Below are 72,089 nucleotides of genomic sequence, written 5' to 3' on the forward strand. Positions count from 1 at the left end.
TACAAAAAACTAAGAAAAAAATGGTTCCAGCTCGAGTAATGGAAGGAAAACATGGAATGATCGATCATTGTTGTCATTATCAGTGACTAGAAGATAGAGAAGAACTCAAGAATGGTGATTGACAGTTGGTTGCAAGATTATTGAATACTGTATGATGGAGCCGTGTACTTAGTTTGGTAGTGAACATTTTTATTCTCATTATGATCAGAGATGATGATGATTATTAGATGGGTTTTATTTTAGAAAACCAAGGAAGTGTTGGGAACGAGTTGAATCAATATCCATAAAGAGACTAACCAAGGGAAAAGAAATCCATAAGAATTAGTTTTTCTCATACAGGTGTTGATGGTGTATTTTAACAAGGGAATACTTGTAAATTAACCTCTGAACATGTATCAGACACATATTTATAATTATATATGTGTTGGGCCTTCACCCAGCTGAACTCTCAGTATTTTGTAGATGTTTATGGAATATTTCAGTACTTACACTGTACTCACCTCTGTATTGAATCTACACTGATTGGACAGCTTTTAGATGGATTGGCCACTAGTATGGAGCAATATTTTCCTCAAAATGCCACTGGTGTAGGTTGCAACTCCTCTCCAAATGTTCTCTAACTATACAAACATATGTTTTGAACATACTCTTGTTCCTAAAAGGATACCAATATTGAACTTGTTCGAAGTCGCGAACTTCCACAATTGATTTCCTTGAACGTGTCATATATATCTGTGTATGTGTGTGTGTGTGTGTGTGTGTGTGTGTCTGTGTGTGTGTGTGTGTGTGTGTGTGTTTTATGATTTATCTCTTGTCTGAGCAACATTTATGTTCTATTAGCTTTACAATAGGATCCTTGTAAAAATGTCGTTACTGTAGTTGCAGGAAATCCTACAACACACCCCCTGTATTATCATGACTATGATTTCTAGATCTAAACTTATTTGATATGAAAATAAAGATAATGAAAATAGAAAATAAGACACAAGATTTACGTGGTTCGATCAATGTGATCTACATCCACGGGGTTAGGGATCTTCACTATGATTGTTTGTAATTACATATGGATTATAATTGAGACTCCATTAATGAGTATTTGGAGCTCTTGATTGAAGAAGGAAGAAGAAGATAATAATACAAATTCTGCTCTCTCTCTCTACAAATGTGTCCTCCCTAAAGTGTCTCTCTCCTTTTTCTTTTTGATTATCCTCCTTTCTCTCTCTTTCCTTTCTCTTTATATAGGTATTTACATAATGGATGACAGCTCATATGTAGTGGATTACAGCTCATATTATCTCAGGCTCTCGCTACGTTCTCTCAGGCTCTTGCTACATTCTCGCGAGATCTTACTATTGTGCGATATTTGGATCCTACATCTTGCCTCTTTTTTCTTGAATATTGCTTGAAGAGCGATCTTTAAGGAAAAATCCACCTTGTTGTAGTTGTTGGAGAAACGAGCGAAAGAATATTGGACTTGAAAAGTACGTACTTGCCTCTATTCTTTTGTGAAGTTCCGGAGCGTTGCGAAGTAAATAAGAAGTATTAACCCTTGAAGTATGCGAAGTATGAAGTATCCTTGAAGAAGTATAAGAAGCATGAAGTATCCTTGATGGAGTATAAGAAGCATGAAGTATCCTTGATGAAGTATAAGAAGTATTCAATCCTCGAAATATAAGAAGTATCCGTCCTTGAATGAGAATAATAAGTATTGCCTTTATTCATGCGAAATTATTACTCCATTTTTGGTGGTTCTTGCCGAGAAGATAAAGAACATAAAATGTTTTCTTGGTAATCCATAGCTGCCTCTGTTCTTTATCTATGAGGGTAGAATCCTTGAGAAAATGTTGAATGTGCGAATTGTTTCTTCATTCTTATCTTGCCTCTGCCTCATGTTTTTTGCTCATGCGATAGTATAATCTCTTCAAGTTGCTTATAATTGTGCGAAATAATTGAGCAAGATAATCACATCATTCGAAATAATCACATTCTGCGAAATTCTGACACATTCTACGGAATTTCGAATCATTCTGCGAAGTTCTGAATCATTCTACGAAGTTCTGAATAATCTTGCAAAATTTCTGAATAATCCTGTGAAATTCTGAGTAATCCTGAATAATTCTGCTAAATTCTGCGATATTATTGCGAAATTCTGCAATATTATTCCGTACAGTTTTGTAAAGTACTTGTGCGAATATAATGCTTATGTGATGATTATGTTATGAAATGTGTATGCGATGTTTATGGTATGAAATGCTTATGCAATGCTTTTATGATGCGAGTATGATGCTTGTATGATGAGAATGCTTATCTATTGCAATGTATAGCTAATGTTTGTGTTACTTAGCTCATTTTGCACGCTAAAATTGATGTAGCTTTAAATTGCCTCCATTCTCCATTTCTCTGGCTTTTTCTTTAGTGTATGCATTCCTCTTCGTGTAGTTATTGTTCCTCACAAGTTCTTACTTGTGTTTCATCTTTCCTCTTTCCTGCACTATTAGTATCTCATAACAGTATGATCATAATATCAAGTCTGCGGCATTTTCACTGCCTCAGTTTCATTTTCATATACATATTCGCAAGCTTATTTGCTTACACATAATCATTTTCGCAAGCTTATTTGCTTACTCATCTTCTTATGTGGTCTTATTTTGCCTTCCTAGTTAAAGGTCTTATTTTGCCAACTCTTGTCATTGCGACAAAATCGCAGGACGTTTTTGCACTTTAATGCAAAAACCCATTGATCTTTCCTTAACTTTTTATTTTGTATTATTGCCTCTTCAGGATTGTCGCGACAATATGACAGGCCTAAATATTCTTGCGAAAATAAATCCCCATGACATTGCCGTCTTGCGACGAAATCGCAGGACGTCTTCACACTTTCATGTAATGACTCATTGATCTCGTCTTATCTTTTTCTCTAGTATTATTGCCTCTTCAGGACTGTCACACAAATATGACAAGCCTTAATACCCTTGCGAGTAAAAATCCTCATGACATTTGCGTCTTAAGACACTTATCAGCTCCCTAATGGAGGGTGCCGCCCTTATCTCCCCCATGGTTGCCCCTTCAAGGAGGCGTACTTCTACCATACAAGGTTAGCTCATCCCATCCGGTCTTAACAACAACCAGTTGTTTCGCAGCCTCTTGTCCCTTTTACCTATAGGGCTTATGGTTACAAGACTGCACCCTAAGTGGGGTTTTCTTCGGGCTGAGTGCAGTATAAGCAAAGACTTTTCAAGAATGGCAAGGTACGCTCCAGACGCCCCTGGCACTCTTGACTCAACCGTGTACCTCGGCGCCTTGATCAAATTCTGCACTCCTTATAAGAGACCCCTAGTCGTCCAACCTAAAGCAAAAGCTTAGGTTGAAAATCCAAGGTACCTCTCCTGGATGGGCTTTATTGACCCCAAATCTCCATGACTCAGGTTCCAGGGGCGGTGTAACCTTTTCGCTGAGTCATGCAACAGGTACCCCCTTCTATGACGTACTTTAGGTCTTACATTTGCCTCTTGCGAAATTTTATTCGCGAACTAGGGTGTACGCCATAAAGGTTCGCCCCATTAATCTTAGATTTTTATGGATCTTAGATTGTCTCTTGCGAAATTTTCGCGCTTCTTTACTCTTTCATTCATTCTTTCATTTCTGTCATTTCTTTCATCCATTCTTTCATTCTCATAATATCATATCATTTGAAGCAAAGTAAATATTCAAGAGAAATTCTAATACATTATAATTCTGAAATCTTTGTAATTGTGAAATCTTTGTAATTCTGCGATTGTTTCGCATTTTGTAAATCAAATCAAAAATCTTTTTATTCTCTGCAAAAGAAATATTCTAGAGAAACATATAAATTGAATTTTCTCTGTTTTCTGTAATTTTGAAATCTCGTAATCTTTGTAATTTTGAAGTCTTTGTAATCTTGAAATCTTAGTAATCTTTATAATCTTTGAGATCTTGAAATCTTTGTAATCGTGCGGTTGAATCGTTTTTTGTAAATCAAATCAAAATCTTTTTATCCGTTCTTAGTATAAAGTAAAATGTTCAAGGAAGTGGTACTTATCTTTCATGTGAGTCGTTGTTGTTGTCAAAGAAGTGAATAAATGCCTTGAAATGTATGAATTTCGCGCAGCAAAAAGAAGTGTGAGAAGTGAGACTTGAACCCTTGACCTGCTTCTTGGATTTTCTTGCACCATACCAACTGTGCTAAGCCTCTCTTGCCAAGTAATCAAAGTTCTTGTGAAGTAATCAAATTCCAACTGTGTGAGAGGCACTTCTGTATAAATTTCGCGTAATAAAAATAAACATGCGAGAAGCAAGAATTGATCCCGCGACCTGCTGCTTGCATTCATGCCTCCTGACCAACTGTGCAAGCTTCTTCTTTGAGAAATATCTCTGCGAAATTATCATCAACTCTCTTCTGTGCGAAATAATCAAAGAAATATATGTGCGAAAAAATACGCAGGTGTTGGGACTTGATCACACGACCATGAACTCATTAACTTCGCAGATGACCAATTGTGCTGCCTCTTGTTTGCGAAATAATGAAACAATATTACGAAATTATTCATTTCTTCGCTCTCTGTAAAAAAGAAGAAAACTATGTTCGCAGGCGAATTCGAACTTGCGACCATGAACGCACATACTGCTCTCTGGACCAATTTTGCAAGAACCTCTCTACGAAATTAACGCATAAATTTTTTCCTTATTCTTTTATTCTCCCATGCAAATGAGAAGAAAATGAAAAATATGTGTCTCTTCGAATTCGAACCAGTGACCTATTTGTTGTTCGCTCAGCCTTGAACCATCTGTGCGAATTTCTGTTTGTGATAGAAATTGCAGCATATGCCTCTTATCTTTTCTTCGTCCTTCCTTAACTTCTTTCACAGTTGCCTTCTTCTCCTGAACATGAAAATCTTCCACTGAAACTTCCATTTTTTCCTTAAATTTCACCACAACAACTAATTTTTTTCTCTCACTCTTTTCATCTCTTTGAATTGTTGATGATGTTTACTCCCTGAAAGTGTGATTTCTTCCATAAAATTTCCATTTTTGAACCTAAACTTTGTAGATCTAGAAAAATATGAACAGTAGCTAATCTTCATGAAAATTTCTTGATCCAACAAGTTACAGGAAGGATAAATCCTTTACTCGTTCCTTGTTTCTAGCGCCAAAATGTAGTTGCAGGAAATCCTACGACACACCCCTTGTATTATCATGACTATGATTTCTAGATCTAAACTTATTTGATATGAAAATAAAGATAAAGATAATGAAAATAGAAAATAAGACACAAGATTTACGTGGTTCGATCAATGTGATCTACATCCACGGGGTTAGGGATCTTCACTATGATTGTTTGTAATTACATATGGATTACAATTGAGACTCCATTAATGAGTATTTGGATCTCTTGGTTGAAGAAGGAAGAAGAAGATAATAATACAAATTCTGCTCTCTCTCTCTCTCTCTACAAATGTGTCCTCCCTAAAGTGTCTCTCTCCTTTTTCTTTTTGATTATCCTCCTTTCTCTCTCTTGCCTTTCTCTTTATATAGGTATTTACATAATGGATGACAGCTCATATGTAGTGGATTACAACTCATATTATCTCAGGCTCTCGCTACGTTCTCTCAGGCTCTTGCTACATTCTCGCGAGATCTTACTATTGTGCGATATTTGGATCCTACAGTTACTACTTAGCCATGTCGACCACGATGTCGTGGCCTCCCTGAATTATCGGCCATAACCAAGTTGTCATGGCCATCCCAACTCGGCCATGTCCACGGTCTCGTGGCCTTCCCGGAATCTCGGTTATAGCCACGGTGCCATGGTCTTTCCCCAAATTCTCGGTCATGGCCATTGCAATCTAGCCACATCATCATGGCTTTCCCTAAAATTTCTAGGCCACGACCATGCTTTGGCCCCACCATACTTGTCGCGGCTACATCGGCGTGGCATGTTAAATATCTTGGCCATGGCGTCATCGTATGGACCCACATTCCAAGCCACATCCATGACGTCGTGGAATCTTACTTCCCTAGGCCATTGCCCCACACTCTAAGCCACGACCACAGTGTCGTGGCCTCTTTGAATCTCTCCATGGCCTACTTATCTGTTCATCATGGCCATCCCATGGTCATGCCGTCGTGGCCTCCTTATTGTTCAGCTATGGCCATGCCATGGCCATCCCATGCTAAGCCACCTCCAAGGTATTGTGACCCTTTTTTATCAATACACGGCCATGGTCATCATCTTATAAGCCATGGACATGGTGTCACGACCTTCTCCTAAACGACCATGCCATGGTCATCACTTACTAAGCCACGGTCACGGTATCATGGCTTTCCCTTTAATCGGACATGGCCACACCATGGCCATCACCTTTCAAGAAACAATGGTGTGGCCTCTTCTTTGCTCGACTATGGCCATGGCCGTCAAGCTTAAGTCACGATCATATTGTGGTCTCCCTATATACTTGGCCATGGCCATGTCATGGATATTCAATCTAAGCCACGATGACTGGGTCGTGGACTCCTTATTACTTGGCCACGGCCATGATGTCATAGCCTCTCTATTTGTTGGCCGCACACCATGGCCTTAATCCATTGTCATAGCCAATAATGTCTCACATGACCATGGTGTCATGGCAAATATTTTTCTTTCTATGACTATGATATCATAACCATGGCTGTCATTATATTAATATCCCTAAGGTATTTCATATTTTCACTAATTCCTACAAAACATCAAAACATGTCACATGGATGGATTCTTCATGAGGTATTGGTATGGTGGTTTATATCAGCATGCGCTGTGGCAACATTCCATGATGAGAAAATGACGAGTAATGGTGATGGTTAAGAACGGTTAAAGAGATTATGGAAGTAATGGTCTTGAAGTTTCCATAACTTCCTTAGCATAGCGGGTGTGGATTTATCATTACCTCCATGATCTCCATATGTTTATTCCTTCACGACCTCTATTACTTACGAGGAAAGCAGTGTGCATCCATAAAATCTGCAAATAGAATTCTTCATTTTAGAAATAAGGATATAACAAGATTATCATTATGAAACTCTGATTTTTCCATAGTTTTATAACCTTACACACAAAATTCATCACCGTTGGTTTCAACCCATCTTATCTCTTTGTGACTGAGGCAGGACATGGATGGCCACTGTCTTGGTTTAAGCTCGTTCTATACGATTTTGATTTTTGAACCTAAAGAAAGTACTTCGACAATATATTGTTTTACCTAGGATCAATTTTTAGGTACAAACAATTGGCGATCACAATGGGAAATCAACCTCCCAGTTACGAAATTCAATTCTTCAACCATTTGAAGAAAAAAACAGTGGATCTTAGGCCTGGTTCATTAACTAAACCCAATTCGGGTTCAGCAACCAATCCCAACAACACCAGCGGTGGAACGTCAGGGATCCTTCCTCAAAGGGTTCCACTAAAAACACCAACACCCCTTTTCCTAGTCGTTCTTCTGTAAATGTAGGGATGAACAAGCACCATCAAGCCTCATAGATCTGATGAAGAGACAGGAGACCCTTGCCAAAATTCAAGAAAACATGGGTATCACTCAAAAGGATATTCTTACTTATCTCAAAACGCTCATAGAGCATCTATCACCTGAGCAACGCATCAAACAGAGCAAGCCAGATTCGCCTCCAAGTCTACTGCTGGTGCTAGCACGTCAAAATCTAACTCTCAAAAAGACGAAGAAGTATGCATCGTCACACCAGGAGACAATCCGTAACCAAATTGTCACTCATGAAGATTTGGAAAGACTCCTACAAAATTATAGAAAAAAATAATCATTTTCATTTCACCAACATCATCCTCCTTACCTAGAAAAAGTCAAAAGAGTCCTTCTTCCAAAGGGGTATTCATCTCCTACCTTCTCACTGTATGATTGAATATGAAACTCCCGAGAACATGTCCCCCTATTCTTGGAATCACGAGTAGAACATGAGTACCACCAGGTGTTACGCCTTAAGTAATGTTCCAAATATCTCACCGGGAGAGCCTACACCTGGTACGACAATATTGCTCCAACCAACATCTTCAGTTGGCCTGATATATGCGATGCTTTTTACAAAAAGTATTTCTTCATCTGCGAACAAATCACCCTCTCAGATTTAAAGAGTATGTTTCAGAGAAATAACGAACTTCCTAATGACTAAGTGAAGCGATTCAGAACCCAGACTCTCGACGGCCATGACTAGAACGTGGCTGAACTACAATTGGTGGAGCTTTGTATTAAGGGTATGGTTCCTGTTTATCATGCTTTATTAGAAAACTTACGTTTTCAAATTTCTCGGATCTTCATGAGGCCGCCAAGCGATCAGCCACAACTGTTCTTGCCCTGTTGGAGATAACAAGTCCTGTCAAAGGTGGGGACACATCTGGTTAACAAACAATACTCTGCCCGTCAATAAGTATTATGATGGATTTTAATCTCTATTCGAGCGCATGCGTCTGTGTTTTTAAACTTCTTTGTCGTAAGCTAATGGAGTTGGTCGTTTTATTGGTATTTGGAAACCTATTTCAACTGGGATTCAAGCACAACTTGGGTATCCATATCAGGAACACTTATCAGCACAACTTGGGTATCTATATCTGTATTATATTACTATATTACATTCAATATTTCAAGGGTTTCCCCTTTAGGGAAAAATCATAAAATCTTGTAATTATGAGTAGCTAATTCTTTTTATTGGCTGAGGATGTAATCTTAAATCATAATTGTTACTTTTTAAGATCTATTTTTATCGTTAAAATTTTACTACTTAAACAATTGTGTGATTGTGTTCATCAATGTGATTTCTTTTTTTATAATAAATTGATTTATATTAAAATAAATCAGCTAAGACTTGGACTAGGTCATTAAAAGGTTGCCCTAGACATGGATATGCCTTCAATATGAGCGCAAATCACCATCCCAATAATAAGTACATAAGAAATAAATTTAAAGTGAGAATGCTATAAATACCCTGGAAAAAAAATAGGACTCTCATTTGTTTCCTCGTTAAAAACCTTGCCAAAGAAAACTCATAGTGGTAAACCCTAGACTAAGGAAAAGAGTACAACGCGAAGTGTCCATACCATAACAGTTTTAAGAGTACCTAGAAAGATTAAATATATTCATAAGTTGTTAAACATAGAAATTTGCCGCTCTCTGTCGGTACCCAATGAGTTCTCTTCTAATGATTGCAGTATGTATATCTCCACAAACAAGTAATTGTGGAAGTTGAGCGTCTTCACTCGTGAAAACTATCATTTTTTGGTCTCGAGCCCTTCTGTCAATAAAGATTAATAGAAGTGTCACGATGACTTGTACAAGATATGGAATTCGTCCTCTTGATGATTAAGAATGACGGTTTAGCCTTATCTGGAATCTAAAAATTATAAAGTTGAAAAATTATCTTTAAAGAAATATAATTAGTTGAGTCGCGATTTATAGAATCGGACCAAGACAAAACATAACCGTCATTGATTTTAACATCATGTTGTTTCAAAAGAGTTTCCATATTTCCGTGAAAAGAAGAAATATCCATGCACAGTAAATTAAGTACTGATAACATGAAATTAACTAACTAAAAACAGTAAGATGAATAAAAGAAAAATAGCACGATGCAACAAATAAAATCAACAAAGAAAAGCAGGTAAACCACTATACAAGGAGAATAACAATTAATCTAAGTTCTTTTCCTTAAACTCTTAACTATTTGTTTATGTTTTCGTAATAAGTTTATATGGTTTCTAAGACTCCAATCCTAATCTCCCTAGTAAGACAACACCTAGTCAACTAAAGTTTATTTGTCAAGAGATTCAAAGTGAAAAGCACTGCCTACGATGTAAAAGTTCAATGGATCATAGAGAAACTTTTTAAAGATGTACACAAAGTCCTTTTATGTACTCATTAAAGTAAAAAGATACAATAAAATGTTGATTACTAATATCAGAAAACCATAAAAGAGTCTATAAGAACAAAAAACAAGTCGACCAAAGTTAAATAACCCTTAATAAGGATTCAACTCTCTAGCAATTAACAAATCATCCTTAAAAAGTATTTATCTGCCTAACAATTAATACAAGATTTATAACTGAAAGGGTACCCGTTTACCAGGATATAATATTCAACTACTAGCACTGGTTAATACCTGAACCATTAGCACCAGCCAAAAAACATCAATAAAAACTATAAGAAATTCAAACTAACAAGAGTAATGGGAAAGATTTCAGAGAAGGCTTAAAGCTTAGACAAATTAAATTTTAGAAATCGATATATAATGACAATAGTGGATAGGAAAAGGCCCTTACATAGCCAAAAATTATATCTGCCAATTACTCTGAAATTACGAGGGTACCAAGTACACCACAATTTTTTTGTTATGAACTTATAAGTTCGATATCTCGTGTGATATAATATAGGCAGAAACTGTCAAGAAGATGACAACAACAAGGTATATACTTGGTATATAATATTAGTTTGAAATTGAACCTAGATCAACCCAAGTGTATGGATTAGTATAATCGTGACTTCACACATGAGTTTTCACAAGATCTACTTATGATTATTTGATAAAGCAACTCAATAGGTTAGATTTGAAACCTGTTAAATCAAAAAGTCACAAAATCATAAGAGATATACATATTATCAGGATTAGTACAAACTGAAACTAAATCTCATAAACGGAAAACAAAGCAAAAACATATTCAATCGGAACATGCAATGCTATAGTAACTATCAAAAGAATGACACAAAGGATTCAAAAATGAAAACTTAATCATTCATATTTATTAATACTTTGGATAAACTTTACACAGATATTGATATGAATTGACAATTGATCAGTCTATTCATAGATTGATCTTTTAATCATTTCATTTAGATAACATCTTCAATATCCTCAAACTTTTTGGGATCCTCATCCACATCATCATGACTAGTTTCCTGAATTTGATAAACAATCCCTTGATTTTGTTCACAGGCTAAAGCATTAACCTTACGATTAATATTACTGGTTAAAAGAAGTGAATATGATTAACACTTGAGTTCGAGATTTAGTTCAGGATAATTGGCATGACACTTTACTGGGAAATTCGTTAGATGAATTTTAGGAAACCATTCTCTTAGATCAGATGTGTGATCAATCTTTAGAAGAAGCTCTTGAGTATTTCAAAGATTTTATGGACCCTGAAATTCAAGCAACAGTGCTAGGTTTGTCGGAGAATAATGATAACCCTAAGTTTGGGGGTAGTGATCTAGAGGAAGCTCTAGCGTATTTTTCAGACTCTACAGATCCCGAAATTCAAGCAATAGTTAGAGGTTTGTCTGAGAGTAATGAAAACCCTAAGTTTGGGGGTAGTAATGGTTCTTATGATCGTCAAATATCCCTAGTTAAAGTCCCTAAGTTGGGACTCGAGCTTTGTGCGTCTGAGATATTACTTGACTCCATTCAAACTCCGCAACCCGATCCTCCTGATACTGTCCAGGAGGCAACCCAAGTATTAGAGATCCGTTTTTCGGATGAATCTATTTATCGAGACACGCATATGAGGCTTAATTATGCGCCTCAGATAAACCCAATTATCTTGACAAAAATCTTAGATGAGGATGTGCTCCTTCTATTCATTTTTCTGAACCAGAGCAGTTGTCTCATATTTGTGTTAGCTATATTTTTCTTGATATTGATGGATACTCCCTATTACCGATTCCAAGTTTAACCAGCTTCCTTTGATTATGGATAACAATTCTTAGTAATGTTGCATGCTTGTGGTGAGTTTCAACGGTGCTGGGGAGAACTTGAATAAGATCGAAGATATTAATCTTAGTATCCGTATTGTTTTAGACATGTAGATCAGTGACTCATGCATGAGATGACACACCTTCATTCGGACCTATGTTTTCATTTCCCTTATTCTCACATCCAGAATTCTTGATGTAAACATCAAGATCGAGGGTTTCATTAGAAACATTCTCGCTCAAAAGTTTTAGAATTTTAGCTTGATATATGGTTTGAGGATGCATTTTTAGTATGATTTCTCAATCAAGAGATGGGTACAAATACTAATAAACACCAACACATACCAAACATAGGTACCAGCCTTAAATAAAAAGAATATTTTAAATAAGTCAATTACGTTTCTTATGTGTAAATATTATTTTCTTCCTCGGCAAAGATTATAATATCTTTTACTCCTTTTGAATTAGTGATTGAGAAAAACTAAAAGATGTTCAACCGGATGAACATGAGGATATAGTAGGGACACTGAACTCCTGTAAAGAATAAAGCAAAATCAACTTCAACTACTACAGAAGTACGAAGATTCTCGACTACAGTTCAAGAACAAGTTTATATCCTTAAGTATAATGTGTAATTTTTCTACGTTGAATAAGAGATACAAACATGATTTCAAATTCCCCGTTACTTGTGCTTCCTTATGTCAACAGACTGGGCACTGTAAGGATGCTCATTCCAACACATTCAAGCGTTAGGGTGAATAGATTTTTCTCACCGAGTCCTAATGGAACAATATTTTTCTCCTCTTTAAGGGATTGAACTTGAATCCTTGTATGATTTTTGAGAGAGGAAGATACATCTTTCATACCATGATGATTGCGAGAAGTAATATTCTTGATGATCTTCTGAGCCAAGATGGTAGGTCTATTTTGTTTGATTTATCATACTTTTATTCAAAAATCTTGTCCTAAAAAGAAATCTTTCATTCAAGTCCTTCAATATTTTTGCTCAAGATGCTGACGCCTTGATGAAAATGTCTCTATTTATAGACCAAAGTAGTTTCGACACCAAGGATTTTCCAAAACAAAAAATATTCTCAAGATACGCAATAAGCACCTAAATTCGCTTTTGTCTAATTCCAACCAATATCCAATTGTCATGCCGTAATCCCTCTGGGATTATAACTCAATATTAGCTAGTATACAAGATACTTAACTAATATATCTTCCAGAAATATGTTTGCTTGCTGGAAAAACAAAACATATATATTCGAAATCTTAATAAAATGATTCCCAAACATTTCGGTTTGGGATATCATCTTGAGTATCAAGGAATATCATTGAACAATAAGATATAAGATTCATGTACATGTTCAAATTACTCACTATATCAACATCTTGAACTTTCCTATTTTGTAAAGTCAATCTCCAAAATCACACAAACCCTAAATTGTATGTGACAACTTACAAGAGAAATCGGTTTTGCTTATGGGGATCGGTTCTACCTTAGTTCCCAATGTATGTAAGGATCGGTTCTACCATGGTTCCCAATATAGGTAAGGACTGGTTCTACCATGAATCCCAACATAAGTAGGAATCGGTCGTGCCTTAGATTTTTAATGAAAACAGGACCACCAATCTATTTGATTTCTTTCAACTACGAAAAAAGTTCCTAAGTATACTTCCTTAAACTCATGTAATCAAACATAGTTTTCTAAGCATGAAATCAATGCTAAGTTTATTACACAATCTAGTAACAAGTTACAACAATTATGTCTATGTCGTAATTACGAAGTTCAATAGATAGGCATTATACTTCGTAAATATATACAGAACTTGTATATTCTTTCTTGACACTTTGATCATAATAAGATGACCAGGTACTAATAGGAGAGTTTCATATATATAATTTTTCATGTTATTTTTTCAGTCTAAACAACTTGAAAGTAACATAGATAAAAATTGAAACAACCCAAGTCTTGTATTACTAACCTCAAGTAGAAGGATGGTGTCTTCGTTGATGTCGACACGTCTTCATATTGATCAGGTTCTTCAGAGTAATACTTGTATGTCTCAACATTTTTAGACTTCCTAGTCTAACCTCACGAAGTTGACTCTAGTAATACAATCAAGCGACTTTGAGTTTTGATACTAAAATATGACAACCAACCTTGATATACCAATGCTTGGAGGGTTCAACCGAGCAATGATCTGACACACTCCTTTACTTTCAGCTTCAGTCGCAGCAACCAAATCTCTCTCTTTAGATTTTTTTTTTTGAAAACATACTGCAAGAAACTGGACCTTGTGTATCCAAGCCACTATTATATCGAGTTTTAAACTCTCCTTTGCTTGCAGACTGGTTGGTTGTCAACCAAGAAAAATTGTTTCAAGTATTTTCACTTCACAATTATAAAATAAGAGTATATCAATAAGACAAGTTCGATCCACAGGGAGATATGAGTTTATGTGTAACATAAAATTTATGCAAACAGGGGGGAATTTTTTTGTTTGAAGTAATTTAAACTAAAATTGAAGCAATAAATGTTTAAGAAAATACCATATGAGAAACATGGTTAAGGAACTCGTCGTCCATCACTACACGTGTTACTCAATCAAATAACAATATCATCATTCAATCTCTCTCGTTACCATTAACTTTAAAGTATCCCCAATCTTTGTAATACTTCGTTACGCCTCCTAATATCAACACATACTGCAATCGCTAATGCATGAATTATTTTCCACCAAATAACCTAGTGATCATTTGTATTAGATTCAACTTGAGGAAATCATTTAGGTCTTTGAGACTAGTTAATCACAGGCAATACAAACACAATCGTGGCATATTCAACCAAGGTCAAATTATACTTGTGATGTCCTTCACAATTTACCCCACTAGTAATCACAAATTACTACTAATTATTAAGGTTCTTGATAAAATTATCTAAGTCTCATAATTAGTTGTAGACAAGCTATTATGATATCTAACTTGCAACTTAAATATTCAAAACAATTAATCATATTATTTGAACACAATCAAATAATTGTTATGCATAATAGAACATAAACGATATTTGAGTTTTTTTTTTTTGGTAGGGCACAATGATAGGTATCATAAACACCTTATTTATTATCTATTGTTTATGCTTTCTTTGTTATTTTTCTTGTAAATTATGTATCTTATGGTTGTTTTGAGTTTATTAGGTGCAATGGAGTCATTATGAGCAAAATAAAAAGGAGAAAACGTCCATTTGGAGTGAAAATGGCAAGAAGACCAATTCACATGCGAGTGATAGTGGAGCCAACGAAGGAGGAGGTGAAGAATGAACTGTCAGTTCTGCACAACTGACAGTTGGGCAAGAAAACAGAATAGGCTGTCAGTTTGCTGGAACTGACAAGCTACATATTAACCAAGCAACCTTCATCCAAGTCACTGGGTGCCTATAGTACTTCTGGTTACTACCTAGCCCTATATCTCAGGTAAGGTTTGTCAATTATTTGTCTTCTCAAATTCAGAGAAGTGTGAAAGAGAGTTGCGGCTGCTGTAGAGAGAATTAGAGAGATGAAATTCAGGGGAGATTGAAGAGAGTCTGGTAAGATTGTGATGATGATCGGGAGAGGAAAGAATTACTGGTGAAGATTGATCTGAGATAGAGAGGATCTGTTACTGCTGCTGCTACAGAGCGAGAGTTTATGATGGGTTTCTGAAATTGGGTGATAAAATCAGTGGAGAGTTACAGAAATTCGAGAATTGAAAGGGGTTTTTGCATCTGTTACGATCAAGAACACAATAGGAAGGAGAATTACAGTTGCTATTGTTGCTGTTGTTGTTAATGAAGTTAGGGTTTTGAATCTGGGGTTGAGACTAAACTGAAATTGCTCAAATGTGAAGATGGTGGAGTTTGAGGCTTGTTTGAATGTTTGAGACGGATTGAGAATATGGGTTTTGACTGAAGTGATGGCTGGAAGAAGGTAGCAAGGAATTGAGTTAGTGCTGCGGATATGGTGGTCAAGAACAATATGGTTAGGATTCTGATATGAAGAATTGTTGTTGCTGGTGGTGGCAGGAATATGGAGAATGGAGAAATAAGAGATGGGTATTGTTAGCTTGAGGAAATGTTGTTGTTGTTGATATTACAGATGATCTGAAGATGAGCCTGAGCTGGTATTGATGGTGCTGCAGTTTGGAGAAAAGGGTTTGGTCTGAGCCGCTACTGTTAATTGTTGAAGCTGAAAAATGTATGACTGCAGGTGATGATGGGTTGAGCCACAACTGATGAGTTGATGGAAGTGTTGACGAGATGGCTCGATGGTTGTTTGTTAACACGTTAGAGGAGATTACATCTGTGAACTGAGATTGGATGGCTGCAGATGGGTTGAGTGAGTCAGGGAAGCTTGAATGACATTTCAGCTGCAGTTGGAGATCTGAATTGCTAGATTAATTGGGTCAGTGTTGGTTGAAATTATGCAGGAGTGTACTCGAGAACGAAATGGAAATGCTGGTTGCTGTTACAGGAAGGTTAGACTGGTGATGTTGCTAAGCTGCCAGGGATGAACTAAGAGAAGTAGTGTGTTGGTTTGGAGTTGAATGAATGAGAATTGATGTTTGAGTGGTCTGTAGTGATGGAATTAATGAGTTCAAGGGTTTTAGATGTATGTTAGGATGAAACAACAGGGAAGAAAAATGATTTGTTGATGTGGATGAATTGGTTGTTTGTGTTGATGCAATTGCAGCTGTTGGGAGCTGCAGGGGATGTGCTATGGTGCTATGTGTGTTGCGGTTGGAGCTATTGATGCCATGGGTTGTGTCGCAGGTGATTGTGTGCAGTGAGATGCAATTGCAGTGATGGGAGAAATGCAAGAATGGGTTTGAGTTCGAGAACTAATGGTAGTGCAGAGCAGGTTCTGGTGGTGCCATGATAGGTACCGGTGGTCTGTGCAGCTGAACTGAAGCAAGAGGTATTGGTGCTGATGCGGAGAAACAACCCAATTCAGGTGGTATGTGATGTTGAGGGTGATTGGCAAGAGTTTGTGGAGTCTGATGTGGTCTGTGTTGGCAGAGAAGAAATGTTGAATGTATTTCAGAGATAGAAATGGGTTTGTTGTGCTGGAATTGAGAAATTGCAGGTGATGCAGCAATATATGTATGCTAGGAAAATGCTTGCAGGGGAGATTGCCGGCAGTTGGAGGAAATAATTGAGCAAGAGAAGAGGCTGTCAGTTGTCTGCAGCTGACGGGCCAAATATTTAGTGAGCTAATGGGCTTGGAATGGATCTTCCAAGGATTGTGGGCTATGTTGCCTAGGTTTAGATATCGGAGGTTTGAGTTATTTCGCAACAGAGTTATAAAAAGAACTGGAAACACCAAAACAAAGGGATATCTCATCTTTACTACTACTTTTGTTCTAGGGTTTGTGAACATGATACATTTATTTCTTCTTTGGATGAACTCCATGAACATGAGCTAGATTATTATTATTGGTTATGGAATAATTGGATTTCAAATAATATGCTTTTTGATATGATAAATTAGTTTTGTCTCCATATTATCGATTATGATTCACTATTTATATTGTTACATGATTTAAATGCTTGTTTGATCGAGTCGTGAACCGGTTGAGTTTGTTTTCATCTTTATTGCTAGATTAGGATTTGTTATACGCAAAAGTGATAAATTCCTGATTACAAGTAGCATAAATATGGTTATAGCTTATAGTGATGCATCCTTGTAATCATATGGGAACCATAACCTTTGCTAAATCGGATTAGTGGTTTTACACGTTCGATTGCTTTGATTGGCATGATTTCATAGAATTTAATGCATCTAGGGAATTAAACTTGATTAGTGCTTTTACACGTTAAGTTGTTCTCTAAAATAGAATTCATATTCGTATCTTTTAATGTGTTTGTTGATGACAAGAGGAGATTTGCGGGATAAACTTGCGATCAAGATATCCTAGGGCCTTTGATAAAAGTTGAGATTAAAATATCAATTCTAGTTATTGTGTCGAAAACATGTTTGTGATTGAAAACGAAATCCTTAACCAATATCTTCACATATTTGCGTGCTTGCTTTGCTTTGTTTTCTTTTAGTTTAATTTCCTTTACATAAAATCAGAAAAATCCCCCATTTATTGATATAAGAAATCGAAACAAACGACAACCTAGGTCTCTCTGTGGGAACGATCCTTTCTTGCCCTTCCTATATTTATATATTTTGAGCAGTAAGAAAGTGTAATTATTTTTGACGCCTACGACAGCAATCAAATTTTGGCGTCGTTGCCGGGGAGGCAGCGGTTGTAACTTGTTTTTGGTTTCTTATTTTTTGTTTTTAGTTTGGTTTTTATTTTTGTTTTTACATTTCTTATTTTCTGGTTCTTAACATAGTTTTGAGAACTCTTGTTTCAGGTACAAATTTCTATGGACGGAGCATATTGGAGCAATGAATACGGTTTTCAACAACCTCAACACTATGACAATTACCCACCATCTATGAGATACAATCAAAACCAATCTATTGGCTATGATGCATATCCTAGAGAACCTTATGGTGATTTTCATACATACCAACAACAACCTTGCAGTGGACATGTAAGTCAAGCACCAATGTGGTATAATTCTACTTCTAATTGGCTTTATTCGTGTTGTATGCAGATTATGAATGGATTGCAAGACATGCAACAAAGACTAGACCAACTTGACCGTGATAGAGAGAACGTCACACAAACCAATTTCTGCAACACTTTTTCTTCCCCGACTCCAGATCATAGTTATGATCATACACCCATTCAAAGGGAAGAGTCATGGGAAAGAGAACCTATTGTAGTCAACGGTGGTAAGCGTGTGAATGTCAAGAAACTTGCACAGAAATTATACAAGTCGGAAGATGATGGAGACTCGGAAGAGCTTGTCAATGAAATTAGCAGGACCATTCATATGGAACTTAAACGTCGTCGGGATAAAGGTTATGAAACCGATGAAGATTCTTATTGTGGTGAGTCTGAAAATGAAGATGATTGTGTTGAAAAGGACTAACCTTTGGAGATATTTGATGACATTAGTGTAGTTGACTCAACTCTTGATCTTTATAATGATCAAGCACCTATTCAAAAGGTACATGAATATGATGAAACTAGTGTTTTACAGAACTTCCTTGCAACAAGGTTTGTGTCTAATGATGACGAGTATGTTGAGAATGTGACTTTTATGACCAATATTGTGGAAGACCCAATTGAGCTTGCAAAGGATTGTAATGATGATGTTGATGACGAGACTTTGGTTAAGGCAGAAACAGACGAAGAATGGTTGCAAGGTTTGATAGAGGACCATGATATACAAGAGGTGAATAATTCACTTGAGTTTTTCAAGGATGAAGAGGATTCTGTAATACAAGAGATTGTGCAAGGTTTGTCTAACCCGTTGCATATTGTTTCTTCTCCTTTACCTCTTATTGGTTTGTATGTATGTGCTTCGAGAATATTGTTGAATGACTTTGTTTCTCGATTTCCGCCATTAGAGATACTTGATTCTCATACTACGCAGGTTTTGGAACAAGAAACCGTGGAAGTACCCGACTTCTATATTCTTTATACATTTCCAAGTGTGGACAAGAATAAGTGTGGGGGAAACTTTTATTGGTTACTAGCTTCGTTTCTTTGGACGATTCAATTTACATTGAGGACAATGTAAAGTTTAAGCGTGGGGGAGTGGTTAAGCACTTGCATTGTAAATTTTTCATGATTTTTGTAAATTAGTGAATGAAAAACTCCAACTTGTAGTTAGTTTAGAGTCACATAGTATACATGTCGCTAAGATTACATCGAAATTCTCACAAGAGTGACTGAACTTAGAGATAACAGAGAACGTGATCGGGTTTCTTACTTGTATGAGAGTTAAAGTTAGATTTAACCATGCAAGTGGAAAATGAGGTGCAGAATGAATTCGGTATTAGAGTTGTGGTCCCCTACAACGGAGACTACCCATGTTACATCATGAGAGGCACCGACCTTCACTTCTTTGTACGTGTCTAAATTTGTACTTTTAGAGTGTGTGTCACCGTACGTAAACTCCGGGTAGAATGGTGAGCTACCCAACCTCCCACCAATAAAAGCACTACTTTGATCTCTTGAGTGTTATTTTATCAATCATGATGGTGACATCGAATTGTTAACTTACATACCACTTGTAATCTTGTTCGCAGTTAGCATCATCCACTTTATCTCTCTACACCAACAGGTCCATAGAAACACCATCATCATCAACAAGAGGAGCATCACAAATTCGAAGGAAAGTTGAAGACGTTCAAGGTTTACAAGCAACGGTACAGAAATCAGAATATTTCAGATTCAATTAAAGCAACAAGACAAGGAGCAGAATTTTTACAAGTTGCAGACTTTATGTACAAAAGCGAAGATTATCAAGGATGAGAGTTCGAGAAGTTTATGATATCAAGACATACAAGTTTTGAAGAATCAAGCGGTAAAGTACTTACACCATGGCCTTTGTACTTGTATTTTTATTTTATCTTTATTTGTATTTCATTTTCTCTTGTCTTCAAAAAAAAAATGAAAAAAGAAGGGAAAAAAATGAAAAAAGAGACAAGAGAAAATTTTGTTAGGTTCGTTATTAGTTTTATTATTTTATTTTGTTTTGTATTTGTTTTATTTTTCTTGTCTCATAAAAAAAAAGATAACAAAAATGTGTTGTATCATATTTTGGTTTGTTTTTGGTTTTGTATTCATTCGATAAAGCCAATGGAAGAAGAAATATCCATAATGAAGTTTCAAGCAACAAGGAATTAGAGGAAAAAATCACATTGTCAAGATTCTACGAAGTTCAAGAGTTATCATCACTAGTTGAAGACCGAAGACGAAGATGAAGACAAGGATTGAAGACCGAAGACGTTTCTATGGATGTTGTGAGAGTGGTGCTAGCTGCACGTCGAACGGATAACGAAGTAAGTAAGCATATTCCCACCTTCATTAAGTGGTTGATTTCCTTTTTTAGAGATCATCAGAAAAAAGGGTTTTCAAAATGAATAAAAGATGTGGGGTTTCAAAACAATTCGGAGGGTTTTTGCATTCCTACCATTCAAGGTGTCGCAGGATTCTCTCTTCACTCCTACCTGGACACATGTGTGACCCATAAAAAGTTATTTATTATTGAGAGCAACTTCATAAAACCCTTTCTTGTGAGGCAGAGTCGAGACTTTCGATCACTCCGAACCCGAATTTCTTTCGATAAGGGATGGTTATTTCTCTCTCAACTTTTAAGGATAAGATTGTGTTCATATATGTGTCTAACTTCTTATTACTAGTATGCAAAATCTCTACGTCTTCTTAGCGCGTTGGATTCTATCATTTTGGAGAACTAGTAAGTTGGAAAATTAGGTTTTGTGCGTATATTTCTAATAAACCCTCACGAGACTATAACTCGTCCACTAGGGACACCTAGGGGTTGAAAGGCTTGTTATACATGCTAAGTGTGATCGTAGCCTCGACGACACGGAGTTGTATGTATGTTTTAGAATTGTTTTGTTTGATTTGCTCGAGGACTAGCAAAGTCTAAGTGTGGGGGAATTTGATAGGTGTCATAAACACCTTATTTATTATCTATTGTTTATGCTTTCTTTGCTATTTTTCTTGTAAATTATGTATCTTATGGTTGTTTTGAGTTTATTAGGTGCAATGGAGTCATTATGAGCAAAAGAAGGAGAAAACGTCCATTTGGAGTGAAAATGACAAGAAGACCAATTCACAGGCGAGTGATACGTGGAGCCAACGAAGGTTATGCAGCAAAGGAGGAGGTGAAGAATGAACTGTCAGTTCAACGCATCTGACAGTTGGGCAAGAAAACAGAATAGACTGTCAGTTTGGCGGAACTGACAAGCTACATATTAACTAAGCAGCCTTCATCCAAGTCATTGGGTGCCTATAGTACTTCTGGTTACTACCTAGCCCTATATCTCAGGGAAGGATTATCAATATTTGTCTTCTCAAATTCAGAGAAGTGTGAAAGAGAGTTGCGGCTGCTGTTGAGAGAATTGGAGAGATAAAATTCAGGGGAGATTGAAGAGAGTCTGGTAAGATTGTGATGATGATCGGGAGAGGAAAGAATTGCTGGTGAAGATTGATCTGAGATAGAGAGGATCTGTTACTGCTGCTGCTACAGAGCGAGAGTTTATGATGGGTTTCTGAAATTGGGTGACAAAATCAGTGGAGAGTTACAGAAATTCGAGAATTGAAAGGGGGTTTTGCATCTGTTACGATCAAGAACACAAGAGGAAGGAGAATTACAGTTGCTACTGTTGCTGTTAATGAAGTTAGGGTTTTGAATCTGGGGTTGAGACTGAACTGAAATTGCTCAAATGTGAAGATGGTGGAGTTTGAGGCTTGTTTGAATGCTTCAGACGGATTGAGCATATGGGTTTTGACTGAAGTGATGGCTGGAAGAAGGTAGCAAGGAATGGAGTTAGTGCTGTGGAGATGGTGGTCAAGAACAATATGGTTAGGATTCTGATATGAAGAATTGTTGTTGCTGGTGGTGGCAGGAAGATGGAGAATGAAGAAATAAGAGATGGGTACTGTTGGCTTGAGGAAATGCTGCTGCTGTTGATATTACAGATGATCTGAAGATGAGCCTGAGCTGGTATTGATGGTGCTGCAGTTTGGAGAAAAGGGTTTGGTCTGAGGCGCTACTGTTAATTGTTGAAGCTGAAAAATGTATGACTGCAGGTGATAATGGGTTGAGCCACAGCTGATGAGTTGATGGAAGTGTTGACGAGATGGCTCGATGGTTGTTTGTTAACACGTTAGAGGAGATTACATCTGTGAACTGAGATTGGATGGCTGCAGATGGGTTGAGTGAGTCAGGGAAGCTTGAATGACATTTCAGCTGCAGTTGGAGATCTGAATTGCTAGATTAATTGGGTCAGTGTTGGTTGAAATTATGCAGGAGTGTGCTCGAGAACGAAATGGAAATACTGGTTGCTGTTATAGGAAGGTTAGACTGGTGATGTTGCTAAGCTGCCAGGGATGAACTCAGGGAAGTAGTGTGTTGGTTTGGAGTTGAATGAATGAGAACTGATGTTTGAGTGGTCTGTAGTGATGGAATTAATGATTTCAAGGGTTTTAGATGTATGTTAGGATGAAACTACAGGGAAGAAAAATGATTTGTTGTTGTGGATGAATTGGTTGTTTGTGTTGATGCAATTGCAGCTGTTTGGAGCTGCAGGGGATGTGCTATGGTGCTGTGTGTGTTGCGGTTGGAGCTATTGATGCCATGGGTTGTGTCGCAGGTGATTGTGTGCAGTGAGATGCAATTGCAGTGATGGGAGAAATGCAAGAATGGGTTTGAGTTCGAGAACTAATGGTAGTGCAGAGCAGGTTCTGGTGGTGCCATGATAGGTACCGGTGGTCTGTGCAGCTGAACTGAAGCAAGAGGTATTGGTGCTGATGCGGAGAAACAACCCAATTCAGGTGGTATGTGATGTTGAGGGTGATTGGCAAGAGTTTGTGGAGTCTGATTTGGTCTGTGTTGGCAGAGAAGAAATGTTGAATGTATTTCAGAGATAGAAATGGGTTTGTTGTGCTGGAATTGAGAAATTGCAGGTGATGCAGCAATATATGTATGCTAGGAAAATGCTTGCAGGGGAGATTGCCGGCAGTTGGAGGAAATAATTGAGCAAGAGAAGAGGCTGTCAGTTGTCTGCAGCTGACGGGCCAAATATTTAGTGAGCTAATGGGCTTGGACTGGATCTTCCAAGGATTGTGGGCTATGTTGCCTAGGTTTAGATATCGGAGGTTTGAGTTATTTCGCAACAGAGAGCTATAAAAAGAACTGGAAACACCAAAACAAAGGGATATCTCATCTTTACTACTACTTTTGTTCTAGGGTTCGTGAACATGATAGATTTATTTATTCTTTGGATGAACTCCATGAACATGAGCTAGATTATTATTATTGGTTATGGAATAATTGGATTTCACATAATATGTCTTTTGATATGATAAATTAGTTTTGTCTCCATATTATCGATTATGATTCACTATTTATATTGTTACATGATTTGAATGCTTGTTTGATCGATTGCTTTGATTGGGATGATTTCATAGAACTTAATGCATCTAGGGAATTAAACTTGATTAGTGCTTTTACACGTTAGGTTGTTCTCTAAGATAGAATTCATATTCGCATCTTTTAATGTGTTTGTTGATGACAAGAGGAGATTTGCGGGATAAACTTGCGATCAAGGTATCCTAGGGTCTTTGATAAAAGCTGAGATTAAAATATCAATTCTAGTTATTGTGTCGAAAACATGTTTGTGATTGAAGACGAAATCCTTAACCAGTATGTTCACATATTTGCGTGCTTGCTTTGCTTTGTTTGCTTTTAGTTTAATTTCCTTTACATAAAATCAGAAAAATCCCCCATTTGTTGATATAAGAAATCGAAACAAACGACAACCTAGACCTCTCTGTGGGAACGATCCTTTCTTTCCCTTGCTATATTTATATATTTTGAGTAATAAGAAAGTGTAATTATTTTTGACGCCTACGAAAGCGATCACACAACTAGTGTTTCTCATAATTATCGTTCATGTTTCACTAGAAACAGCACCATGTATGATTTGATTGTTTGTTTAGTCAAGTTGCAAATTAGTTGAACTCGTAATCATATCTGTAGCAAGTTTACGGTTTAATATATGCAAAAGTGATACACCTTGAATACAAGTAGCATAATTGTGGTTATTGCTTGTAGTGATATAACCTAGTAATCACAAGTGAATCTTAACCTTTGTTAAATCGTATTAGTGCGCTTTCCACGTTCGATTCCATTGATTAGTCTAATTTCATGAAACTTAATGCTTCCTAGTAATTAAACTTGATTAGTGCTTTCACATGCACGTTAGGTTTTTTTTGGTAGAATTCATATTCGCATTTTTTAATGTGTTTGTTGATGGCTTGTGGAAATTTGCGGGACACTATTGCAATCAAGGTATTTTAGGCTTTTGATAGTGAGAGATTAAATATCAATTCTATTTATTAAGAAAAGCATGTTTTTGAATGAAAACGAAATCTTTAACTAATATTTTCCCTTGTTTGATTTGCTTGTTTATTTATTTATTTGTTTTTAGTTTAGTTTTCTTTAGATTAAAATCGTAAAATCCCCTATCATTTGATATAGGAAACCGAAACATATAACAATATCAGTCCTCTCTGTATGAACTGGCCTTTCTTACCCTTGTTTCATAATATATATTTTTTGAATAGTGAGAAAGTAATATTAACTTTGACGCGTTGCGACATGCATCAGCTACTCATGGATTTTATTAAAATTTATGGAAAATAATAAAAGAAAATATTGCAAACCATTGATTTAATTGTAGAGAAATCTACAAGATCACAAAAATATGCCCTAGCTTCTTGTTCTCCTCTCCAAAAGTATGATATGAGATCTCCCAAAATTATGAATAAAAATTTTCTTAAATAGTTGCCCAAATATAAAAATGGTCGTGCATCAAATCCCGTTCGAAAGTGGTTGCCAAAAATCGCAACTTACAAAATGAGTCACGTCCCAGAGTTTGCCCGTCAAACAAAAGAAAGTAAACCATCAAATGGGATCTCAGGAAACCCAGCCTAATTTATCTTTAGCCTGTCAGGTTCAAAGAACTGACAAGCATTTTTTTTTCCAGGTTGGAAACCCAACCATATCTTCAACTGACTTCACCTACGGTTAGAAAACCCACCGCATGTTCCCCTGCAATCCTCTACGGTGAGGTAAACCACCATAGGTTAAACTGAGTTTTTATTTTCCTTAACTTCCATAAATCACTGGCAACCATTCTCTCCTTTTCAAACTCGAGCACTTTTTCAACCTCTTAGTCATCTCAGAATCGAACATTCGATAACCACATCCGCAATACAACCATCCATACCCTGAATTTTTTTTAACTCCTATATCTTCTCAGTGAACCTATACCCGAGTCTCAATCATTGTCATCAATCCAGCAGACTCAATTTCATCACCACTAGTCACCTTTTCTTGCTCCATTCTCCATCAACGCTATTAACATCACCGTAACAATCAACAACAACACAACAAACTCATAGAAACTCAATGCTCTTCGTTCCCTGGTTTGTCAACTCTCTTTCTCATCCAATCTTGAGTAGCACCAACAAAACCTAGATACATCACCGATAAGATTAACAGCTTCTCATCTTTCACATGTTTTCTTCTCAAACTCGAGTTTATAACAAAGTACAACACCTATCACTGAAACTGGCATCAAAGTCGTGTATCCAATACCATTACTACCATTAAGAAACAACAATCAACAGACAAAACTAACAAAAAAAGATAACATCCCTTGTCTTCCATTACAGTTCAACACCGAGTCTTCTATTTGCATCACCATCTTACTTCGATCACCCGCAGCAGCTTCATCATCTTTTCCAATCACCAAACTTCGTCATTCTCAGTACCATTAACACCACCATCCATAATAATCCCATTAGCATCATCAGCACTGCCAAGCTCGGTCATTCCCGATCATTGCAGACGCAACTCCATCACTTCTTATAACAACAACAGCTCCAAACATCACCGTTCTCATCTGAAATTCAACCAAAGAAGACGATGGCGTTAAGTAAAAATGCTGGCGCTTTTAACTTTTTTCAAATGGTGTCAGCTTCAAGTAAAAGAGGCGGGTGCCTTTACAAATGTATGTCCCCGAGCAGAAACAGGGTGCCTTTAGAAATTTTGTGCATTCATAAATTTTGCAACTTTGTCTTGCTTCGAATGCTCGTAACTTCTTCATGCGACGTCGGGACGACCTCATTCTTTCGACATTGGCTTCTTTTTTTCGTCCTCTTCGAGATGGTGTGTTTGCACGAGTTTCATTTCCTTTTGGATGATTTACCTAAAGCAAGGCATAAAATATAAAAGTAACAATGATACAAGGTAATCCACATAAAACTAGCAAGTAAGTGTAAGAAAACGATATTCAAAACATGTAAATTATCACTTATCACAGACTCAAAATCGCACCAAAGTAGAGTAATGTCCCTTAATCCAGCAGACAAAAACAGAATAAATTTAAATCCAGATCACAAGAAAGAGCGAAAAGAAAATTTTGAGTAAAAAAAAATGGTTTACATATAGCAACAAGCCTTTGGGTTTGTAGAATCAGTGGAGCTAAGTGTAGATCTGAGTTTCTCAAGGCCAAGATGTGGCAGTCGAGTTTCTAATAAATATTGATCATCTGCAGTGTTCTAATTAAAATGACATAGCTATCATAAAGGAACAGAAGAGAGACACCATAATCATGGTCAAGACAAAACTGCGAAACACAAAAATTCTAGAATAAAGATCTAATAAGGTTTAAGACCTATTCTTGAGAAGGTTATCCCAAATAACACTTAAGCAAATACTGGATGCAACAACAAAAGTACAACAAACTATTTGAAACTACATCTGCATATGATGCAGCAAAGGACATACCACTATCAAATATATTTATGCTGAAATCCTACCAAGTCCATCTTTTGATATATAAATTGAGAAAAAAATGAATCAAAAAATGACTAGATAAGGTATTTTATTTAATCTAAAAATCTTAAAAATAACCACATGTACATCATGATCAGAATCTATATTGATACCTAAATCAAAAACTTTTTAAACAAACCTTTGACAATCCAATACCGATCAGCATCAGTGTTAAGTCATAAGGTAAATTCGTTATGACCATTCTGAAAAGTCTGAGTTAAGATGATCCATGTTATCCAGAGCTACACATTTCATATCTTAACAATACCATAAGAAAATTTGGACACTCCAATACGGTCGACATCAGTATTGAGCTTTTAAGAGATTTTTATTTATTTATTTTTAAGCATTTTAAAAAAAGACCGAGTTAAACCTTGATATCTATAAATACCCATTCGGTTTTCAACAAGTCCATATGAAATAAAACCCTTAATTGAACTTTTTCATATCAAGAATCCCAGTTAATCTTTTTTGAAAATTAATTTCCCAATTCAAATGTTTGTTACCTCAAAATATCCAAATCCAAAATCGATGTCGTTCTTTATTTAAAACCGACACCTTGAGGACCTAAAGAATTATAAGAAAAAAAATGAACATGGGGGAGACAAGAAGAAATGCACAACAATAATATCCGATTTAAAAATTCAGGGTTCAAAATCAAAATTCAAAAACTAGAGAAATCAAGAGACATAAACCAAAAGGACATCATCTTCACTAATGAGAACAAGAACCAGTCTAGATCGATGAGAAGAAGCCACTTAAACCTTATTAATTCAAAGCCCAATTAAAATCAAACTACAAAACCCAAGAGTCACCAAACTCATATCTCGTGTTGATGTTGTATCAAAAATAACCAATACCAACAAAAACCTAAAAGAGTAAAAAAGGGATAGATAAGGAAATCAAAGAAAGAATAACAATAACCAAGATCCAAAGAAAGTCATGTGTTTGACAGAACCACATCAACTTTATTCCTTAATCTAAATAGATAATAAAAAAACACAAATTACATCACATCACACCTATTAGAATTAATAGATTCGTTCCTCGTTGCTCGTGATTCATCTATCACCCAAATGTTTGTTTAAGATTTACTCATCCATGGTGGAAGAAAAATATTATTTTTTTGTTGTTGGAAGAAACCCTAGTTCAGAGAAGGGAGAGGGTTTATTTTCTGATTTTATTATATGATTCATGCAATATGGTGGTCTCCTTGATTATTTAAGTTGTAAATTAAACAGGCTTGATAACATATCTATAGCTAGTTAGGGTTCTTAGTGATTCTATTAGGAACCCTAACAACAAGTAACAATTTGTGATGACTAGCAGTGTAAATCGTGAGGAAATCATAAGTGATATTTGGCCTAGTTGAATATTCTATGATAAATGCGACGCGTTTCCTACGAATAACTCATCTCATATTTTTTAGTGTTTTCTTCGAGTTGAATCTCTTAGCGACAAGCACTAGGTTATTCGATGGAAAAGAATTCATATTAGCTATTGCAGTATGTGTTGCAATGTGGAGCCCCAACGAAATACTACACCGAGTGGGGATTCTGTAGGGTTATTGCCTTATCGGTATAAAGAGGTAACAAATGTTAATTCTAACCGATTGATGAGCGTGTTTGATGATGGAATATGAAATCCTTAATCAGTATTTTCACACTTTGATCATAATCTTTATCTATTTATTTTCTAGGTTTAATAGTATAGTTTAATTTCAAATTCAAAACCCCCTTTTTGGCTATATAAGAAGTTGAAAATAAATAACAATTACACATCTCCTCGTGGGAATGATCCTTATTATTGTTATATTACTTGCTAGTATTAGTAGGAAGTATTTTACATAATTTATCGCACTTACGACACGCATCATAATGTACCATCGGCCAATCAGAATCCCCACGTTCATGCTCAATAATCATGTTATACAAAATAAAACGTCATTTCATTACTAAGTTCAAGTCGCATTGTTTCCATTACTTGCATGGTGAATCGACATCATATAAAACACATCAAGATCCTTTTTACTATCCATTTGATACTTTCTAAACCTTAGTCGGTCTGGAATATATTAGATGGTAAGGTTTTACAAAGACAACTTCTGGTATATATCATCATACATGAAATAACCCATATGATAATTGTATCTGTTGACGATGTAATCACAGTATGGTGCCATACAACTAAGTAAATTGTCCATAATGGGTTAGTGTGCCAAAATATTCAAGTCGTTATATGATCCATGTATTCCAAAAAAAAGTATGCCAAAACTATATGTCATACGATTCAACTGTTTCTAGCACCATACTACTAACCTTGTGTTTAACCTTATTTTCCATACCAAGTTGCCAAATAATTTTTCCATGGGCACTGCATATAATCCAAAGTACCAAGCATTCCACGAAATCCTCTTTCGAGGTTCTCCGCTAGCAACCTCTTCACAACTTGAGTAGTAGATTATCACGGTTGAATTGACAAAGTATATGTTAGGAAAAAATAGATCTTACCTCAAACAATCACATGAATGATGATTGTAGTGAAGTTGCAACTTTTCCTCTCTAAATGATAATATGGGGTGAGGTGGGATGGGGGGTTCCCTGCAAAAACTCCCATATGCTTAAGTTATGGGGTATTTCGATGGTGGGAAGAGAATCCTATTTCCCGATTAGGGGGAATCATAATCTCACGATCGCCAATGTGTTTCCGAATTCCTTTACTTTTTGGGAATCCTATTCTCGTTCCCCCTATATTTTTTATTTTTCAAACACAGGAATAAAATTGTACTCCCAGGAAACTGATTTCATTCTCTCCAACCAAACGCACCATTAGGGATTTGGTTCTCTTTAATTATATAGTTCAACTTTTGGGATGAACCTTAATTTCGAGATAAGTTCTGGATTGTAGTAACTTAGTGTAAAACCCCGTAATTTTCTTAACATGATTTTCGCGTTTAAACTCTTATCGATATTACTTATTCGAATTTTAATCTAAAGCTTAATTTGTAAAGAATAAATATTTAGTTATGAGTATGCTTATGGTTGCGGAAAAAATAAATAAATAGTAAATGTTAATTGATTATGCTGCATATCTTGAAAATATAAATCATCTTTTTATTTTGATTAATTAATTGATTAAGACTTAATTAATTATGGCAACAATGGGTGCATTGATTGGTAGTTGCAAATAAATAATTTTAGACATTTTTCTTAATATTAGGAAAGAGATTTATTATTTTAGCTAGCTAATTGTATCATGAATTTTAAATACATAAGAAATTGAAAATGGAAGATTTGATCTATTTTGGCAATTTAATATTTAGTTGTTATGAAAAATATGTGTGCAATTTCTTACATTAATTAATAGGTAAGTAAAGAATATATATATATTCATTAAGTTTTAAGATAAATTAAGAAATTGATTGATTAGTGCTAATTGCATGCATATGATAATGCAAAAATTAGAGTAATTTTGTGTCTAATCAATGTTAGCAAAATTAAAGGAATTTGTTTAATATAAATGTGAATTATATTAGATGTATGAAAGGTATTTTGGATAAAAATAGAAACTTCATTAATACACTTAAGGAATTTTTTTGTGTTAGGAATTAAAGAATTATTTTACTTATGTATACATATCAAACAAGATGTTTTATTTTCTTTTAATAAGTTCGAATAAATAAACAGCATGCATGGGTTGTCACTTTATTGTAGGTAATAAAATTTAAATCAGGAAATTAAATTTAAATCAATGGGTTCTATTTGCATGCAAATGTTGCCTAATTGATAAGGTAAAAGTTATGTTGACATTATGGACTTTATTCTCTATCTTTTTTTTAATGAACGTTATTTATAAAAAAAAACGAAAACAAAAGAGAACACAAAAAGGTTATTCATCACTTTCATGTTTCTCTTTCCCTCTCTGATTTTTCTTTTCAAACAATAATAAGAAAACAAAACCGTTTACCTATCACTTTCAATACCTTCTTCTCATAGTTTTATTGATACAAGAAACCAAAAATAAAAGCATCAAATTTATTATTCTTGGAAAAAGGTGATTGTACTTGCAGCAAGACTTGTGGATTGTTATTTGAGATAGGGAGTTTCTACCTAATACAAAAATCAAACCTATTTTAGCATTACAATTATATTGATTTCTTTTTTATTTTTATATTGATAATCATGATGGTTGTTTTAAATTTATTAAGTTGTTTTCTTTGTATAAATTGATTTATTTATGAATTGTTATTGATATTGATTATTAACCATTATTATTAGATTATTTAATATTTTTATTTTAACAATTTATCTAGGTAGTAAAAAAAAATTCTCTCTATTTGTTAAGGAAATTATTTTTATGCATAACAATTGAGTTTTAATTATTGGAAATGAGTTTGGTGTTTGTACGCGGGTAATTGTGCTGATTAGAAATGGATATATAAGTCTCTTTGATGTTGAAATGTCAGACCTTTATGGCATCCCACCACTGGTGGCTACCCTGGGAAGGTTTGTTTACCGGAATAACTCTGACAATTAGAAATGGTTTGTTTACCGGAATAACTCTGACAACTAGATTAAGAATCTGTAGGATCAGAATCTCGCAGCAATAATGCCTCAGCGAAATTATTAACAACACAACACAACACAACAGTGTCGCATAACAACTTCAGAAATGACATAATAAATGACGTCAGCTAAATCATGAGAAAAATGTGATAATCCTGTGAAAATTAGGGAGTTTGCGAGATTAACATTTGTAAGGTTGCGAGAATGTCGCAAACCATATCCGAAAATAAAGGACAGATTAGCTGTCATCCACTATGTATTTCCCTATAAATAGTCATTCAGTTGTAAAGAAAAAAGAGAGAGATCTTTTCTGAGTGAGAAGCAAGTAAATAGGAGAGAGAAAATCTAGAGCAGTGGTTATTCTTGATTCCTTTATCTTTTCTTGTAAGATTGTTCAAATATTCATCAATAAAATTAAGATTGTTAATCCAAAAATGAGTTGAATGTTAATGAAATCTTGTGAGGGGTGTAGTGTAGGATTTCCTGCAACTACATAATGGCGCTAGAAATAGGGAACGAAGATTGAAGATCACCCTAGAAAAGGTTGAAGATTAATATTCTGATTTGTGGGAAATTAGAATAACTGGTGAAGAATTTTACGGAATCTCTTACAATTCATTAGTATTGAAGAAATGGCTAGAAGGAGAATATATCCGAACAACCAACAACTGCTAGAAGAAGAAGTAAAGACTTGCTGGAAGGGAGAGAAGTGAAACAGGGAATCTACTAGAATAAGAAATGATGGAGAAAATCAAATTCAACAACCAGTTCAACAAACACCGGTACAAAATAACTATGGATTATGATAGAGTGAGCATACATACTTGGCGATCAAATTCAGCAGATGAAGAAGAAGAACGCAAACGAAATAATAGACAAACAGAGGAGACAAGAAATAGTTGAAGGAATAATTCGTGAGATGAGGAAATTGGAGCATAGAGATGTTGAGACGAAGAATGCATGAAGAAAGAAGAGCTGAGACAGAAGAGCGTGCAAATCTAACAAGGCAAAATCACGAATTGAGGATGGAAAATATGAGACTACAGAGTAGAAGATCAGAAGTACTACAAGATCATATTCAAGATCGACTAGAAGAGATGAGGCGAAACTCATCCACAGTTAATGCTGGAAATAATATTCGAGAAGAAATACGAAATCCTAATGAAGAACATCGCGAAGGTAGAGAAAGGACTGATGATCGTTACGTTCCACAAAATGAAACTTTTGATGATAGGCAAAATGATAGAAATCAGAGAATGGACAACGTCAGGGACGAAATAATCAAGATGGCGAAGGGAATCGAGAGGAAGGAAGGAGAATTTTACATGAGAGAGAAACTCAAAGAAATCAACAAACGATTGAAGAAGAAATTGAAAGACACTATGCTGAACAAGCACGTTTAACTTGCGAACGTGAAATTGAGAGCGAAATGGAAGAACAAGAGCTTCAGGAGGCAATTCGCCAGAACAATCATGACAATCGAGAAAGAAGGCGTACACAAAACCGGAATAACGGTAATCTCAATGAAGAGTATGATAGAGTACAGAGGAGCTGAAAGACAACGAATGGAATTGATAAGAAATGAACAAAATCATGGAGGGGAAAATGAGAGACATCATCATATACGAATTCAAGATAGAGATGAGGAAGAGAACGCAGGAGAACGAGATGAGGATGATGAAGAAGAAATGCAAAATTTCGCGAGAGAAGAAAGACATGAACGCAGAAGAAGGGAGCGAAATTAAAAAGACCAATGGATCAAAATTCAGGCGTAAATGAACAAATCTTAAAAAATTGGAAGAAATGAGAGGAATGCTAAATAATAGAGGAGAAGTAGGCAGAAGACAATTAGATGAAGCTATAGAAGAAGCTGCGAAAACTCCATTTACAAGAGAAGTACAACTAGGAGGAATACCTCCGAAATGCAATTTGCCCGCATTAACCAACATTTTGATGGAACAACTTGTGCAATTCAACACATTAAAGCCTATGAGGTGCATGTTGCAGTGGGAAAATCATGATGCCGTATTGTGCAAGTATTTTGCATCCAGTCTAACAGGAGAGGCGTTAAAATGGTTCGAAGGTCTACCAAAAAATACAATAACATCTTTCAATCATTTGCAGACCACATTCTTGGGGGCATATATAAGTAACAATTCTTCGCGACCTGGTATTGAAGATGTTTGGATTAAAACAAAGGATTGGCGAAAGTTTGAAGCACTACTAAAAGGTGGAGGACTATGTGTAGTGAAATGGCTGGCCGTGTGGATGAGAGATATCTTATCTTTCATTTATCAATGCTATGTTCGCAACCAATCTATTGTATATCCAAATTTTCAGAGTCAAGAATACAATCACAATGACTGAACTGCGAGAACTTCAGGAAGAGTATATTGCTCTAGAGGAAAGGCAAAATGAAATGGAATCATACCCAGTTGCGAACACCAATTCACAAGCAGCGAATGCAAGCTTATTACCTAAACTAATAAACACAGTGGCGAGCACTTCGCAAGTACAACAAGAAAAGGTTACGGGCAACAACAATCAGAAACTGGTGGCTATGGGAAGCCGAGATCAAGAGGAGTATGAAAGAGAAAGAAATTTCTACAATCGTGGTGGAAATAATAAGATTCAAAGACTTGATCAGCCGCAAGAAACTTATGGAGGTCAAAGACAAAATTATAATAGAGGACAAGGAGGTCACAAGGTAGTATGGGAAGAAATCAAGATGCCACCTCTAATGCAAGTGTGGAGAAAATATGGGAAGCTATAATTTTGATGGAGAATATACCAACACCATGGAACATGGGAACGGAACCACCTCAAAGCCGCAGAAGTCATGAGTTCTGTTCTTATCATCATTTTCATGGACATACTACAAATGATTGCAGAAATATAAAAGAATTATTCTGAGAATGATAGATCAAGGAAAACTAAACCACTTTTGGTAGGGCACCCACAATCTCAACCATTGCCACCACCACCACCAGAGCATCACAGAGTAAACACGGTGAAAAGAAGGAAACATTCTTCGAGAAGTTGGTGCAAAAGCAAAGAATCTATTCTGTCACTCTATCGTACATTCATACAAGACAATTGAAGATTTTCATGACAATGTTTTGAGTAGAGTGTTCGCAAGAGACAATGATGGAAGAGAAATTATGAACATTGCGAAAATCTCGCCACTAGAGGAATGGCAGAAACAGACTATTTCTTTTACCGCAGAAGAAGTCCCCGAAGGTGGAGAGTACATGACAATCCATTGGTGGTAAAATTAGAAATTAATCCAAAACCGAAAGAAGATGAGATGATGAAGCTGAAGATCATGGGCAATTAATAGGATTCTAATCGATACTGGAAGCTCTGTGAACATCTTATTTATCATACTTATAAAACCATGGGAGGAAGAGATGATGATCTTATACCATCAACATATAAGATATATGGTTTTAATGGTACTGCCAACAAGCCTAAAGGGGAGGTTACTATGCGAATTCCATTGAAGGGAATATCTTCTGAAATCCTGTTTGTGTTGTTGACGTAGAGTCACCCTACAATGCATTAATTGGTCGACCTTGGCTACATGGGATTCTAGGTGTAGCTTCAACTTTCCACCAGTGCATCAAATTCCCTCACCCCAGCGGTGTAGGAATCATAAAGGAGATTGGGTTGAAGGAAAAAATGTTACGAAACTGAGGTAGAATCCTGCGAAGGAAGAGCAAACAAGAAGGAAAGTTGGCGACACAAATCAAAGAGACACAAAGAAGTGAGAGATTGATGGTGGATGCAATCGAACGAAAAGAAAAGAAATGTTGCGAAACTAATGCTAGCTCAGAATAAGAAATGTGAACATACCACTACCAAGGAAGCAGTAGCAGAAAATAACAAAGAAGCAGAGAATGGCAAAGGTAATAAAAATAAGAAATGTATGAATGATTGATTTGTTGCGACACCCTCGCAAAAAATAAAATTCTCAAAAATACATTTTATTGAATGACAAAATTGAGATTGCGAAATGCAAATACGATGTGATGATGTGCGAGAATCTCGCCGAGATAATGAATTCTACAAAAGACAATCAGAGAACAATGACAAAAGAGAAAGGGGCGAACCTTTATGGCGTACACCCTAGTTCGCGAATACAATTTCGCAAGAGGCAAATGTAAGACCTAAAGTACGTCATATAAGGGGGTACCTGTTGCATGGCTCATGGAAAGGCTACACCGCCACCGGAACCTGAGTCATGGAGATTTTGGGTCAATAAAGCCCATCCGGGAGAGGCACCTTGGATTCTCGGCTTAAGCATATGACTTAGGTTGGGCGACTAAGGTAATAAGGACTCTCCCAAGGACTGCAGAATCTGATCAAGGCGCCGAGGTACACGGTTGAGTCAAGAGTGTCAGGGGCGTCTGGAGCGTACCTTGCCATTCTTGACAAGTCTTGGTTTATACTGCACTCGGCCCGAAGAAAACCCCACTTAGGGTACAGTCTCGTAACCATAAGCCCTATAGGTAAAAGGGATAAGAGGCTGCGAAAACAACTGGTTGTTGTTAAGACCGGATGGGAGGAGCCAACCTTGTATGGTAGAGGTACGCCTCCTTGAAGGGGCAACCAGGGGGAAGATAAGGGCGGCACCCTCCATTAGGGAGCTGATAAGTGTCTTAAGACGCAAATTTCATGAGGCTTTTTACTCGCAAGGGTATTAAGGATTGTCATATTTGTGCGACAATCCTGAAGAGGCAATAATACAAAAGAAAAAGATAAGACGAGATCAATGGGTTTTCGCATGAAAGTGCGAAGACGTCCTGCGATTTCGTCGCAAGACGACAATGTAATGGGGCTTTATTTTCGCAAGAATATTTAGGCCTGTCATATTGTCGCGACATTCCTGAAGAGGCAATAATACAAAAGAAAAAGTTAACGCAAGATCAATGGGTTTTTGCATGAAAGTGCAAGGACGTCCTGCGATTTTGTCGCAATGACAAGGGGTGGCATGATAAGACCTTTAACTAGGAAGGCAAAAATAAGACCAAACAAAAATGAAATTTGAAAATAATCAAAACTCACTTCGCATATGATTGCGAAATTATACAAAAACAACTGCGAAGCTGAGGCACAAAATAAGATAAATCTGCAAAATCTCTCATTTGGATACAAATAACAGAGGCAAGTATGAGAATGAATGAAATAAAAAAATGTTATTTGTCTCCACATGAAATTAATGATTATGTTGATTAACCATATTGCAAGGAAGAATTGTCTTAATGAATGCAGGTCAAAATAAAAGAAACTTATATATTAAGGAATATGGGGAACCAAGAGAATTCGCAAATATACAAAAAGAAGGAATAAATGTTCAAGTATTACAGAAGATCAAAGAAAGAAACAAAGACTACTTCTTAGTTGATTCATCAGAATTGCTCTCTTCTTCATCCTCATCAGAACCTTTACCTCCATCAGAATCTTCATCACCATCAGATTCCTCATCATCAGCTTCGCTATCAAGAGATGATCAGACTAGGAGTGTTCTTTGGGATCTCCTCTGAGAGACAAGGATAGTCAGAATGAGGAATACTATGGTCATCGCAAACTATTTGAATAGTTTGATTGCGAAAATGCAGAGCGTCATTCTTAAAGTTTCGCAACAGTGATATTGAATTGATTCTTCAATCTAGAATATTTGTCGTTGCGAGAAGAAAGACTCTTTGTGAGTTCCCCTTTCTCAGCTTCAAGTTCTTCAATTCTTTCGCGATATCTACTTTCAGAACCTGCGAGCAAAAGGCAATCAATTAATAACTTGATGAAAAGTCATAAGCAACAAAAGATTAGTGAAGAAGAACAGTTAATAACCTTCTCTGTCAGAAATCATATCTCTAATCAAGTCTGTATGCTCAACTTGGAGACTTAAATTTACACCTAAATCTTTTCTGGCATCGTCTAAGATTTTCGCAGCCCAAGCGAATTCATCCTCATTATTTATAAGGAGACGAGAACGAATTTGGTTTTCTCTCTCGTTAAGCACGGCATTTTGGCGGTTAGCTTCATCCCGTTCAAGTTGAACTTCAAGAAGAATTTCTTGGAATTTCGCCAAAGTCTCAGCACCTTGGTTAGAAATGCGATCCTTATCATCTATGAGACCGCTAATTTTGGTTCTTAGCTCATTGATTTTCTCTTTAGAATTAAGAAAGAAACGCTTAAATTGGTTGGCTAAGCCTAAACTAGATCTATGATCAATCTCTAAGAGGCGAAATTTGGATCTCAGTTCATTCATAGAAAGAGATGAAATTTTATCATTTGAGAAACTATTTAAAGATTTATTAAGATGCTCAAGAAAGGGTGTCATTATCCAAGGCATTAGGAAATGAACGAAGAACGGTAGCTTCATCATAAAGACCATAAATGTCTGCAAAAAGGATCAATCAAATAATATAAAACAACAGGATGAATGAATGAAGGGAAAGAAGAAAAGTAACATACTATAGAGTTGATTATTAGCTTGCTGAAGACTAGAGATTTTATTCTTGTGCTAAGAAGAATCAATTTCTAGTTGTTTGTTCTTCTCACGAAGACCTTTGACTCCATCTTCTAATTGTTCGTTCTTCTCACGAAGACCCTTAGCTTCAGTTTCCAGTTCCTCATTCTTTGTACGAAATTGAAGATTCTTCTTTTCAAGAATTTCGCGTCTCCTCTCCAGATCTGAGGCAACAACGAAAGAAGCTTTTCCATCCTGCGAGAAAATACAAGAAATGTCAAAATAAAAAGAAATTTTGAGTCACAATAATGAAGAAGTAAAAAGACGAAGGCATACCAAACTATTGAGAGAATTTAGGAAGCTAGGAGTCACTGATCTGGAGACCCCACGAAGAGAAATATCACCATCCAACAAAGGAGTATCGCAAATAGTTGCGAGAGCTTTACATATTCTGGCGAGGCAATTATCTCCCATCCTTTGCCAAGAATCAGAGAAGATACCAGATAACTATGCCATAGAGGATTCAGGTGGAGAATCTTTATTCGCAGCAGAGTCGTCATTATCATCTTTGTTGTCTTCATCATCTTCAGAACCATCAGGGAAATAAACATCTGAAGGAGGAGGAGAATTCCCTCTCTTTATTTTCTTTGAAGAGGATGCAGATGATTTTCCTTTGCGAAGAATATCTTTACCCTTATCACCAGCCGTCGCAGCTTTGGTGGGTTCTTCTACTTCAGCAATAATCTTCACACACAAATGAAGATAAGAAATAGAGGCAACAATATATTGTTTAAAATAATAAAAGAATATTTCTTTCATCTGTGTATGAGCGAAGAGCTAACAAGGTATTGGCTTTCCCAATCCTATGGTAGCTACCTTTCAGTTTCTGGATCTGTAGAATGTCGCAAGAATCAGCGAACAAAAGAGTAAAGATAAATAAAGAAATGTAAAGTGGGCGAAACTATAAGAAACATACCTCTTTCACTTTATCAGGCCAAGAGAATACCCAAGGTCGGTAAGCAGCGAGACTCGAAGGAATGACATTCGAACCAGCAATATAAGGTCCTTTCAGCATCAAGGGGAAGACGCACCATTTATCATCTTTGGATTGGCGAGGGGTTTTATTTATTCCAGAGTGGCAATCAATGTCATGCATGAGTATTTTATCTTCATAAATATTATCTTTCCTTTTCAAACGAACACCCCAGCGAGTATTCTCTTTCTTCATGGAGATCAATTCATAATTCTCAAAGAAACTCGCTACTGCGTATTTTTCAGCGATTATCTTCAAGTCTGCGAATTTAGGATCCCTAAGTTCTTTAGAGTAGAGAGATCCTTTACCAGCACCACGGTTAGCGAACTCCAACATTAGACGGATGCAATCTCCACTTAATTGAAAGATAGCTCGCGAGAAGTCTGTATGAGCGAGAATCTCATAAAATAAAGGAATGTCAGGGTCATAAAGAGGAATGGGAAGACCTGCGCGAATTTGACCCAGTGAAACTATGATTATCCGATCATCACAGTATTGATTAGAGAAAAGTTTAATAGAAAGAATTGATTTGGCATTTTCACCAGGAATGGTAGAAAGTGTAAAACCTCTCTCGTCGAGATCTTTTTGGATTTCCTTAAAAGTTTTCTCATGCTTTTGGACGCTTGGAGGCATATCTGAATATAGGGTATGGGAATGGATGAAAAGTAAGAAGATTGAAAAGGGAAGAATTACAGTAGCAGAATTTACGGAAGAACAATAGAGTTGCAGAGATGAGAGAGTAAAAAGAGAAGAGAAAGTAAAAAGAAAATGGAAAGAAGAGTAAGAAGAATATATAGAGAAGATTTTTTTTACTCGAAGAAATAAACACCATTAATGCGAAAAGACGTGAGCGGTTGAAAATCAGCGGTCACAGAAGACGTGTCAAGAAATAGATGGAAGAAAGGATACGTTTGATAAATGCAGAATATGAAGAGATGGACAGCTGCGGCATTTCTCACATCGTTCTCTAATTCGCATAGAAGATATGACAAGAGGCAAGATGTAGGATCAGAATCTCGCAGCAATAATGCCTCAGCGAAATTATTAACAACACAACACAACAGTGTCGCAGAACAACTTCAGAAATGACATAATAAACGACGTCAGCTAAATCATGAGAAAAATGTGATAATCCTGCGAAAATTAGGGAGTTTGCGAGATTAACATTTGTAAGGTTGCGAGAATGTCGCAAACCATATCCGAAAATAAAGGACAGGTTAGCTGTCATCCACTATGTATTTCCCTATAAATAGTCATTCAGTTGTAAAGAAAAAAGAGAGAGATCTTTTCTGAGTGAGAAGCAAGTAAATAGGAGAGAGAAAATCTAGAGCAGTGGTTATTCTTGATTCCTTTATCTTTTCTTGTAAGATTGTTCAAAGATTCATCAATAAAATTAAGATTGTTAATCCAAAAATGAGTTGAATGTTAATGAAATCTTGTGAGGGGTGTAGTGTAGGATTTCCTGCAACTACAGAATCATTTGAAGAAAGAAAAAGAAGATTGTTCGGGGAATAGTAGTGGTTTGTTTACCGGAATAACTATGACAACTAGATTAATAATCTAGATTTTGAGGTTGAAGATTGAGTAAGAAAGTGTTAACTTTTTATGGTTAAAATCGCTTAAGTATTATTGCAAATTTTTATGCATGGTTTTAATTATAATATCGGTTGCATGTGTTTGCTTTTCGATGCATTCTATTATTTTTGGAAACTTCCTACTGGGTTGTGGTTTGCTCACCCCTTTTTCCTCCCTTTTCCACAGAGAATGAAGAAACACTAGACGTAAAAGAAATTATTATTTATCATGGGGATTTGGGCTTTGCACATTTTTAATTAAACCAGAGTGTTGGTTTGTTTTAATATACTTTGATTTTGTAATTATTATTTTATAATTTGTAATTTTAACATTAATATTATATTCATTTTATAAATTTTATTTGAGTTGAGTTTTGTATTTTATGAAAAAAATTTGAAACGGAAAATTTGGTCCTACACGAGTGGCGGTCCGGAAATTTGGACTTGCTAGTTGGATCGGACCCGACCCACAAGGTCGAATCTGTGTCTGCTGGAAGTCCGAAAATCCAGGTCGTTACACTTAGCCTGCAATTCATCCAGAATGTTCCAAACTTTTCGCCAATGGTGACTTACAAACAAGTATTCTAGAAACTTCCAGAACCTTATTTTAAGGTATTGGGACGACTTAGATAACCATTTTGGGTCGGCTGCGTGGGTTGCTATATAGGTTGGCTGCTTCTGACCAAAATTTGAGACCGACTTTATGGGCTAGTTTCTTGAGTGCAAACCGCTTGGATGAGATATCGAAAATTCAATATAGATACCACGTAGTATAATCTCTTTTGATATTTCATTCAATATTATTTAACCTATAACATAAATGAAGATCGAATGGAGTTAGGTTTTTTTAATTTTAAGAAAGAATAAATAAATAAATAAATCTTATGTATAATGTTGACTTGAGGGAGAAACTTTAATGCTTGACCTAATCAAGTTCAAACATTAACCAGGCTGGGTGATAAAGTTCTGCCCACTACCATTTCTTCGGATATTGAGTATCCAACCAAAGCCTTAACTCACCATAGTGCTTGCTCTGCAACTAAATACTGAAACCTCATCAAAACTTCACATAAGTATGATCCATTATGCATTTTGATGCCACATGGTGAATATATCCACATCTAAAATGCACTCATTTTTGGGTGATTTTAGGTATATCATGGGTTGGATCTTGCAATTTATACCCAATATCTCCTGGTGGGTGACTGGTTGTTACAACGCGTCAAAATTATATTCACTTTATCACTAAACAAAGATATAGATTAAGTATATGGTGATAAAGGTTTCGTTACGGGAGGCAATTGTTGTTATTCGATTTCAATTTTTTAAGTAAAACAAGGGGGGATTTCTGACTTTTATGAAAGTAACAAAATCTAAGTCAGAAGCAAAGTAAACAGTTTAAAATAATCAAGAGTTGGGAATATTGGTCAACGAAGTCATTTTTCAATCTTAAACATGTACTTGAATAAATGATTAGGATTGCAAGTTAATCTTTTATCATGAAAATCCCTAGAGTACCTCGATCGCAAAAATACTCCGTTAATTTCCTAATTTCAACATCAAACACATTAAAGCCGCGGATGTGAATTCTACCTAGAGAATAACTTAAAGTGTAAAAGCACAATTAGGTTCAATTCCATAAGAGCATTAAGTTTCCAGAAATAGGTTAACCAATGTAATTATCATACATTGTGCAGACAGTTTGGATAAGGGTCGAATTTTAGATATAATTACAAGAAAGTATCACTACAACCTGTGATCATATCATGCTACTTATATTCAAGGATTATCGCTTTTCCGTATGAAAATCCTAAACTAGTTATGGATATGGATTTGAGTTCGATTAATTGACCCCCTAACTAAAGAAACATTCAATCCTATTGCAATAAGTTAATCATGTAATTGTAAAGCACGGTAGGAATTTGAAGAATAATTAATAAAGAAATAAAATTGTTTCATAAATTAAGCACAAGTTTTCGAAATAGAATTACATCCTTAACCAATAGTATAAAATTATCTACTCGTAGTTACGGAGTTCATCATAACAATAATAGATAAAGAAGATGAAAGAAAAAACATTCCCTAATAGCGTAAAAGTATTTGGCTCCCCAAAAGCTCCAAATTGTAAGTTGTAGAAGACTTGTTTCCAAAACTAGGCAAAGTCTTCAAAAGTACATAACCAAGGAGTCCACCAAGCCCAAGTGTGGGAATAACCCATGTAGAATCTCTGCCCAAAAAGTGTTGCGGAAGTCCAGAAAAATGGATGGAATTTGGTTGTAAATGTCGTTAGAAAACAACACAGATGACCAGAAATAATGTCGCTGGTCACCGGTCATACTAGTCAACTCAGTTGAGTCAAGCTCTAGTATGGTGAGTCAACACCGAGTCAGCTAGTCTGACTCGGTTGAATAGGTTCAGTGGCCAAGGCCAGAGCCATTGCCTAAGCCATACTGCAATGTTGCGCCATGATGGTACTTTATCCAGTAGTGATGCGGCATCATGGCGCTTCATCCAAGCACTCGTATTATGTAGCCTATTTCATTCAGTTGCAACTTCTTCTTGCATGCAACCCTCTTCTCCACACAACTCAATCCAGCAGAGCTGCAGTGTTGCATCATTTCTTGCAGCTTCATTTCAGTCAAAAAATTCTCATTCACATCTGCAATTCTATCTTTATATCATTCCATAACACTGCACACCAACACAACCACATGCCTTCTTAGTATATGAACCAACTTCAGCTTCAGTAGCAGCAATAATCATCACAACAATTATTCCTTTGTTATTTATTCACCGCACAACAATACTTAGACAACATCATCTACCATACAACTGCATAACCATAATCATCTGCATTTCGTTATTCTGTTAAGCCAACTCAATTGTAGTCAATAACTTCAACTGGTCAGGTTTTTGCATATCTCAACTTCATTATTCCAGTATCATAATCATCTCCCTCACCCGCAGCAATTCAGTACCACCATTTTCTTCCCATCTTTGTCATCAATCTTCCCTGCAACACTATAACAATCCCATTCTGCATTTCAATGTCACTGTCAATGTAATTCAAAGATAGCTAATCTCCAGCAACCCATTGAAACAACACCCCAATAATAACACCATCTTCCTTGACAATCACCATCAACTTGAGATTCATAAGATCCACCACCAACATTAAACTGTAACTCTTCTAATTTTGACCAATATAACTTCTCCTAATTCTTCATCTCAACAACAAAAACAATAATTCTTGGATGATACAATGAATGTTCTCAACCAATTCTAACATCACTACCGCGGAACCACTGATAAGCACGTAAGTGCTACATTTTACACCCATATTTATACTAGCCATGACTTGTTAATTGACTAGTAATATTATTTTAAGTCATTTGTAGGAATTACAAGGAAATCCGACCACCGGAATGATAAATGGCTTAAGGGAGGCTAAATGACATTTGCGAAAAAAATAAGCAAAGTTACTCACAACATGAGAGCTTTAAATGTGGCTGGCCTGGTATGTTTATATATCAGCACCACTCAAGCCCGACCCACTAATGACTAAATAGAAACAGTAGACGTGGCCTCATGCTCACCACCATATTATGTGGGATGTTAAAGCATCATACAATTTATTTGTAAAAGACGTTTTCATTTAACCCAAGCAGCAACTTCGTTTCTAATGAAGAGAAAAGGGATATGAGTGTCAACAAAGGGGATCGATCTGAGCATCATTTCCTTAACCAGATGCATCCGAATAAAGATATAAATCATGGAAAAAATTAGAAAATGAACTGGTGGTGTTTTGGGTGATTTTTGGAGTCTCAGAACAACAGAAGAAAAGTGTTGTTGCGGCCATGGTTAGTGGTGGTAGTTGGTGCAAATTTATGGGGATTTAGGCTGTGAAATACATTTGGGTTTCTGGTGTCCGTTGAATGGGTACAAATGGAGGAGATTCTTGGTGATTCTACAACAACAACATTAATAGGGTTCTGGCAGTAATGACGATATTGAAGAACATAAATGAATATGCATTTTCTATGGGGTTCGAATCAGTGAGTATTTGGGTCATATCTGGTGTAAATTGTATGCCGAAAAATCAATCTCAAGATCTGATTTGTTGCCATTCAAACAAGGAAAGAATGAATGGATCAATATGGTTGTATGAGTAGTCCGCATTCGAATGAAGTGAGAGTTGTTGTTGCTTCCATGGTCGTAAACAAGGAAGCAAAGACGTGATTGACTGAGTCTGTTCAGTTGGGTTTGATGGGTGCTAATTTCTTTGATGTTGTGCTTGATTTGTTGAATTGTGGGGTTGAGATTCAAACCAATTATTTTGATTTCTTATCAATGATAGCGACTGCAAAGGATTTTTTGTGGTGGTGGTGTAAACTGAATTTGGACAAAATTGGTTAAGCTGTTGTAATCAGTGATGGTTAGAAGTTAAGAGAAATTGTTATTGTAATTCAAATTAGAAACCGTGACATATTCAGAAGTTAAGGGAGTTAGAAAACAGTGTTGGGGTCAGGTTCAATAAGGAGGTGGAGGCATACATGTTTAGGTGTTATGTTTAGCTAAATACCTTGTCAGGATGAAGGATGATATTGTAGGTTTAAATCGTTCGTGTTCTTAAAAAATGGTTTAGAAAATAAAAACTTAATTACTTGTTTGTGTTTCTTAAAATTTGGTTGTTTGTTTAATGGGGTTTTCATGTCTTATGCCATTTATATTACATAGTTGAATTCTAGAACAACATCTATATAAAACCTTGGTGATATATGTTTTATGAGTATCCTTTGACAATGTATGCCATGTATGCATAGTACTTTAGATTTCTATCATTAGGTTGAGAACAAGCATATCCTTTGACGATTCTTGTCTAAAATTCGTAATCGAAAATACCTTCCATGTATCGATAGTTAGGTTTGCTATTGTAGATGAGTAAATACGAGACCTTTGTGAGTGACATAAGTGAAACCTAGCCTTCAACAAATTTCTTAACCTTGACACTTCCTTGATATCCCTTATAAATTCCTTTAGTTGTTGTAGTAGAATAATAGGGGGAAAAGGAAGAGGCAGAGAAGAGAAGAATTTCTATTGATTAGCCTATTACATAGGTAAAGTATCCTTTATATACATGTAAAGAGAAACCCTTAGGATTCTAGTTGGGTCGTGATAGACACATTTTTATGTTTAAGTTGTCCTCAATTTTCTCTATGTTGGTACTCGATTTTGTACTTATTATGGTGTTTTGTGTATTTGTAGGTATTTTTGGAAATAAACATTTTCGGCTCGAAAAAGTGTTAAAGGCACCCCGGAGGACATTTGTTAAGCGGACTCCCACATTGGATAAGGGGTACACCAGTTGATTCGTTCACTCAGATTTGTTGAGAATTTGTTTTAAGACTTAATAAATAAAATAAGGAAAAAAATATATGTACACAATTTGTCACAAGATGAAGAGACGATGAGACGCGAGTTTCCACTACTTTTCATATTGTTATGGTTCAGTCATTAACTCTAGACAGTATAGCTCAAACAAAAGAAGTTGTGACTCTAGTTCTTTGCCAAAAATAGATTTCGTAAAATATTATTTGTAAGTTAAAAGCATGACGCATCTAAAGTATTTAGAACTAAGCATGCGGCATCTAAAAAAATAACAAATAATTAATAGAAATCATAAAGCAATTAAATCTATGCAAAAAGTCAATAAAAGAATTAATTCATTTACCACAATCATGAAAAGTTGCTTCCTCCGTTGTCCCAGTGATGGGGTCTAGCTCCACATGGTAAAAACACGCTCAAAATAATTTTCCATAGCTCAAAAAGGTGTTTTCTTGAAGAAAATGTATAAAGCAGTGTGTTTGTAACAATTATAATTGTTACAAAACCCACTGTTACAGAGAACCCTAACAGAACTGTTGCCAACTCAAAATAATTGTTGGAAAAATTGTTACAAAGTTGTTGAGTTTGAAAGTATAGGTCACGGTTTCTGCGACTGTCCAAGTAGGGCTTATGTTCTTCAGCTCGTCTTCTTCACCAGCAGCAGAGAAGATTCCCTGCAACTTCTCCTGCAGCTCCGACGTCTCCTCTGCTTAACCCCAAACTCTCCATCCCCTTTGTAGCCTTCCCAGAATCCTATTTATACACCTTCAGAACCTTCAATCTTCACAATAACTCCCAAGATATTTTCGTTCATGATTTATATCCTCGGGAATATTTTCTTTCCTTTCACGCATCTTCAATAGCTCAGCATACTCTAAACGCGTGTTAAACAACTCCCAGAATGAGTCAAACACATTGTAGCCTCCTGCAACTCCTGAAATATGGCACAAATATCCCGAGTATCTCTCTTGTTTGTGGTCTGCTCTGTTTTTCTTCAAACTCCACGTAGCCTCCTATTTCTTCGAATTTAAGCAACTTACCATCCCTGTTTAGTCGTAACAGGGTGGTATCAATCCAAAAAAAGCTACAAATCCGACTAAAATACGTTGTCATTTAATGCAGAAGATATCGAATTATTTTCTTCCCTGTTTTCTTCAACTGGAGTTATCCAACCAAACTTAGTCGAACCAAACACCCATATGAAGCGTGTTAAGACCAAAGAAGCCTGCCCAATGAATTTCAGCGATTTAATCTCGCTAAAACTCCTCCAAACTAAAAGCCCTAGTTCTGTCAGTTCAAAAACACGTTTCCCGCCACTTTTCTGAGTTCAAACGAAGAGGATGAAGGTGCCCCCTAACCAGCTGCTTGGGTGCCTTTAGCAAATGGGTGCCCCTTATCAACTGGTGTACCCCTTATCCGATGTGGGAGTCCGCTTAGCAAATGTCCTCCGGGGTGCCTTTAACACTTTTTCGAGCCGAAAATGTTTATTTCACCTACAAATACACAAAACACCATAATAAGTACAAAATCGAGTACCAACATAGAGAAAATTGAGGATAACTTAGACACAAAAATGTGTCTATCAGGCCGCACACCCATGGGTCGTAGGCCCTACAACACTCCCCCTTGTATGGGCCAATAGAACTCCGTTTGTATTGCTTCACGTATAGTGCTTCGAATGTAGATCTTCAAATGTCGTCCTCTTCTGGATGACTTATGCCGAAATCAATCGCCTCATTAAAACTTTGACAAGGTAAAACCCAGTGGGATAAAACCTTGGTAAAACTCTTCACGTGTAGTACTTCACATGTTGTCACGTACTTTAAATGTAGTTCATCACATGCAATACGATTTTCAAAGATCGACGAGTCTAAGTTAATTGCCTCGTTAAAACTTCGTCAGGAAAACCTAGAGGGACAAAACCTGAGCTAAAGAAAAATAGTACAATATTAAGCAAACTTAGAACATAGATGGACTCAAATATGTTGCCTCATTAAAACCTTGACAAGGAAAATCCAGCGGGATAAAACCTTGACGAAGGGAAAAGAGTACACGTGATAGATGCAAGTAAAGGTGATCCGTTGCATATGATCACTTTGCTCCGTTGAAGGTGACTAGTTGCTTCACAACTCTTAAGGCATAAAATCCTCATGGGAAATACAATAGCCTTGCTGGGAAATTATATTCCCAGTGTTTGTTGTTGTCTCATTAAAAACTTGCCGAGTAACAAAACCCTGTGGGAAAAAACAACCTCGGTGAAGGAAAATAGTTCGACACACCATTAGATGCTCCCCCTGATGTCAGATAATTTTCATTAGTCTAATGCATTCAAAAGGAGTTTATCACACTTTACTTTGGTGACTTGAATGTTTATAAGACCATATTATTGATTCTGGAAGTTACGTTGCTTAAGAGAATATCGCGTTTCATTTCTTTGATTCAGATATTTTCAGTAATATCAACGCGATCTCTATGTCTTCAACGTTCAACATACTTGATGTTTTTAGTGTTGTCTCGCTAAAAACCTTGTCGTGTAACAAAACCCTTTAGGAAAAACTATTCTCGATCGAAGGGAAAAAGAGTACAACACAGCTTCAATTTCGAAGTAAAATATGTTGACTTCATATCATTGGATCCTCCCCCTAATGTCGGCATCTCCCCTGATTACTTTCAGAGTTGTTCCAGACAGTTTCTTTAGTCATGTACTTTTCGAAACTGAATATCGACAATGACTTAGAAAATAGTCTATCATATCTCCCCCCTGATTACTTTCGTTGGAGAAGAGATTATTGTTCCTTTATAATCAACAACCTTTGGATTGCAGTTTCTTTAGCATTCATTTTTATGTCTTTGCTGGGATAAAAAAAACTCATGTCAATGGTTACTTTAAATTACATGATTACATTCATTGTACCATTCCAATGACGTTGCGTTGGTGCCGAGCTATATCTAGCTAACAAGTTCCATGAGGATGTAAAATTTAATCGAGTATATTATTATACTAAGTACAACAATGCGTATATTGTACCTAGGTATGGGAATTTCATCCCGAACATATCTTCGTCATCTTCCTTTAGACGAAACAATCACTTACTTACATTTGAACCTCGACTAATCATGTGAGTGCTATCAGGATGCATGTCTTTATTAAATTGCCTGACAACTTTAGGCATATGAAAACTGGTGGAATGATATAACACAAGCTCAATATTCGGTCGAGCTTTCCCTATATTTTTAATCTCAAATTCGGATTTCAAATATCTTTTAAGGTCTCTTATTACATCAAGAGTACCCATCATGTTTGTACCATCGACATATGTAGCTACAATTCCAAATCAGGAACTTTCTTGTGAATACGCAAGGAAAAATAACTTACTTGTCTATCCCCTCCAAATCAAATAGCCACTTAGACGGATATACCACATCCGTCTGATTGCTTCTATCTATAAGTGAGCGTTTTATCTAACTGTAAGCGCACTATGTGGTTTAGAGTCACTTGGTTTGGGTAACGAAAGGCTATAAAGTACTTTTGTAAATATCTTCTATCTCTTGATTCTTTCAGAGATATGTAACAACCACATAGATATGCTGCATTTCAAGTCCTTTTGAAATTACCAAGCTAACTGAGTATCCAGACACTATGAAGTTCATTACAAAACAATTCCAGGGCTTTGTGAGAAACCTCGCGCCAGAAGGAGAGTCTTTATACTTTAAGACTTATTTCTTCTCATTATGCTTTATGACAAATTAATCATGTATGTCCAATAGGCTTTACACTTGGTTGATTAGCACTACTACACTAAATACCTGTATATTTGTCAAAAACCCAAGTCCTACCTGGATTGTATAGGCCAAATATGTTATTCGCTGACATTAAGAAATAAAGAGCACGGTTCGATCTCATCTTGCTCTATTTCCTTAAGCAAGTGTATATGAAATTAATCATCAATATGCTCGCATTATCTTTCCATTGACTCGTGCGCATTCTCATAATCCACTAGGGATGCCATTATTCTCTAGAATCATTAAACTTCGGAGCATCCTCCAGTTTGATTCATGGACATATCCATAGACAATCTTATGAGATGAATTCTGATGATATAAGTAAGTTTCGCCTTCCTCACCTACTTCCTTTTTAGGTGAGGATTGATCGAACCAAGTGGTCTCTCCAACTTCCTTTATGGAACCACGGCCTCAACCACACTTCCACTAAGTGTAGTTGTAACACCTTAGTTTATGGGGTATATCCCTTATGTGACACACGCCACGACAATTCCTGTCGTTCCCTTAGAAAATACTTTTTCTTATCTCCCCCTAACGACGAGAAGACTGTCTCATTAAAGTGATAACCCGCAAATCTAGCGGTAAGAGATCTCCTGCCAAAGGTTTTAAAATGCGGATAATTATTGGAAATTCTTGTCCTACATAATCACTTAATCATTTCGATGACCCATCATAGTACGATGTGGAGTCGTAAGGGCACATATATAGTGCAACCAAAAATGCGTAAGAACACAAAATGTCAGGCTTATATCCCGTTACCAACTGGTACGCAAAGAATGGTTGACCAATTGTGGGTCTAAAACGAATAAGTGAATATGCGTGTAATATTGCATATTCCCCAAGCAGTTAAAGGTAGGTTTGTACGCATAACCATGCCTTAGGCACCATATGTAACCTTTGATGATAGCCTTTGCGAGACCATAGGATATAGGATGCTCTACATTGATCCTATTAAACATGCAATAACTATCAAGTCCTTTTGATGTATACTATGTATCATTTACAAGAGGTGGTGAGTCCTTACATGTATAATGTGTGCTAGTGGTTTTCCAAAGGCAACATTACTTGGGAACTATAACTAGTCCAAAATGTCAAAAAATCCACGCGAGCCATAAGTCACTTTAATGGTCCGCATTTTGCATGGATATTTTTCTAAATATCACCTCGTTTTCTTTGTAATATGGATTGTTTACCATTTGCATCTTAGGATGGTCTCGGTCCTATTTTACTGAAGGCTTTGTGAAATGAGTGATATTATCTCTTACTTGAAAGCATAACGGGAAGGGGGGGGGGGGGTTGTGCATCTAGTTCTTTAGAGAACACTTATTGAGAGATATGTTGTTACTTCGCATTCTGTCAATCTTTTTCCCGTTGTCTCGTCCACTCAAACACAGTGATATATGTATGAGTCCTTTCAAAACGAAACATCATGTCACAACTAAAGTGCCTTTATGGTTATGTCAAAGTCTGTATGAGTCAATTCCAAATATTTCATCGTCGAAGTCAATATGAATTCAATAATCCAAATACTATAGTGATTTACATTTCACTAGATTGACTCATTAGTTTCTCTAAGATATATTTCCTTCCAAATATATTAGAGACTATAAAAGATGCAATCAATTATATTCTCATCATTGTAAGTTTCCATATGATATCCACTTGCTCTTTGGAATTTAACAAGGTGATTAGCTCTCGGTACATATAGAGCTTTTGTGACTTTTAATCTTTGTTCCATCTTGGAAACAAAATTTGAGTATTTGTTTGCTCGATGATCCAATCATCGTAGTCACATTATAAGGAAATAGTTCAAGTAATTTAAATTCCTTAAGAGTTTCGTGTAATAAGTGGTGTGACCTTATTACGTAACAAAAAAAATCTATCTCATTTACTTTAGAGTGTTACCGTTCATGAAGATGATATACTTTTCATCATAATGTACGAATGATCCTTATAACTCAAGTACTTTTGAGTATATATCAAGTTCTTTAGAGTATTTCAATCTCATGAAAATGATATACTTTTCATTCCGTAAGTGCAGACAATGAATTTAATTCTTCGCAAAAAAAAAAAAAATTCTTTATTTTAGCTAATGAAATATATGTCAAACTATCATGTAGACAACAATTTAGGATCAAAATGTAGAATCTAACCATACAAATTCGATTGAATAAAGGTAAGAAAAAAAAGGGTAAGTGTATTGACTTGGAAAATTTCTTGTTTCCATTAATGTTGATGTCTAGGGCATGACCTTCTCCAAGAATATAGTGTGTTTGTTTTCCTTTAAACTCCCTATATCTCTTGCAGTTGCCTACTAATATACGATACTTGCATTACAACGCTTGTATTATCAGTAAAATGTTTATACCAAGATTTGGAACTCTCATTGGTATGAGTCAGAATTACATATTTGTCCCATTATAGGTAGATATATTTACTTTGTATCATTACTACTGGAGCCAGAATTACATCTCTGACTCATGGAAACTTTTGTGAGTTTCTTTCCACAAAGGTGTGCTTTTAATTACAACATATCATTTTCAAAATTATTGACTCATTATATTCTAACAAGTGGATTACATCCCACTTAACATTCAAGTTTGGGTGAAAATGAATGTTTCGACAAACTTCCTTCAAAGCAATACATCGTCTGAAGTTAATATGTCGCCTTGGAAATGTTGAAGGTATGGCTTCCTCTTTAAAAGGTATATTTTTATAAGTTGAAGATTTTTATGAAGAAAGTATTGTACTTGTGTACACAAACTTCCACATCATAGACTCGTTAGTGGTGCTCAAGTACTTATGAGTTCAAAAGGTCAAATTAGAGTCGAATTGGTTTAGTCAAAATCTAGTCAACTATTTGGTCAAGACCCGGTCCATTGGGTTGACAAGGTCATGTTTATAATGAATATAAACATATATGGTCCATTATATATGAAATATTCAGGCCCATTTATAATAAGTGTGAAACTATTAGCATATGAGCCCAAAACATATCATTAACCCTAAAAATTGAAAAAATTCTTCTTTCAACTGTTCTGATCGACAGACAAATGCATCATAGTCCGATCATGATGAAATTTTTATTGTAGATTCAACACAATGTTTCAACAAACATATCAAAATTTCAAAGACATTCAATGGCTTGATAAACAGATATTTATGACGCCCTATAACTGTTCCAATTCACGTTTTCGTGGAGACAGCAGGAAATATCACGTACTTTGGAGTACGTTCCATGGTTGGATCTTTATGAAATTTTTACAGTATATCCATGAGGATAATATATACCACATATAAAAATTACAGAATAATCCTACGGTTAAAATTATATGAAACTTAGGCTTTTCGACGCTGTTATAATTAGGGTTTTCTAAACGAAGACAGTTCTACTAAAATCAGAATTTGGAGATTGCATCATATTCCGTTTTGATTGAAATTATGACATAGTAAGTAACGGCTAATTGGGTTTAACATATTAAATTTTCATGAAAATCTAACGGTGAAATCTATATGTTTAATAATCATGCTTTCGTGGAACCCTAATATATATTATGAAACGAAATTTCTTTGTTCAAAAGAAATACCTGGTAACGCATTCATGCAAAAAAAAAATCAACCGATCCAATATAGCTCTGCGATATGATTTTGTGCATGATAACGTGTTGCAGTAGAATAATAGGGAAGAGGCAGAGAAGAGAAGGATTTCTATTGATTAGCCTATTACATAGAGGTAAAGTATCTTTTATATACATGTAAAGAGATACCTTTAAGATCCTAATTGGTCCGCACACCCATGAACCGCCCTAGAACATTAGTTTATTTTTACGTGTAATTTTTTTTTAAATAATAAAAAAAAAGATTTGTGTTTGTCTTTATTTCTTAGGAGTATTTATTAGCCCATTACTGTCATACTGAGATTCATGCAATGAAACGTTCCATCTTGTAACTGTTTCTTGTATGCATCCCTATGTGAACCGTTTCGAATTCTATAATAATAATTTAATTGGTTTGGATTTTATTAATTGGATGTGTATGTCTGTGTCTATGTGATGGGGTCGATCATTGGAATCATCTGGGAAAAGAGGAGAAGGAAAGAAGCTCCATCCAACTCGGTCCGATCCAATCCCGTTTCAACTCGGTCCTGTTCCAGCTTATTAGTTTTTACATGTGCGTGACTACGGCTGTTCCGGTTCTGTCTATATATAGGGGAACCAAAGTCTGAGGTATGTAATTATAGCGTGGGCTTTTACATTGAGGACTTGTTAGGCTTGTCTATTTGTTTTTAGAACATGCCTAGTTGCGTTTATTTTTGTCTTAAGATAAGTCCACATCGTATAAACGGTAAATTTAAATTATGATTGTTTATCTCGACCATTAAAATTTTCGGTTAGCCTTCTCAAGGTCGCTCAAATTCTGCTTCGACAAGGTGATATCCAACCCTTCCAACCTGAGTGCTTGGCTGCAACTTATTCTTTTTCCTATCTGTACTCTTGCTCTATACAGACCAAGGAATTCAACTGAGGCTAAATCTGGCAATCGGAAACGCTTGCAAGTTGCTGCCATTAACAACTCTTTTATCAGTTTGGAAGGAAGCCAATGGATGTTCCATTCTGATTAACAAGCTGTTACAGCTTCCAGTCTGTTCTGCGTCTAAGCCAACAGATGAGAAGAAGCAAGGCTTAGATAATTTGACGGCTTGTCGTAAGAAAATAAGTTGTGGTCATTTCGTTGTTGCTATTCGTGTGCTTTCCTCCAATGGAATTGCACCATATAATGACCAAACTTATGCAGAGTTGCAATATAAACACCCTGTTGCGCCTCCTACTGCTATTCCTTGTGATGATGTTGTGTTTGATCCAGTTGTGGTGGAATTCCGGGGTACATCTTGCGGTCGAGATGGCCTACGATCACAACATTTAGTTGATGCGATGAGTGGTGCAGCGGCAGCTTTGGCAGATGATTTGCTTGCTTCGATCACAGGGGTTGTCAATCTTTGGTTGCCGGGAAAATACCCTGTGGAGTTGGGTGAATTCATAGCTAGTGCGCCCTTAACACCGTTACTTAAGCCTGGGGGTGGCATTAGGCCCATTGCAGTTGGCACGGTTTGGCGTAGATTGGTTTCCAAAGTGGCTGCTTTTTCTGTTGGAAATGATATGACTTCTTATTTAGGAGATTACCAATTTGGAGTTGGTGTACCTGCCGGGGGTGAGAGTATTTTACATGTTGTAAATAGCCTACTTGAGCTGAAGGGTCACTCGGACACGATGTCAATGCTTCTCATTTAATTCTATAACGCGTTCAACATGGTGATCATATCTCAGTTCATCAAAGAGGTTCGCCTTCATTGTCCAGGTATTTCTCGTTGGGTTGAATTTTGTTATATGCGACCTGCTAAGCTCTACTACAACCAATTTATTTTGTCTTCTGCTCTCGGAGTCCAGCAGGGTGACCCCCTCGGTCCCTTGTTATTTGCTTTGACTCTTCACCCTCTAGTGAAGACTATTGCTTCCAGTTGCAAACTCGATTTGCACGCCTAGTACCTTGATGATGGTACAATCATTGGTGATACGCTTGAGGTGTACAAGGCCTTGCGCATTATAGAAACTGAGGGACCGGGTAGGGGTTTACATCTCAATATAAAGAAAACAGAAGTCTTTTGGCCCTCTGTTGATCCTAGAATTATTGTTTATGGTGTTTTCCCTCATGATATTGGTAGACCGTCTAATGGTGTTAAACTCTTGGGTGGTTATGTTAGTTTGGATTCGAACTTCATTGATGACATGATGTTGAACAGAGTGAACAAGACTGTTCAACTTATGTCTGCTATCAAAAAACTCAAGGATCCTCAAAGTGAGATGCTTTTACTTCACAATTGCACGGGCGTTTCTAGATTATATTTTGCTTTGCGAACTACTAATCCGGTAGCCCTTCAACAAGCCACTGAGCTTTTCGATGATCATTTGCTCAAGTACTTGAGACTCCTTGTCACTGGTGATGGCTCGGGATTTGGTCCTTTACAGCAGAGATTGGCTACCTTGCCTATCAAAGATGGTGGCTTGGGCATTTATACCATGGCAGATACCCGCACTTACTGTTATCTTGCTTCCCAGAATCAGACGACTTCATTGCAAAAGGTGATCCTTGGTAACTTATCCTCAACAAACAAAGGTTCTGCTTATCAGTTGGCTCTTCAGAACTTCATTCAGGTATGTGGACTACCTTCATCTTATTGTGTCGATGATACTGCCCCCCTTCCATGCACTCCCTGGCAGTTATCTATTTTGATGTTATTAAGAAGAAAATCTTCGACCAATTTTCTATGTCTGCAAGAGATTCCATTTTGTGGCAGTGTAACAGAGTTAAGCATGCACAAGACTACTTATTAGTTGTACCTATTAGTGGGCTTAATCAATGTCTCGGGCCTAGACAGTTCAGAGCTGTTCTTTGTTACCGTCTGGGTATCCCATTGTTTGTTGAGAATGGTTTGTGATCAAGTTGCCATAGCCCTATGGATATTTTTGGTGATCACACACTTCATTGTGCTAAGGATATTGGACCCAAGTTTTGGCATGACTTTGTTCATGATGTTGTTGCTGATATTTGTTATAAGGCTGGTGTACCTGTGCATAAGAAGGTGTCCTTCGGATTTTTTTCGGATGATGGCAAAGATTGCGGCCTGCTGATATCTTTGTTCCTAACTGGGAAATGGCCAAGATCTTTGTACGGATGTTACAGGGGTCTCTTCTTACACAGGTGAAGGTACTCTCTCTTTCATTCCAGGCAAAGCTATTTCTAGTGTTGTTTCGCGAAAATGCACTAAATACTTGGACAAGTGTGTATCACATGGTTATGGTTTGGGTGTTCTTGCTTTCTCTACCTTAGGAGAACTTGGAGATGATACTTTATATTTTTTCAAGCTTCTGAAGAATTTTTTAGTTAGCAAGGACGCTAGTAGTGGTGCTGGTAGGTTTATTTTTCATCGATTAGGAATTGTTATTCAAAAAGGTGTTGGAGCCCATTTTGTTGCTAGGTTGCCAACCAAAAGTTTGTAATTTTTTGTTGTCTTCTGTTGTTTTATTGTTATTTTGTTCTCTTGAGTATGATATTGGCTATAGTTGAATGATGTTTATTTTTTGTTCAATTGGTTGTACCAACTCAATTCCAATGTATTCATTTAGGATTAAAAGTACTTGAGCACCATTATTGGATACTTGATATTTTCCCCAAATTTGAATGTTTCGTGGAATGTAATCCACGTGCTCGACTATTAAAGAGTTAGTAGTTTCAAAAGCGTTGCAAATAAAATCACATGTATTCCAATTTTTGTGGAAGAACTCACAAAAGATGATATGAGTCAGAAAATTTCCATTTCTCTACTTCATCTATGATACTAACGAACCAGCATATGTTAAAGTATGACAATAAGAGAACTATTTTTAGTAATCTATTCAACCTAAATAATTGGTTGACATGTATAGTGAGATTCTCTTGGCTTGTTATGAAAAAGAAATTTCTCAAATTAAGCTACATGTAACAAAATTAAAAATGGAAAAAAAACCCAAAGTAATGAGGTTTAAACCTACCGACTTATATAAAGCATGTGAAAAGGGACATATATATCACGGGATGAAGCTAAGATGTAATTCTACCTCCCATCATAAATGAAACAGTTGGAAATGCACCTGGTCATAGGTGTTGATATATACAATGAAATGTGTGTATCATAGTAGCAACCAATTTTCACATCAACTTTAATGGCAACAAGAACTTTGCCGGGCCAATTGATTATCTTATTCAGTTGAACTAGATCCAATATCTGCACCTATGGAATGAAAACACGAGACATAAATTCTCTAAAGCACTTGAGATATATTGGGTGAAACGTAATATATATTTAGTCTAAAGTACTTGAGTTGAATCCCACTTTTATTACGTAATAAGGCCACACCACTTATTAAAACTCTCAAGACCCAAATGTCTAACTCATAATTGTTTTTCTTCCACTAGCTTAAGGAATTTAAACTAGTTGTTGAACTATTTCCTTATAATGTGACTACGAGGATTGGACCATCGAGCGCAACACTGCTCAGAAATTTGTTTTCAAGATAGAACAAAGACGTCACAAAATCTCTATATGTACCGAGAAATAATCACACCTTGGTAAATTCCAAAGAAACCCATGCAAATGGATATCATGTGGAACCTGACTGTGATGATAATGTAATTGATTGCATCTTTTATAGTCACTAATGTATTTGGAAGGAAACATAATTTAGAGAGACTAATGAGTCAATTTAGTGAAATATAAATCACTATAGTATTAATTTGGATTATTGAATCCATATTCACTCCGACGATGAAATGTTGGAAATTGACTCATACATACTTTGACATAACCATAAAGGCACTTTGTTTGTGACATGATGTTTCGTTTTGAAAGGACTCATACGTACATCGTTGTATTTGAGTGGACGAGACAACAAGGAAAAAGATCGACAGAATGCGAAATAACGACATATCTCTCAAAAAGTGTTTTCTAAAGTACCAGATGCATAACCCCCTCATCCCTCCCATTATGCTTTTAAGTAAGAGAGCATATCACTCATTTTACAAAGTTTTCAATAAAACATGATCGAGACCATCCTAAGATGCAAATGGTAAACAATCCATATTACAAACATAACAAGGTAAAATTTAGAAAAATATTCATACAGAATGCGGACCATTAAAGTGACTTATGGCTCTGGTGAATGTTTTGACATTTTGGACTAGTTATAGTTCCCAAAAAAATTTCGTTTAAAAACTCCTAGTACGTATTACACAATACAAAGTGCAAAGGCTCACCACCCTTATTAATGCTAGAGAATTTACATCAAAAGGACTTGATGAATATTGCATGTTTAATAGGATCAATATAGAGCATCTTATACCTAATGGTCTCGCAGAGGTTACCATCAAAGGTTACAGATGGTGCCTAAGGAATAGGTTATGTGATGAGTGCCAAATATTGTATATATCTATCCCTTTTTGTTGGCATTTAACTCATCTTTTATGCATTAATTCTACATTTTATCCCATATTCTGTATTTTCATTGTTTTCAAGAATAAATATTTTTATTAATTAATTTTGCATTTTTAGGTAGTAAATAAAGTTCGGATGAGTCGCGGAGCGAAAAGAGCAGAAAAGTAGTGAAAAGCCGGGAGAAATTACGCAAGGAAACCGCGAAGAATGGTGCGCACAACCTCATTTTCTACACACAAAAGCGCCTCCGTTCTCAGCCATCAGATCATTTCTCAGAAGCATCTGACGGTCGCTCCTTGCTGAGCATCAAAATCTGATGTCTCTGCCGAGCACCACAGCGCTGAAATTCCAAGCCTTCAGATTAGATGGTAGTTGAATCCAACGGTCGCTACCTTGCTGTTCATCGAAGTTTGATATCTCTGCCTTACACTACAGTACCTAACTCCATCAAGTACCGTTCATTTTGTTGTATCATATAATCCAACGGTCTCTCATCGCTTGCCTCCGCATCACCGTCCGATCTACCTACCAGCTCCATATCCCACGGCTCATCCTCGCTGTTCATCCGACTCGATGGATCCGCCTAACACCCTAGCAACCGAGCCTATACCACCTACCCAAACACTCCCTTTCTCCCATTCTATCGAGCCCTCCTCCTCCACCCACTCCTCTGCAGAAACCACCGTACACCACCACCTTCTCCACCTCTGCCACCAACTCACTGCCACCACCACACCTCCACCATCATCACCCTATCACCCAACAACTAATACCCTCTACTCCCATCTCCCTAGTCCATCTAATTTCTCAATTTTTGCACATTCTCTTTCAGAAACCCTAGGCGTGCAAAATTGATAAATTGGGTTGAGCTAGAGTGAAATTGAAGGCATGGAGTGATACAGGGGAGTCAGAGAAGGGATGGGTCGGCATCAATTGGACTTTTAGGTGAGCTAATTTTAACTGTTGTAATTTGGGGAAGAACAAACCCTAATTTTGGGGGAATTAGGTAATTTAGGGAATTTGGGTCTGTGACTATAAATAGCACTATGGGTTGTGTTGTAAAAACTATGTTGGGATTAGCCCACATCCAGGACTCTCATGTCCTGTTAAATTTCAGTTACAACTTAATTTCAATTTCATGTTCAGTTCAATTTCCATGTTCTGTTAATGTTGATTTTTTTTTTAGTTCAATTTGTTGCTTAGTTTCATGTTCATGTTAGACTTGTCATATCCTGTTTGTTTCCTGATTAATGTTAATGTGTGATGTTCCTGTTGTTAGTTAGACTCATTGTTTTGTCATGTTAGTTCATAGTTTAAATGCTCACTGTTAGTATCAATGTTCCTGTCATGTTTGTTTTACTGTCATCTGAAGGAATGCTAGGCTAGGTATCTGTGAAGCAATGTGCTGATTGTGTAATGGCAAGAAATCAGTGCTCATAGCAAGCTGATGTTCTTGCCATTCTCCTTGTATGCTTAGGTTGTAGTGTTGATTGTGCATTGGGAGAAGCTAGTGCTTATAGCAAGCTAGTCTTCAACCCATTCTATAGGAATGCCTGTATTCTTGCCTTAGTATTGCTTCTTGTCAGTTTCTTTATCACCCCTGCCCTTGGCCTTAGGCCTTGGTCCATTCTTGTTTTGTTCTTTGCTTTTGCTGTTGCCCTGTTGTATCTTTCATTTTATTTTCTGTTGCTTTTGCATTGTTTTGTCCACTGTAATTTTCATTTGCTTCTGTTCACTTTTATTTTGCTGTTGCTTTGTTCCTTGCTTGTACATTCTATTTGCTGTCCCCTGTTGTGTGCTCTCTTGTGCTGCTGTGCAGCTCTTTCTTTGCACTGCTTGTGCAGCTGCCCTGCCAAGCTGCTGCCACTCTTGCTCCTGCTGCTTGTGCTGCTACTTCTTTTCTTGTTGCACTGCTGCTGCACTGCTTGTGCAGTTGCTACTGCTGCTACCACTTCCACTGCTGTCAAGCTGCTGCTGCTCTTGTTGCTGCCTTGTCTGTTGCTGTCAGGCTGCTGCTACCCTGCCACTCCTTCTCCTGCAGCCAACTGAACCCAAGTTCCAATCCAACTGAGCCCAATTCAAATCAGTAAAGCCCAAAGGCCCAGACTCTTTACTAAAACAAAAGCCCAGTTGTTTAAGGCCAAAGCCCATTTGCATTTCAAAGACCAAACTGAGCCCAAGCTCAGTTCTTTTTATTTTGAACAAACCCATTAGCACTCAAAGCCCAATTTAAGCCAAAAGGTTTCAAAACCCAACAACAATTTAGGAACCCAATTAGCAAGAAACACTTCCGAAACACACCCGATCTCTGTGGATCGACCCGTACTTGCACGAGCTACAACTGACGACCGTGCACTTGCGGTTATAATTTGTAGGACCTTTTAGATGCCTACCAAGTTTTTGGCGCCGTTGCCGGGATCTTTTTGCATTTAAATATAATATCTTTAAAAGCCTACCAAGTTTTTGGCGCCGCTGCCGGGGATTGGTGTTGTGTTTTCTTGTTGTTTTATTAGCTATTTTTGCATTTCACTGCATAGCATTTGCATCTGCATCTGCTTCACTTCATTTGCTGTTGGACCTGCTGTTCTGAACCTGTTTTTCCTCTGCTGGGACGCCACCAAGGAAAAGAACCAAAACCCAACTGGGTTTTTGCAACAATATCAGAGCAGCTGGGCTGTGCTAAAAAGGTAAGCCTAAACCCATTTCATTAAGAGAACCCAACCTGTGGGCTTCCAATTTTTATTTGTGGGCTTGTAATAATTAACCCAATTTTTTTGGGCTTTTTATTTTTCTATTTTGGGTTTGTAATAATTTATTTGTGGGCTTGTATTTATTTTTGTGGGCTTGTTTAAATTCTTTCATTGGACTTGTATTTTGAACTCTGGGTTTAAACCCAGCTGAGCTTGTAAGCATCAATTGGACTTGTATTCCACTCGAAAGTGGACCTCGAAACCAAAGTTTTAAAACAAACGTCGGGCCTTAACCAACTGGGCCAAATTAAACTTTCAAAATTAAAACTTAGTGTTTCGTGGGCCGCAGCCTTCCATCCATTTCATTAGAGGCTTGCACAGTGGGCTTGCTCCCATACAAAAACCAAATTTTATTTTATTTATTTAAAAAAAAAAAAAAAAAAAAAAAATTTACTTTACTTTTTTCCCGTTTTTTAAAAAAAAAAAAAAAAAAAAAAAAAAAAAAAAAAAAAAAAAAAACTTTTGTTCCTTTTGTATATATTTTGCTAATCCAATGATCTCGGCTAAATATGTTGGATTTTTGCCTTGAATAACGGAGTTTTAATTCTGCTTTCGCCGAAATCGGGTATTCTCTCTCCTTTTACTCTACTCAGCATGTCCCTTTCCATATGTTGCATTTTAATTCTTTCCATATTTTGAAACATTGAGGACAATGTTTAGTTTAGGTTTGGGGGTATAGAGTAGATACCACGATAATATGCTATAATTGAAAACGAACTCCTTCTTTTTGAAAAAATTGAAAAATTCCAAAAAAAATTGAAAAATCAAAATTCAAAAAATTAAAAAATTGAAAAAACATAAAAAATGGAGCTCATTTACCTTGAAATGTTGACTCTTGTGCAAATATGTATTTTTATTAGGAGTCTTAGTCTAGATATTTAGGCACCCTGATTCTAGCACAATTCACATAGTGATAAGAAATTTGCACGCGCACGATCTACCAATACATGTATGGCCTCGATCTTCAAGGTGTTGGATAGGAAGTTACGATTGCCAATCACTTTAGAATACTGAACGAAACTGACTAGCTTGTTCTTTGGTTGGTTGGGATAGAAGGTGGAGGTTACATTAAGAAAGACAACCATCGAATTTAACTGGGTGCATCAAAAAGGGCTACCTCTTGCAAAGTGTCATGTAATCTTTTGTTTCTTTTGTTATGTATCAAAAGTGTTTCCTTGTAAAAAAAAAAAAAAAAAAAAAAAAAAAAAAAAAAAAAAAAAAATCGATGAATTCAGAAAAAAAAAAAAAAAAAAAAAATATCAGAAAAATACAAAAAAATCAAGTATTTATCAATTCCATCATCTCTTGTTCCAAAAATAAAAGAGATAGTCAATGTAAATAAGAGTCATGTAAAGTCATTTTTGTTGTTTCGTTGTAATAAGCAAGGAGGGTGTATGCCATTGATGTACAACGCGAGAAATTGTGAAATACCTCCAACTCATTCACAATTCTCGTAAAGTCCGGACAGCTAGCTAGATTTCGACCTCAGTTCTTAGCCTGAGAAACTATCTCTTGGTGATTAGTAGTCATGACTTCAGATCTTTCTTTACACATGTGTAGATACACTTTACACTCTTATCACATGTCTTTTTGTTATCAGTGCTAGGATTGTGCCTTCGATAGCTAGATTGACATCTCCATTTTGCTGTGAGCTTAACTGTTTTGCACATGTCACATTTGATGGAATCTGAGCTTATATTTTGTCCTTAGGTTTTGTAGGCACACCTCTGGTAAACCTTCACGAGACTTCAACTCGTCCACTAGGGACACTTAGTGGTTTAAAAGGCTTAGTGCATACGCTAAATGCATTCGAGAGACCAGCGACAGTGGTATAGTTAGGATTTCCTTAGTTTTGTTTTACTTGAGGACAAGTAAAATTCAGGTTTGGGGGTATTTGATGAGTGCCAAATATTGTATATATTTATCCCTTTTGTTGGCATTTTAACTCATCTTTTATGCATTAATTCTACATTTTATCCCATATTCTGTATTTTCATTGTTTTCAAGAATAAATATTTTTATTAATTAATTTTGCATTTTTAGGTAGTAAATAAAGTTCGGATGAGTCGCGGAGCGAAAAGAGCAGAAAAGTAGTGAAAAGCCGAGAGAAATTACGCAAGGAAACCGCGAAGAATGGTGCGCACAACCTCATTTTCTACACACAAAAGCGCCTCCGTTCTCAGCCATCAGATCATTTCTCAGAAGCATCCGACGGTCGCTCCTTGCTGAGCATCAAAATCTGATGTCTCTGCCGAGCACCACAGCGCTGAAATTCCAAGCCTTCAGATTAGATGGTAGTTGAATCCAACGGTCGCTACCTTGCTGTTCATCGAAGTTTGATATCTCTGCCTTACACTACAGTACCTAACTCCATCAAGTACCGTTCATTTTGTTGTATCATATAATCCAACGGTCTCTCATCACTTGCCTCCGCATCACCGTCCGATCTACCTACCAGCTCCATATCCCACGGCTCATCCTCGCTGTTCATCCGACTCGATGGATCCGCCTAACACCCTAGCAACCGAGCCTATACCACCTACCCAAACACTCCCTTTCTCCCATTCTATCGAGCCATACCCTCTCCACCATCTTCTCCACAGAACCACCGTACACCACCACCTTCTCCACCTCTGCCACCAACTCACTGCCACCACCACACCTCCACCATCATCACCCTATCACCCAACAACTAATACCCTCTACTCCCATCTCCCTAGTCCATCTAATTTCTCAATTTTTGCACATTCTCTTTCAGAAACCCTAGGCGTGCAAAATTGATAAATTGGGTTGAGCTAGAGTGAAATTGAAGGCATGGAGTGATACAGGGGAGTCAGAGAAGGGATGGGTCGGCATCAATTGGACTTTTAGGTGAGCTAATTTTAACTGTTGTAATTTGGGGAAGAACAAACCCTAATTTTGGGGGAATTAGGTAATTTAGGGAATTTGGGTCTGTGACTATAAATAGCACTATGGGTTGTGTTGTAAAAACTATGTTGGGATTAGCCCACATCCAGGACTCTCATGTCCTGTTAAATTTCAGTTACAACTTAATTTCAATTTCATGTTCAGTTCAATTTCCATGTTCTGTTAATGTTGATTTTTTTTTTAGTTCAATTTGTTGCTTAGTTTCATGTTCATGTTAGACTTGTCATATCCTGTTTGTTTCCTGATTAATGTTAATGTGTGATGTTCCTGTTGTTAGTTAGACTCATTGTTTTGTCATGTTAGTTCATAGTTTAAATGCTCACTGTTAGTATCAATGTTCCTGTCATGTTTGTTTTACTGTCATCTGAAGGAATGCTAGGCTAGGTATCTGTGAAGCAATGTGCTGATTGTGTAATGGCAAGAAATCAGTGCTCATAGCAAGCTGATGTTCTTGCCATTCTCCTTGTATGCTTAGGTTGTAGTGTTGATTGTGCATTGGGAGAAGCTAGTGCTTATAGCAAGCTAATCTTCAACCCATTCTATAGGAATGCCTGTATTCTTGCCTTAGTATTGCTTCTTGTCAGTTTCTTTATCACCCCTGCCCTTGGCCTTAGGCCTTGGTCCATTCTTGTTTTGTTCTTTGCTTTTGCTGTTGCCCTGTTGTATCTTTCATTTTATTTTCTGTTGCTTTTGCATTGTTTTGTCCACTGTAATTTTCATTTGCTTCTGTTCACTTTTATTTTGCTGTTGCTTTGTTCCTTGCTTGTACATTCTATTTGCTGTCCCCTGTTGTGTGCTCTCTTGTGCTGCTGTGCAGCTCTTTCTTTGCACTGCTTGTGCAGCTGCCCTGCCAAGCTGCTGCCACTCTTGCTCCTGCTGCTTGTGCTGCTACTTCTTTTCTTGTTGCACTGCTGCTGCACTGCTTGTGCAGTTGCTACTGCTGCTACCACTTCCACTGCTGTCAAGCTGCTGCTGCTCTTGTTGCTGCCTTGTCTGTTGCTGTCAGGCTGCTGCTACCCTGCCACTCCTTCTCCTGCAGCCAACTGAACCCAAGTTCCAATCCAACTGAGCCCAATTCAAATCAGTAAAGCCCAAAGGCCCAGACTCTTTACTAAAACAAAAGCCCAGTTGTTTAAGGCCAAAGCCCATTTGCATTTCAAAGACCAAACTGAGCCCAAGCTCAGTTCTTTTTATTTTGAACAAACCCATTAGCACTCAAAGCCCAATTTAAGCCAAAAGGTTTCAAAACCCAACAACAATTTAGGAACCCAATTAGCAAGAAACACTTCCGAAACACACCCGATCTCTGTGGATCGACCCGTACTTGCACGAGCTACAACTGACGACCGTGCACTTGCGGTTATAATTTGTAGGACCTTTTAGATGCCTACCATTATGCTTACCAACCTATCTTTTATTGCTTTGGGGATATGCAATATTACACGCATCTTACTTAATTCGTTTTTTAGAACCCAATATTAGTCAACCTTTTATGCGTACCAGTTGGTAACTGGATTTAAGCCAGACATTCGTATTCTTACGCATTTTTGGTTGCATTATATATGTGCCATTACGACTCCACATAGTACGATGATGGGTCTTCAAAACTGTTAAGTAGTTATGTTGGAAATGAGTTCCCAAAAATTATCCGCATTTTAAAACTTTTGGCAGGAGATCTCTTACCGCTAGATTTGCGGGTTATCACTTTAATGAGACAGTTTTCCCGTCGTTGGGGGGATATAAGAAAAAATATTTTCTAAGGGAACGACAAGAATTATCGTGGTGTGTTCCCACTGTGTCTCATATTGATTCTTGTACTCCACAAATGTAAATGTGAAATGATAAAGAATATTCGATTTTCAGAATGTACACTGATGTTGATGAGATCACACATGCCAGTTGCAAACCTACCTGCAAAGTTACAAATCCTCAATACGGGATATACACCATAGACTAAGGTATTGCAACTACACTCAGTGGAAGTGTGATTGAGGTCGTGGCGCCATAAAGGAAGTTGGAGAGACCACTTGATTCGATCAATCCTCACCTAGAAAGGAAGTAGGTGAGTAAGGCACAAATTATTTATATCATCAGAAATCATCTCATAAGATTGTCTCTGAAGTCCATGAATCAAACTGGAGGACGCTCTGAAGTTTTAAATGATTCTAGAGAACAATGAAATCCTGACGGATTATGAGAATGCATATGAGTCAATGGAAGGATCATGCGTGCACAATGATGATATAATCCATAAATAGTTGCTCCAGAAGTAGAGCACAATGAGATCGAACAATGCTTTACTTTGATTAATTTCAAATAAATAGCATATTCGGCCTATACAATCCAGGTAGAATTTGGTTCTTTGAAAAATATACAGGTATTTGGTGTGGTAGTGCTAACCATCCAAGTGTAAAGCCTATTGGACATACATGATTAATTTGTCATAAAGCATAATGAGAAGAAAACAGTCTTAAAGTATAAAGACTCGCCTTGTGGCGCGAGGTTTCTCACAAAGCCTTGGAATTGTTCTCTTGTAATGAACTTTATAGTGTTATGCTACTTAATTAGCTTGGTAATTTCAGAATGTATTGAAATGCAACATATGTATGTGGTTGTTACGTATCTATGAAAGAATCAAGAAATAACCTTTTGTTTCCAAATCAAGTGTCTCTAAACCACAGAGTGCGTGATAGACACATTTTGTGTTTAATTTGATCTCAATACTATATATTGTTAGCACTCGAGTTTGTACTAATTTTGGTGTTTTATGTGTTTGTAGGCACCTTTGGAAAATAAACATTTTTTGGAAAATTTGGCTCGAAAAGTTGGTAAAAGCCTCGGAGGACACGTGTTATTCGGACTCTCACCGTTGGATAAAGGGCACCTCAATTACTAAGGGGCACCCCAGGTCACCCCAAAGGCAGTTTCTATTCGCATCCCAGTTCTGGTTATGGGGGAGGTCATCTTCTTCCCAAATTCAAAAACCAAAAATTGGCGGGAAAAAAATACTATCAACTGGCAGATGTTTTGTTGGAATTTTTGAACGTGTTCTAGGGCGATTCAATGGCTGATTTTTGGTAGGAAGTTGTGATATGTCCTAGAAAACACGTTTTGGGCTTTTGGTTCGATCAAATTTGGCCAGAATTAGATGGATAATTCACGGAATGCAAAACAGGGAAACACGGGTTGGACACGAGATTGGAGAAGATTTGAGCGTGTTCTGCTCATGCATGAGGGCTCTAGCAACATTGTGGGTCGTGTGTAAACATTTCTAGAGTGACCAGGATGGAAATCTACGCGTGAGAAGCTAAATCAGGGAAGAAAATATTTCTAGAATATTTTATCATCAAACCGAGTTAAGAGAGAATTATCTCGAGTTATAGCGAGACTTCTTGATCCTGTGGAGTATATATAAGGTGCTGGGGACTCATAGAAGAGGTGTCAAGATTTTGGGGTCGATAGGAGAGCTCAGAAGCGAGAAATCAAGAGTTGATGAAACTCTGTTTCTGCTCCTGCTGATGATGAAGAACACCAAGAACACGAAGAACAGACACGCAGGGACAGTCGTTTATCAACAGTGAAACAGACTCACAGGCGTGGGTCGTAGGTGTGGGTCTTAGAACCACAGCGACAATAGCACTTCTCTTTTATCGTTCTTTTGTGAAGCTTCCTGTGGGTCGCACATTAGCTGTTTACACCATTTTATCTTCTTCTCTTCATTGTAAACACCATTTGAGCAATAAATAAATATTTTGAGCGTGTTTTTATCATGATGAGCTAAACCCAACACTGGGACGACGGAGGAGGGTGAATTTCATACACGGGTAAATTTATTTTATTCTTTTTTTATGACTTTTGCATTAATTTAAAATTGAAATATGATTTGAATTAAATGGTTGTTATTTAATTTGATGATGTATGCTTAGCTTAGGTGTTTTGATACATCATGCTTAGGACTTACAATCGATGTTTTGAGAATCTATCTTGGCAAAATCAGAGTCCATGTTAATTTTATTGAGTTTTAAATTGTCAAAGAATTTATGAATGAACCCTGTGTAGTGAATTCAGCCAAATCCTTAGTCCCAGTACCTCTCGCCCATTGTTAATATTTTTGTATATATATTTTTTTAAAATATAAAATTCCATTTCCTTCACAAGTCTGAAACGAATCTTATTTACTACAATCACAATCAAAAACTTTATCAGTGCGTCTACAATTAGATAGAACGCTCACTTATAGATTGAAGCAATCAGGCGGATGTGGTATGCCCGTCTAAGTGACTATTTGATTTGTAGATGATAGACAAGTAAGGTATTTTTCCTTGCGTATTCACAAGAAAGTTCCTGATTTGGAATTGTAGCTATCTATGTCTATGGTACAGACATGATGGGTACTCTTGATGTAATAAGAGACCTTAAAAGCTATTTGAAATCCGAATTTGAGATGAAAAGTCTGGGGAAAGCTCGACTGAATACTGAGCTTGTGGTATATTATTCCACCAGTTTGCATATGTCTAAAGTTGTCAAGAAATTTAACAAAGACATGCATCCTGATAGCACTCCCATGATTAGTCGAGGTTCAAATATAAGTAAGAGACCATTTCGTCTAAAGAAAGATGACGAAGATGTGTTGGGAGATGAAATTCCCATATCTAAGTACAGTGCACGCATTTTTGTACTTAGTATAATAATATACTCGATTAAATTTTACATCCTCAGGGAACTTGTTAGCTAGATATAGCTCAGCGCCAACGCAACGTCATTGGAATGGTATAGTGAATTAATTATGTACTCAAAAGTAATCATTGACATAATTTTTTTTATCCCTACAAGGACATAAAAAGGAATGTTAATGAAAGTGCAATCCAAAAGTTGTTGATTATGAAGGAACAATAATATCTTCTCCAACGAAAGTAATCGGGGGGAGATATGATAGACTATCTTCTAGGTCACTACCGATATTCAGTTCCGAAAAGTATATGACTAAAGGAATTGTCTGGAACAACTCTGAAAGTAATCAGGGGGTGATGCCGAAATCAGGGGGAGGATCCAAGGATATGATGTCGACATATTTTACTTCGAAATTGAAGTTGTGTTGTATTCTTTTTCCCTTCGATCGAGATTAGTTTTTCCCAAAGGGTTTTGTTACTCGACAAGGTTTTTAGCGAGACAACACTAAAAACATCAAGTATGTTGAACGTTGAAGACATAACAATCGCGTTGATATTACTGAAAATATCTGAATCAAAGAAATGAAACGCGATATTCTCTTAAGCAACGAAACTTCCAGAATCAACAACATGGTCTTATAAACATTCAAGTCACCAAAGTAAAATGTGATAAAACTCCTTTTGACTGCATTAGACTAATGAAAATTGTCTGACATCAGGGGGAGCATCTAAGGGTGTGTTGAACTATTTTCCTCCACCGAGGTTACTTTCTCCCACAGGGTTTTGTTACTCGGTAAGTTTTTTAATGAGACAACAACAAACACCGGGAATGTAATTTCCCAGCTAAGGCTATTGTCTTTCCCACGAGGATTTTCTACCTTAGGAGTTGTGAAGCAACTAGTCAACTTCAATGGAGCAAAGTGATCATCTGCAACTCGTTTCTCTTTGTTAAGGTTTTAACCCACTGGGGTTTCCTTGTCAAGTTTTTAATGAGGCAACGTATACACATCCAACTATGTACTAAGTTTAATTAATATTGTACTCTTTTTCTTTAGTTCAGGATTTTTCCCTCTGGGTTTTTCCCGACGAAGTTTTAACAAGGCAATTAACTTAGACTCATCGATCTTTGAAGATCGTATTACATGTGATAAACTACATGTAAAGTACGAGACAACATATGAAGTACTACATGTGAAGAGTTGTACCAAGGTTTTATCCCATTGGGTTTTTTCCTTGTCAAAGTTTTAATGAGGCAATGGACTTCGGCACAAGTCATCAAGAAGAACGACATTTGAAGAACTACATGTGAAGCTCTATGTATAAATTTTGTTAATGAACCACACAAGGGGGAGTGTTACAGGGCCTACGGCCCATGGATGTGCGGTCCATCTAGATTCCTAGGGTTGTATATAAAGGAAACTATGTAATGGTTCTATTCTAATCCCCTAATAAGATTCTTCTTCTTCTTCCACTTATCTCTCCATGTTTCACCTCTAATTCTCCTCAAACAAATTTTGGTTAGTTAGTTCTTAATATTGATTTAGTAGTTTTCACGCTCCTTCAGGGAATGAGTCGTGCTTATTATTCTGTGCAATTTTGACACCGTGCGCTTGCGGTAAAACAAAGTCGGTCTACCGACCCATCAACCACCACATTCAATTCCATATCATAAGCCCCTTAACTCTATAACATCAACAATCTTCAACTGTGATTTCCATTAGCATCTCACCACCATCTTTAATCTTTAGCAGAACAATCAAACCCATCTCCTTTGTCTCTGAAAATTCGCCAAACCCATTTTTATATTCAATCTCACATAAATCCGAGTTATACTTCCATGTCCCATCTTCACAATCCTACTAGATCTTGAAAACCCCCATTTAATCTCCTTCATTTTTTATTGCAAATCGATAACAACATTATTTCTTTCTTGATCTCTTCACGTACAGAAGCAACAATTCCTCTTCATTCACCTGTCAGAGCTCATTACCATCATCAGTTTCTTCACCGATTCCCCCGACACAACCACCATAGCTTCTTCACCTCTTTTATAGCTAAAGAAAAAAGGAAAATGTTGTCAGAACTCAGAACATCAACTCTACCTAATTAGGTCTAACTCATTGGGATGGGTGTTGGCACTCCTAAAATGGATATGGGCCACCAGAAGTGACAACCCGTACTTGTGAAATGATGATTTTGCTCTTCTTTTTCTACTTGGATGATTTCTTTTTCTTTCGCCTCATATGACTCAGAAGTACCTAAAAACTCAAATCAATTATAAAATGCATGAATTAGAAAAGAAATAACAAATACAAAAGAAATAACAAAAAAACATAAAACCATAAATAATAAATAGTAAATCAAGATTTTCTAAACACCTATCGGGGACGGGTTAGGATTCCACCCTTTTTTGGTCACCCGGGTTGGGTTCCACCGGGTCCACCCTTTTTCAGTCACTTAGTAAATCCCATGGTCTCTCTCTTTCCCCAAAAACTATTCTCGTTTTTTCTTATCTTCTTCATCCTAAAATCTTGATTTTCTCGGTTTATGATATGAGATTTCATATCTTCCGAGCAAATCTAGATAGGATTTGGTTT

The sequence above is a fragment of the Papaver somniferum genome, chromosome 7, assembly GCF_003573695.1.
Source record: "Papaver somniferum cultivar HN1 chromosome 7, ASM357369v1, whole genome shotgun sequence".
In the NCBI taxonomy this organism is placed as follows: domain Eukaryota; kingdom Viridiplantae; phylum Streptophyta; class Magnoliopsida; order Ranunculales; family Papaveraceae; genus Papaver; species Papaver somniferum.